The following is a 59,676-nucleotide window of genomic DNA, read 5'->3' as shown; positions in this document are numbered from 1 at the left end:
AAAGGCAAAAAGTGATGTATTTTCAGTGTTCAAGATGTTCAAGAACTTGGTAGAAAAACAATTTGAAAAATACATAAAGATTCTGAGAAGTGATGGTGGAGGGGAATTCACGTCAAGTGAATTTGATGATTTCTGCAAAGAACAAGGGATTGTGCATGAGGTAACAACTGCATACACACCTCAACACAATGGCATAACAGAAAGGAGAAATAGAACCATATTGAATATGATCAGAAGCATGCTAAAATAGGAACTGCCACATGAATATTGGGGTGAGGCAGCATCCACTGCAGCTTATATCCTCAACAGGTGCCCAACCAAAAGACTTGCTGGTCAAGTACCTGAAGAAGCCTGGTCAAGAGTAAGACCCTCTGTGAAACATCTGAGAATTTTTGGATCTCTTTGCTACAAACACATACCAGATCAAAAAAGGAAGAAGCTTGACAACAAAGTTGAATCTATGATTCTAATGGGATATAACTCTACAGGGTCATACAAACTATACAATCCTGATACAAAACAAGTTATGTTTAGTAGGGATGTGTACTTTGATGAGTCAAGCTCATGGAAAGGTCTAAAGGAAAATCCAAATTCTCTTACTAAATTGCATCTAGATTGGGATCATAATGAATCAGTGATAGATGAAAGAGGACAGGAAACAACCCCATCACTCCAACAAGAAAGCTCTAGGCCAACAAGAATAAGGAACCCACCTATGTGGCTATCAGACTATGTCTTGAGCACTAATGATACAGTAAATCAAGAAGGAGAAATGGTACAACATTTAGCATTGTTTGATGATGCTGAATCTATCAGTTTCGAAGAGGCAGTGTCAAATAGAACTTGGAAGGCAGCAATGATAGAATAAATCAAGTCAATAGAAAAGAATGACACTTGGGAATTAGTGGACTTGCCAACTAAAAAGAAGCCAATCTCTGTGAAATGGATCTTCAAAGTAAAATTGAAGCCCGATGGGACAATAGCCAAGCATAAAGCTAGATTAGTTGCAAGAGGATTTATGCAGAAGGAAGGACTTGATTACTCTGAGGTGTTTTCAATAGTGGCTAGATTGGAGACAATAAGACTAATAATAGCTTTGGCCAGTTGGAATAAATGGAGCTTATGACAACTAGATGTGAAATCAGCTTTCTTAAATGGTCCATTGGAAGAAGTAGTGTACATCACACAACCTCCAGGATTCATCACTAAAGGAAGTGAGCACAAAGTGTTCAGATTAAAGAAGGCACTCTACGGATTAAAGCAAGCACCTAGAGCATGGAACAAGAGGATTGACAAGTTCTTGTTCAACTGTAGTTTTCATAAATGTGAAGTGGAATATGGTGTGTACACCAAATCAACAAACCAGAACAGAGATGTGCTGCTTATTTGTCTATATGTTGATGATCTCCTTATCACTGGAAGCTGTCCAAAGGGAATTGAAGAGTTGAAGGTAAGCTTGAAAGGAGAGTTTGAGATGACAGACCTAGGAACACTGTCATACTTCCTTGGTCTGGAATTTCATCACACAAAATGGGGCTTGTTTATGCATCAGAGGAAGTATCTATTTGAAGTGATGAGCAAATTCAATATGATGAATTGTAACTCAACTGAAACTCCAACAGAAACTAATTTAAAGCTAGGAAAGTGTGAGGAAGAAGAGGATGCAAATGCCACTGCATTCAGGCAGATAGTGGGTAGTCTCAGATATATTTGTCACACAAGACTTAAAATCTCCTTTAGTGTAGGACTAGCAAGCAGATTTATGAGCAATCCAAAGAACTCTCATGTACTTGCAGCCAAGAGAGTTCTTAGATACTTAAAAGGAACTATTGATTTTGGGATTGTCTTTCCTCATCAAACAAAATCTATCAAACCTCAACTAAGAGCTTATTCAGACTCTGATTGGTGTGGTGATATTTTGGATAGGAAAAGCACAATGAGATATGTCTTCTTTATTTCAAGAGCTCCAATCTCATGGTGCTCCAAGAAGCAAAAGGTAGTGACTTTATCAACATGTGAGGCAGAATATATTGCAGCTTGTGCAGCAGCATGTCAAGCTTCATGGCTTTCTGCAGTATTAGATCAGCTTGGTGCTAAAGATGGAGAAAGGGTTAAACTGAATGTGGATAGCAAATCAGCCATAGACTTAGCAAGAAATCCAGTCTCACATGGAAAGAGCAAACATATATAAACTAAATACCACTATCTAAGGCAACAAGTGGCAGAATGGAAGATCAACTTGTTACATTGCAAAACTGAAATGCAGGTGGCTAACACATTCTAACTAAAGCTATGAAGATTCAAAGATTCAAAGAATTGAGAAGAATGATGGGAGTTTGCAGCCTCGAGGAGGCTGAATTGGTAAGCTAAAAGGGATTATGTAGCTTGTAATAGATTAGCTAAAGGAAATTTAAAGTAGTTTTTGAATCATGGGGGGGGGGGTTAGTTTGTAATTCAAAAGTTAGTTAATTGTGATTTGTGTACTTACTGTATAAGGAAAGGTGCACCTAACTAACAACTACTTGAAATTTCAGAAATAGAAAGTGGTTATTCCCTCATTCATTTGCTTCTCATTCTGCATAATTCTTTCTCATTTTCTTTCACCTTTACTTCTTTAATCTCTCATGTTATAATATAAAATTCATACACTATCAATGCATACATTTTTCCTCTAAAATTTTCTTGTTTTTCTCTCAATGTTTTTTGTTGAATAATGGAAGATTCTTTTAAAATGTAAAAATTAGTGAAGTAAGTTTTATTTTTAACGATTAAATCTATGATGGATATCTAACATACTTAAAAAACTACATCATCTACTAGATATATTGGGTTTTATTTTAGTTTTTCTTTGTTTATGGGGAGATCTAGTCTTTCATTGGTTGCTTTTGTGTCTAAACCTTTTTAGTGTATGGTCCCATTGTGTCATTTATGACCATTTCCTTGTAATTTGGTGTCTCAACCTTTTTTTAAGGAAACACTTTCTTGGAAATGAATTTATTCTTAATCTGTTCTTTTAGAATATTTAGTTAGTTGAAATTATGATATACATTCATAAAGATATTAATTGTATACTTTGGTGTATATTTTTTTATTTTGTAAAATGTGAGACTGAATAGTGATTTATATCTCTTACTTCCTACAAAATAGAGATGATTTCCTTTTCTCATATAGTTGTTTTTATCTTCCTTTTGTTTTTGAGAATAGTGGGGCCCTGTCAAAATTTCAAAATTCTCATATTTTTTATTTGGACAAGGGTATCTAGGACTTGACAATCTCCACAATTGCATCCTAGTCATCTTGATCTTATTTTCAATCGATCATTATTATGTATTTCCAAGATCGACGACTGCCTGATTCTACCAAAAGCCTAAACTCCGACAACTCTTCAAGACCGACTATTGCTCATATCAAACAAGACACCTCAGATTTAGACAACCTTCTTCATAATAGAAGAACAAGATAATTTCAACATAATAAGTTTTATAGAGTGGGGCATCTCTCAACACTTATTTTGTTGGTGAGAGATACATATACATGAAGAAGGAAGAATTGTAAGCTTGTAGTAGGGAAAATACAATTGGTGCTTCGGAAGGTTCTAGGTGTTTTTAATTTGTACAATAACTCAAAAAAGATCATTGGAAAATGAGTTTGTCTTGAAAGAAGTGTTTTTATCTATTCTAATACCTACAATTGAAAACAACTATACATATTAAATTTGAAAGTCATAAATTATAAGTAAAACTAGTAAGTTACCAGTTCACTCGCACGAGATGATATTTTTGTAACATGATTAAAAACACATGTTATTCATGCATTCACATGGTTAAGAGCGCACATATTATGCGTGCATTCACATGGTTAAGAGCACACATATTATGTGTGCATTCACATGGTTAATAACATATATTTTACCCCGCATATTCACATGGTTAATAAGATGCTTGTTACTCACGCATTCGCAGGATCAAACATGTTTGTATATATAAGGAAAATAAATGACAATGATGTTGTGAAACTTCCTATTAAAAATATTACAAAGAAAACATCAAAAAAAAAATTGTCATAAAGTCCCTTGTGATTTATTCGGAAAGCCATATACTTGCAATGGCTGTTGAAAGAAGATTTCACCACCAAGAACTCCCCCCCTCAACAACAAAATGTATCACTTGTTGAAAAGGTTTTTCTAGTATGCAAGTTATCTTATTTAATTAGAGTGATGAGTAATGAACAATTTATTTAGTGACTTTGTTTATTTACTCCCTTTTCGGCTTCCTTTTAACCATATCATAAAGGTCAGTCTCGTTTTATTAAGATAACCATATCATTTCTTACAAAAGGTTGGTATCAAAGAATAATAAAAATAACAAAAGAATAAAGTTAGTAATTAACCATACCACTTCTTTCGAAGGGTTGTTATAAAGAATAAAATAATAAAGTAATAAATAAATGTTAGCTGCAGAAAACTGAATGGCTAAAAGTAAATGTTAGTTGCATAAAGTAAATGACTGAAAGTAAATGTTAGTTGCGGAAAGTAAATGACATAAATTAAATGTTAGCAGTTAGATTATTATTCATCTCTCTTTTATTGTCAAGTGACAATCCATTGATTGTATTGCACTTTTTGCATATTATTCACATGTACAAAGTTACAAACCATGAATTGGTTTGAACTTATGTTTTTTGAAATCTTTAATCCACAAATAAAATTTATAAAGTTTAACACTTTATTATTTCACACTTGCATCTCTTTCAAGATTCAATTGTAGTATAGTATAGGGTTATGTCGAACCAAAGGGAATTGCATTAGAAGAGAATCATATAGGCATATTATAGCAAAAATAATGATTAACAACTTTTTGATGATTTTGTGTTATGTTGCATAAAATTTAACTAAGCATACATAAACTAATATTCACAAATTCTTGAGGAGAAGATTGATTTGAAATATGGATTTATTTCTAGACGCAAATGATTTTTGAAAACTTTAACAAGTTATGTGTTATATTTTTTTTTTAATTCCAAACATCATTTCTAAATCCTCATACCATAAAGGTCGGTCTCATTTTATTAAGTTAACCATACCATTTCTTACGAAAGGTTGGTATCAAAGAATAATAAAAAGAACAAAAGAATAAAGTTAGTAATTAACTATATCACTTCTTTCGAAGGATTGGTATAAAGAATAAAGCAATAAATAAACGTTAGTTGCAGAAAAGTAAATGACTGAAAGTAAATGTTAGTTGTGGAAAGTAAATGACAGAAATTAAATGTTAGCGGTTAGATTATTATTCATTACTCTTTTATTGTTAAATGACAATCCATTGATTAGATTACACTTTTTGCATATTATTCCTATATACAAAGTTACAAACCATGAATTGGTTTGAATTTATATTTTTGGAATCTTTAATCAACAAATAAAATTTATAAAGTTTAACATTTTACTATTTTACACTTGCATGTCTTTCAAGATTCAATTGGAATCTTTAATCAAAAAATAAAAATAATGTTTAACAACTTTTTTGATGATTTTGTGTTATGTTGCATAAAATTTAACTGAGAATACATAAACTAATATTCACAAATTCTTGAATAGAAGATTGATTTGAAATATAGAATTATTTCTAGACTCAAATGATTTTTTAAAACATTAGCAATGTGTTATACTTTTTGATTAATTCCAAATATCATTTCTAAATCCTCATCTAGTGTCCTAGTATGACACTAAACAATAGTTAACTATCACTCGTCGGAGCAGGTTGTCACACCCTACTTCAGGCTCGTTAATATTGCTTAGCCTTGAATACAAGTTGCTTTAAATAGATGCTTTGAATTGGAAAGTGAACTAAGACTTTTTAGTTCACTTGTCAACACTTTAAGAAGAAGCATTTTTTGATTTTTAAATCAAGTTTTAGGTGATCAAGCTAAAACCACATTAAGAACTTCTTAAAGAATATGATACAAATGAAGAAAAAAATAACATTACACCATAATCCAAATCAACGTGTAGGAGCATGAGTCATCTATCCAAGGATGAGATGCTTTTGGACCCAAATGAAATTACAAAATTAACTTTTGCATCACATTTGTCAACTCTTTTCTCCTCTTGAATTCTAAGATAAAATTACAAGATTTTGCTTAAAGGCTAGCTTGGAATCGTGGCCCCAAAGTGTTAGAATTATGAAAAGAAGTGTTTAGAGAGAAGAAGTGAAGAATGTAAGTCTTTTTGAATGGTGAAAGAGGGTCTCTATTTATAGGCAACCAGGTAACTGCTTGGCCCTGGCGCACCAAACCCTTCAGCATGAGTGTGGTCTTTAGCCAAGTAGCTTAGTCAACAACTTGGTGTTGACTCAGCAAAGCTACTTGACCAAGCTATTGTGGGCTACTTAAAAAGTGCTCATACGCCTTGTCAAGTGAGGTCATGCATGATGTAATTGTTGCTTGGTGGCTAAGTCAAGTTGACCGCTTTGCTGGTCTAGCTCGCCTGGCTGCTTGGTTGGCACCGTTGAGCTGCCTGCTTGAGCAGCTTGTCCTGCTCTGGCCAGGTGTGTGGTTCTAGGAAGGGCGGTCCAGGTGCACGCTGAGCTACATGCTTCAGCATGTTGGCTTGAGTCTGACTGTTCCATGCTAGCGTCTGACCGAGCCAAGTTGGTGTCAAGTCAGTGGGCGGTCCTATTATCCACGCCAGGCTGCTTATTGAGAAGCTTCATGTGTTTGGTCCATGCTTAAGGCTAAGCACTTAGCTTGCCATGTGTGCATCAAAAGTGGCTTATGTGACACCTCCTTGCTTGACTATTGTTCATAATTTTTCTTCTCTTGATTTTTCCCTAAAACTTCACACAAAGATATGGAAAAGAGGTGGACAAAAAATATAATCAAAGTATGACATTTTACCTAAAAAGTGCTGAATTAAGTTGGTTATTCATGATTTACATATGATAAGTGTCATGAAAAGTGTATGAAATTTAAATATTTTTGGCACTTATCAATGTCAACGTCATTAAGAACCATATAACAAAACAATGAACTTCATATCCACTCTTTCGATGTCAAATTTCATGTAATTGATTTCCCAATATATTATTACACCCCTACTTTCTTAATGTATATCCTCCCACACGTGATAAAATTACACCTCTAACCATTGTTCCTTACCCAATATATTATTTAATAATAACATTTAATAATGTAATAATAATAATATTTAATCATTTTATAAAATTGTACTTGTATTGACAATACGAGTAACACATGTATTTTAAGAATGCGAATGTACGGGTAAAAAAGGTTTTGTCACGTCATCCCATGATAAGTGTCATAAGTCACAACCTCAACGAAAATTTTCTCTCCTAAAACAGCTTACTTTCTTAATGTACATTCTTCCACACAGGATAAAAGTAACTTGTTTTATATGAAACGTGATTTTAAATTAATCTCAATTCATATGTTTGATTATTATGGAGTGTGGTACGTACATAGTGGTACCATAGAACTTTTTAGGAGGGGAAAATTAAGGAGGAAGTGACATGTGGCAAATGATGATGTGGAAGAAGTTTATTTTATTTTATTATATAGTTAATTGATTATTAAATTATATTTAAATATATACATTGTAAAAATGTGATTATGTTGTATGGGTATATACATAGTAGTACCCTGAAGCCTTTTAAGAGGGGAAATTAAGAATGAAGTGACATGTGACAAGTGATGATGTGAAAGAAGATTATTTCATTTTATTTTATTGTGTAGTTAATTGATTATTAAAATATATACATTATAAAAATGTGATTGTATAGTGTGAGTACCATAATAGTACTATGAAATTTTTTAGGAGAAAAAAATTTAAGGAAAATATAACATGTGACAAACGATAATGTAAAAAGAAAGTTTATTTTATTACATAGTCAATAAAAGTCTCTCAATTGGTTCATTTTTTTCAATTTAGGACTATCCAATCCCTTGAATTTATAATTTTAAACCAATAAGGTGTTCTATAATAATTTCGACAACACTAGTAGATGTGATGACATGTTTCCATCATTGATAATGTGCCCTATGACATGAGGATATTATGACTTGTTTCATATGTCTAATCATGTTTTATTATGTAAGTATTTAAAACATTAGATTTGCAATAAATAATAATGGAAATATATACCATATAATATTAACTGATTTATAATGGTGTGTCTTGGAAGACGTGGTTTTCACCATCTCCTAGTCTTCTGCATCTCAAATGTGGAAGAGATATTATTTGTGTCACTTTTGATATCTCATTTATATATCAATCCAATTAAAAAATAATATCTAAATAAAATTAAAAATCATAAAAATAAAAAATATTTTTTTGTATTACTTAGTGTAATGTGATTAGCAAAAGACATGGAAATAAATATGAATTTTTTCTGGACACATTGTAACACCTCAGTTATGTTATGCGACCTCCAAGGCTCATACATATACTGAGTGTGTCACTGGTAACACCCAGTCCTGATAGAGTTCCTATTATCCCTATAGGCCAACCGTTTGAGTATCGACTCATTAAGCCATATCCGTTATCTGTTTCAGAAGTTTAATAGGTTATCAGTAATTAGATCACTTGTTTTGTAACCCAAAATAAATAACTAATATAATTATATTAAATATATGATGCACACCTTAATTAGAAATTATGAATTTCTAACATGCTCTTCTCTTAGACTCCTATCCAAATCGCTTATATAGCATCAACATCTATTATTTGGAAATGATTTTCAAAACCCTGATTAATCTTAGTATGATAATAAGAGATTTAGATATTTTTTAGAAAATTAAATGGCTAAATACTTGAATATTAGTCATTCTAAGGACATGATATTTGTATACACTTTGGATGAATTATAATAATGATAGTGCAATTCGCTAATTACATGAATCGCATTTTCTGAGGTAGATGAATGATATATCCTAGAATTAGGAATGATACAACATCACCTTCCAAAAAAGAGGAATGATACAACATAGGTACAATAATCTAGCTATAAGTGATCCTAAGATTTAATAACTCTAGTTCCTATACTTCATATATATCCTCAACACTATTGAGGTGAAAAAATTGTTGGGGAAGACCATATTGATTAATATTTCAAAGTTAAACCATATAAAATTTTAAAGCATCAACTACTATACATTGAATTTTGCATGTGATGAGGCGTGACGAAAAACTCTATTCAAATGATGAAGATGATGTACATCAAATTGACAAAAGAAGAGTGCAACAACAAATTCTTTTAGGAAAGAACAAATTCCATTAAGACATTTTATTTGATGCCATAATATACGGCTAGGTTTACTTTGAGGAGTGAGTTTTGTATGAGAATCAATTTGACCAAAAAGATATTTCCAAATGTTATTAAAAAAAGTTATTTCCTTATAAGTGAGACTATAATATTTTAGCTTTGATTAATTAATTGTAAATGTAATTGCACGTCAAATATGATAGATTAGTAAATTCATCTTAAAGTTACACCTTTAAGATTTGATATGTTGATTTTATAGTCACAACTAACTTCCATTAGAATTTAAACTATTAAGTTGATATCAAAATAAATTTGAAGTAGAGATGATTAGTTATAATAAAAATATAGATTCGAATTCTAGCTGAATTATCTCACAACCTTTTCTCCTCACAAATTAATAAAGAGACTAATATTCTTTTAGCACAATCAAACATTTAAGTTGTGATTTATACAAACACATAGTTACTAACATGTCACAATTCACATGAATCCAAAAATCGAACATAAGAAATCGCATTAGACTCATCTCTAGTGAATCCTTAAGTATTGAATTATATAAAAGAAAGATAGTTTTTATATTATTACATTATTATTTATTTTAAAAAATAATAAAAATTTAAACTCTTGATTTTATTCTGCCATGTGTCAACATATCTATCTAGTACTGAATTATCCATTATGGGAGAGGATCTCAACTCATAAGACATCATGCTTAAGTAATCTAAATCCCTTCACTTATAATGGCACACATTATTATTCTACATTTTTTATACAATTTATCTCACTACTTTGATATATATAGAATCTTTATCAAAAAAACACATGATGAAAGATCACTTCTCCCAACTAGGGCAGCGCCATAGCCATGGAGGAATCCTAACTCACACAAGCTAAAAAGGCACAAGCTAAAAAAGGATGCCGAAGTTGTAAAGCAAAAGAATATAATGTCATAAGCAAATTGGTAAATTGTTGCATAGCACCCCATAGTCCCTTATGAATTTCCATCTATAGCATGGCATAGTAATGACCCTATATAGAGAATATAAACTTTGTGGGAAGGCACTTTATAGCTACAACACATGGCTTTGTGACTTTAAACCTAATAATTAATTAACAATTAATAAATAGTCCTTCATCAATGTGATATTGTATCAAAACCATAGATGTGAAAATGGTACTATACCCACTGGTTAAACTGAAAAACTCATAAATTGACCATCATACTGATACGATACAACAATTATATAAATTATATAATCATATTGAATAAAATTGGTTAAAATTAATCATATCAATCAGTTTTCAATTGAAATTACAGTTTTTTTTAAAGTGACTATATTTTTTAGCAAAATGATGTTATGGAGAATCAAACACACAACCACTATTTATGTTTATACTTCTAAAATATGGTCTATCACAAAAGTACACATTTTTTAACAAATGGTGTAATTAAAATTATATATATACATATATAATTTTACCGGTATATGGTTTAATTAGTTAATCATCAGATGAATCACTATACTATTATATTAATACACTAATCAATTTGATGATTCATATAATATTAATAACCATGGTGAAAACTACCATTATTAAGTTCTTACACTTTTTCTCTTTATAATAAATAATTTGTTTAGTTTCCAAATGACTTTTCTCATATAATTATGGTCTAGATATCAATAGGGTGTAATTTAGTATTGTAATATTTTTCGAATGATTTTTAGATAATTATATGATTTTCTTAAAAAAGTTTGTATAACTATTTTTAACGATATCATATCTTTTATCTCATAAATATATCATTCTATATGTCATAAACTATGGTTATTCAGAAAATAATTAATAAAAAAAAAATTAAATATATTAATTTCCATAGTTATAAAAACCGTACCGGCCGGTTCAACCGGAAAACCGGTGAACCGGCCCTCTAACCGGTACGGTACAGGTGTTGAACCGGCCAAGTATCAAAACCGGTCAAAATCGGTCAAAAACCGATCAAAACCGGTAAAAACTTAAAAATTCATTACAAGGGGACCCATCTTTCCAACTCTTCTTCACTTCAAGGCACATGCTACCAAAGCATATTTAGATTACATATTTTGGTTCATAACATTCGTGTGTAATCTCAGTGACATTTGTGTAATTTCGGAGTACTGTCTGAAGATAGGATTCGGTAGAAAATATAATATTCATATAAGATAACTTTGACTCCTTAATATTAAATGTTAAAACTCTAAATTTATTTGTTTTATAGAGTGAGTTGTGAAGTTATGTCATTTATTTATATTTTGTAGTTGTTAAGTGATACTTTTGGATTGATATATGTTTTTTAATTTAGACTTTGAATTTGTTAAAGACTTAAAGTTGTTTATTTATGTGAATTTTGAGTAGATTATAAATATGGATTATAAATTTGAGTATCTACCTATTTGAAATTTTTTTGTTATAGGTCTATATATATAAAAATATAAGTAGTATGTCCGGTTTAACCGGCATGCGGTTTAATTACTGAACCACTGTATCACTATACCAGTACTCTGACCGGTTTGATAATTGGTACAGTTTTAAATATTGTTAATTTCAATCAATCACAACTCATTATATGGGACATTCCTTCGATTTTTAACTTATATAAAACTAAGTATGATAAAGAAATAAAGTTCAAACACTTAAAAAAGAAATAATAAAAAAGGTAGAACAAATTCCCTCCAAGTGATTGGCATAAACAAAAGAAAGGCTTTCGTCACGATACAATGTCTGCCAAATACGCCTTAATTTCCTTTCCTATTTAAACCTCCTTCGGTTTCTCTTTCTCTTACACATTAACTTCCACTCATCTTTCTCTCTTCCTTTCTTTTTTCTCTGCAAATTTCAAAACCATACCGTGTTGTCCAGGTTAGTTTTTTCCCCTCACTCATCTAACATTTATGTTTACTGTCCCCCACAAACAAATGCAGTCAACAAAGCTACCGTGATTTAAATTGCTGACCTCATCATCTAATTTGGATACAATATTGTGGTTGTGATAATTTCAAATTACATCGTGCAATTGTAGAGTGACTATGAATTATAGTGATACGGCTGCAAAACAACCACGTCAAACTGCATCAAGCCATATCAAACTCAAATATCATTTATTACAAAATAATTTATACCATAATACCATAATCATAATCGCAATTTAAAACATTGTAAATATAGTCAATGTATCAATGTTTTCTCTCTCTTTTAATTTTCTCTGCAAATTCCATAACCTTCATTTTTGGTCACTCTCAGAAAATCGAACGGAGAAGAAGCTCTAGCACTTCCAAGAATCTCTCATTGTTCAGGTTAGCTTTCTCACTCACTCATAGTCATATCTTTATCAACATATCTATGCATGTATCATTGTTTTTGCTGATTGTGAGGTTTGAATTCTAGAATCTCTATATTCAGTTATTCACTCAATCTCAACGTAGAAGAAGAGGATTTAAGCACTAGCACTTCGCAGAATCTCGCACCGTTCAGGTTAGCGCGCTTTTTCACTCACTCGTCATATCTATTAATATGTATGTATTAATGTTTTGCTTCTATTCGATGAAATGATTGTCGAATTAAGTAATTATTTGAATCTGATAATGAAAATTAAGAGAGTTAGATATGATGAAAGTCATGAAACTCTTTCAATTGTTTAATTTTTTGTACTTTTTTTTATAATTATGCAATTGTTTTGGTTTTATGTGTGATTCCATTTGGATAAGTTTTGAATATGAAGAAAAACAAAGTTTCAGTTCGGTTGCTGAGAAAATTTGATTGAAACTGAAAGAGAATGAAAGCTAGAAAATGAAAACGACCCATAGTTTAATGTGTGTTTATGCTTTTGCCATGCTAGTTTGAAAATAGTTATATGGTTTTCGTAACAGTTTTGGTGTGCAGTATCCATCATCATTTCTTATCTCATTTATTATTATAAGAAACTTGGTATATGTTATGTGACACGTAGGCTAAATAAAAGAATCATGTTCATATTATGAACATCTTAAGTTGGTGAGACAAGATTTTGGTGAGTGTGGTATGGGTATATATTTATGGTAGAATTTGTTAATGTATTTATCTTATAGCTAGATGAGATATCACATTTTTTAACATTTTCTTACTCAGAATCTCTTAGTGAGTTAATTTTTAAAGGACAATAGAGGAAAAAGAAAAGACTTTTAAATTATGGTCTTTAGAATATATTTGTCAGGTGAATTTAAAGCTTTATGTTTTCATTCATTTCTCTTATAAACTCAATTCACAACCTTTGGGAATAACTTCTTTTCGGTGTCTTTTAATTTTCTGATCCCTAAAAAAATCTTACACTCTCTGAAGTGAAGATAAAAGTTCCAGAACAAGTCAAAATGAGTTAAATTTTTACGCGAGCTTTTTCAGCTAGATATTTGTAGTGCTCATTGGCACAGAATACGTAGTGATTAGTGATGTCACGTTTCTTTGCGTGTTTGTGGTCCCCTTCTATGTTTTGTGAGCATCTTCTTGGAAATCCCCGCACTCACTTTTAATGAAATGTCCTTTATGACCTGGAAGTTTGGTCTGTGAAATTGGTGTATAAAATCTAAAGCAAGATAATGTTATGGACTAAGGTTGGAAAATATGGAAAACATGGTAGACAATGTGTTTGTGGAGTCTCTAAAAACCTTAATATTGTATTGTCATGACAAGCCAATGATGTCTCCTGACCCACCCGTATAGTCCATAATTTTTTTACGAGCATGACATACAATTTTAGCCCTATACCCATTTTGTGGTGTCTATTGGTAGCAGATTTAGAATCACTACCTTGATGATGAGGAAAAGAAGTGGCTGAAATGAACTGGGGCCATGGTTTTTAAAGAGGGGCTTTTTGAGTTAAAGATAGTTCTCATCTTTCTGTTGATCAAGCATCACATGTGAATCACTCAGGCACCCATGTGATGGAGTTTGTGAATGCCAAGAATGATGGACCCTGGAAGATTTCTTCTCATAGTTTCTCAAGGTTCCACTCTGTTGCGAGTAATGGTCCATGTGATCATGCAAAATCTAGTTGGAAAATGCCCTCCTAGAAAAATAATAATGATAATCGACCAATGAGATAAGGAGTCATAAAGTGATCTGATGGATAATGTGGAGCGGTTTAAGGAATGGAGGAGAATGTGAGTTCGAGTTTCACTCATAACAAATTTAAAAAATAAAGTAAAAAATGAGTTATAAGGTGATTTGATGGTTAGAGAGAAGAAGTGAAGTGAAAGAGGTTGATGGTTTGAGTCTCACTGACAACAACTAACATTTGCCGATAAAAAAAAAGATATCAATAAGATAAATTAACTTCAACCTTGTTATTATAAACACTAGAGTCTTAACTTGAATGAGAATTCACCTTAGGCCTATGCTAATTACGGTAAGTAACTAATTAAGGATGATATCTTAAACTTAATATTGTGGTCTCAGTTGTAATTGTAGAACCAAATTATAACCTTCTTCTTGTCATGGGAATATGATATAATATTATAAAGGGCATCATATGTAATATCTTAAATTATAGTTGCGTTTAGGGTAATTATAAGAAAAACTCAAAATCCATAACATTGGACTGAAGCCATAATTTAAAACACTAGTTGGTAGGCTTGTCTACCATTTTGTGGTGGAAGAGTTATAGTGGTAGAAGTGCTGATTGGGGTGCCAAGGTATGAATTTGGGCCACTGCATTTTTTATGCTGCCTCTTCAGGTTATTAGACAATATTATTGGAGAGTTAGCTAACAAAGCCTAGGGATTTGCTTGCAAGTTTGAGTGAAGTGAAAAGAATGAAAATGGAAGGCTTCGAAAGTCACCTCAAAAGCATATTTTATGGCTCTTATCCTTCGAAAACAACCCCCAAACATATCTTAAAGTGTTTCATTTCACTTTTGATTCACTTTGACGTAGTGAGCTAAAAATCTTGAGAGCAAATTACAAAGTCTATCTTGTGGACCAGTATAGAGAGCAGGGTCACAACCAAATTGACTACCAGTGGGGTCAGATGAAAAGTAGAACTGATGAAGGTGGTATCTCTTGGACTAGAACTTGCAGAGGAAGATTACTATGGACCCATGAAAAAGGCAAGATCTAGTTTTTTTGGTGAGATAAATGAGTAATGAAATTTGACCATCTCATTAAATCTCAATCCAATCTAGATGTAAAATAGGAAGATATCTTATATTAGGTTTAAAATGTTTAATTGGATTGAGTTATTTCATATACAATTAATAATTTTATCTACAAATAAATAATTATATATAAATGTAAACTTTTATATAATCAATAATTATGTATAATTATATTAAACTAATAAATCTCCATCTTTTTTGGACCGGAGTAAAACAAAAAATTGGAGTAAAGTTCTGTTTTTTTATTTTTAGTGAACTGTCCGGTTTACTTCCCGGGTTATTCTAGTTTAACCGGGTTTAACACGATTGAACCAAAAAATTTCCTGTTCAAAGTGGTCCAACCCTTATTCAATTAAGATTGAAAATCAGTGTCGTTTTCAAGTCCGATAACCGGGGTGGCTGCTATAGGTGAATTCATATTAAAAGTTAAATTCTAAATAATTCCATGTTTTCTAAATTTTAGGCATCAATTTCGTCTTTGGATTTTAGTTTAGTTAATGTTATATCCTTGATCTAATAATTTTTGGTTTAAAATTTCACTTTTCTATGTTTTTTTATCTACTATCTCCTTTTTTTTAACAAGTAGTAGAATATATAATGAGCTGGATTAAATGGTTACAATTATTACAAATTAGATAAGCTGTAATAATTGTAATAAATTTTAAGCATGAGTATGTGGGAACATGCTTGAAGGTGATTTCACTCTAATGATATCAATGTCTAGTTGTCTTGTCTAACCTAATGGAATTACTGAACCAATAATGTTATTTTTACATGGTGACAACTTTAAGTTGTCCTTTGTTTTGAGTGCTTTAATTATAGATGCTTGTACAAATAGAAGATGAAATGATATAATTTGATTTGTTGTAAGATAAATAGTAGAATTTGAAGAGATTGAAAAAAAGATGTCACGTTATGACTAAAATAAAAGTAGTTTTCTTTAATAAAGCCTTTGACATCATCCATTTTAATAAAAGAAAGAAGACATCATAGTTTTCTTTCTTATGATTTTACTCTTTTTTTCTTAAAATGGAAAGCGTCAATTTTTGATGTAGCTTTAGTATGCAAATATATTACTCCTAAAATATCAGGGTCTATGGTTTTAAATGGTCAAGATAATAAGTTGAAATGAAGTTACAAGATAGAGGAAGAACCCATCTCGGCTCTTACTTTAAAAAAACTTCATGTTCTCTCATATGCTTGGACTAATTATTCTGCATTTGTTCTTAAACTTTCTAAAAATGATGATGAGAGAAATAATCATGGACAATTTTTACTATGTAGTTAAATGTTACAATCTATGTATAAATACAAAGAGGGAACAATCTCATTCTTTCTTAAAATAGGAGAACATATCTTCCTCTATATATAAAATTGGAGAAATACTAAAGACAATACAAATATTTGTAGGTGCACTCAAACTTGAGATGCTATGAATGAAGAATGAAACATCTATTTATAGAGATTTTCAGTAAGTAATACATTAAATACATGCTCCCAACATTCACACACTTCACTATACATGTCATTCCTTTGAACTTCCAACTTTCAAATTGCCTCCTTTTGTTAACCTTCCAAAATTCTCTAACGAAAACCACTTTGGAGTACCCTTGATTGGGTTAATATCCAACATCTCCTTTAAGATTATCCTAAGTAAGTTATGTACCCATAGTTCAGGCCTTGGCACACTCTTTCCATAATTGAGATACATGTAACTAGATATTGTGGACCATGCTATGGTTGCAAAGGGGAATTTATAATTTTAATACCATACTAATATTATGTAAGGTATAGCCATTTGTCAAATCTATTTAACATTATCTGTTTTAGTGTTTGGTTGATCTAGGATTATACAAAAGTGTATCCACGAGATCACTCTTTAAAAAATCAACTCAACCACATTCAGCTTTTGCTGTGTCAATTTATTTTCAATTGGATTTTGTGTTGTCAGAATTTGGTTCCAGTTTATCTATTTTGTATATTATGAGTAAGAATTATCTTTAGTACTAGAGAGATAAATGCTTTAAAAATAAAAATAAATACAAAAATTCTCTTATTTAATAGTGGAAATGATCCTTTTAATTGAAATAAAATAATATTTTTTTACTAACTTTAGTAGTAGAGAGAATCCTTATTGAGATAGTTGACATACCTACCCCACATTCCAACATCTCATTACCTTTCTTTTTCTCCTTTTTTCCATCTCCTCAATTGATATCCCCTCTAATATGGAAGCTGGTGACACATGTCCTTAAAAATAAAATTAATGAGGTAGTTTTTTAATTATTTTTAAATTAATGTATGTACTCTTACATTTTAGTACTGGACTCTTCAGTATTAGAGAAGATTTAGGCCCAAGTGTTGTGCGTGATAATTGATTTTGAAAACGCTAATATTTTTTGAGTTAGGATCCTCTTCATTAATAGAAAGGTAAATAAAATTACAACTTTTTATGATACATTTATTTTTCTAATTATAATAAAATTACATTTTTTTTAAAATTAAAGTACATTTTCTTAACTCGAATTCCCCACTCACCGTGTAGCTTTCACGGGCCCTTATGTTGATTCTCACGTATCTTGCCACAGCAATAATGTGGACTATCCTTGCATTCATTCTGGAGAAAATAACAAAGCTGCAAGTCTTTCTCCTTGTATTACTACTTTTGTTGCTTTTCCCTACCACTTCATCTATTTAGTCACATGGTTCATTGACGTGGTTTTATTACATTATAAATATTATGCTTTTTTAAATCGGAGCACATATACTATCTCCAATAGAGTATAAGTATTCTCATAAGTTGAAACAAATATATTAAATTTAAAAATTTATTATTTTTGATTAATTATAACTCGTAACACATTTTTTTTTGAATTACATGTACTTCCCTTTTAAATGTCTTTCAACCTACTTTATATATGAAGGTTGTTTGACACAATTATCTTATAAACTGTTTGAAAACTTATAAGTGAGTGGAGAATTTATAAAGTAGCTAAAAAATTTAAGTTAGGAAAGAAACAACCATGACATGATAACAGATTAAAATAGATTTTTTTGATAAAAGATAACTGATAAGTTAGCTAATATATGTAAAATTAAATGAGTCAAAGCTTATAAGTAAAGTTGACAATGAATCAAATTAACTTGACATTTATTTGAAATTGTACTTATTATTTATTTTATTAAATTTGGTTCATGAACTAAACGAGCTAGCTAAAAGTTAAGCTCATTAAATAAACGAACCAAACTTGAGTCAAGTATAATTAAACTCGGTAAGTTTATGAGCTAATTCCTTATATATGTATATTGTATGTGTATCTTCTTACACTATCAGTGGTATTACCTAACCATATAGCTATGGAATTAGGATAAAAATCACATGTCTCCGAGTAGTTCCCAATTCCCTATCTCGACCATTTAAAAATTGCCACATAAATAAAAGGAAAATTTTGAAAAGCAAAATGTAATATTTTTGTATTACTTGCTAAAATCTAATTGGTTTGGGACAAAGAATTGGGACAGACTTGATGACATGTGATCTGTGTTCAAGAAACTGATCTCTTTCAGGGTGCGCGACTACTTCTCCCAACAAGTGTCACCTAAGGAATCAAACTCTTAACCTTTTAGTCTTTATGGGAATTTAATACGGTTTTACACCAATATATCAACGTCTTATTAGTTATTGTATGTGTATATATATAAATCTTTAATTTTATAATATTAAATAAATAATCATTGTTCAAATTGTTGAAATGAACCACTCGAAGTAATGAGTTGAATTAAACAGTTCGTGAACTCTTGACGAACAAACCAATTCAACCTAGTAAGCCGAATAAAACAGTTCATGAACTTCAATCGACCCGAATTCGAATTGAAAACATAGTTCATCATTTCAAGTCAAATTTCAAGTCGAGCAAATCATTTTCAAGTTAAACTCTGTTTCAACTAGATTTGACTTGTTTCTATCCAACTTATAGGTCATAAGTTACTTTAACTAACTTTATTAAATAAGTGTCGTTGCCAAACAAAATCAAATAACTCATTTTTAGCCCAGTAAAATACATGAGATGGTGCTGTAGAGACTTAGAGGTGGTGTTTATGAACTTCAGTGATAGACGAAAGAAGTTGATGGAAATGAAGATGCTCGTGGTGGTCACAATTTTCTGTGAACAACGACACCGTGGGATTGAGGTGTGATCACTATAAAGAGGTGGTGGAAACATTTCAACTTTCAAGGCTACATGATGGTGATTGTTGGCAAGGGGAAAGGTGAAATAGTGCTCCAATGTTTATTCCGGTGGCACTAGTATTGCTCCAGATCGGAGTTTGACTGTGAATGAGCCATGGGAGCATCTACGGTGGTTACAATTTGATAGAAGTGATGGCATATGATGGTGCTACAGTGGGACACAGATATCACCAAAAAACAAAAAATTTAGAAACATAAATTATATTTTAATATTAAGAAAGTTGATTGGCCAAGAAGATATAAACATAATCATTTTAGGTTATAAGATTCCTTCACTACAATGGAGAATTGTGGCGAAACTAGGGGTGAGTAGAACCCAACCCTACCCGCTCATTCAGTTTGACTTAATCATGGTCGGACCCAAATAAGATCAGGTCTCATCGAATTTAGGGTCGAGTCCCAATTCAAAAGTAGGACCTATATAATACTTATGGATGCATAGGAGACAAACATGACTCAATACAATTTGTCCTTTTGTCTCTCACTTATCATGTTTATGTGTCTATATTTAGTTGTGTATAGAGCAATGATAAAAATTACAACTTTTTATGATACATTTATTTTTCTAATTATAATAAAATTACATTTTTTTTAAAATTAAAGTACATTTTCTTAACTCGAATTCCCCACTCACCGTGTAGCTTTCACGGGCCCTTATGTTGATTCTCACGTATCTTGCCACAGCAATAATGTGGACTATCCTTGCATTCATTCTGGAGAAAATAACAAAGCTGCAAGTCTTTCTCCTTGTATTACTACTTTTGTTGCTTTTCCCTACCACTTCATCTATTTAGTCACATGGTTCATTGACGTGGTTTTATTACATTATAAATATTATGCTTTTTTAAATCGGAGCACATATACTATCTCCAATAGAGTATAAGTATTCTCATAAGTTGAAACAAATATATTAAATTTAAAAATTTATTATTTTTGATTAATTATAACTCGTAACACATTTTTTTTTGAATTACATGTACTTCCCTTTTAAATGTCTTTCAACCTACTTTATATATGAAGGTTGTTTGACACAATTATCTTATAAACTGTTTGAAAACTTATAAGTGAGTGGAGAATTTATAAAGTAGCTAAAAAATTTAAGTTAGGAAAGAAACAACCATGACATGATAACAGATTAAAATAGATTTTTTTGATAAAAGATAACTGATAAGTTAGCTAATATATGTAAAATTAAATGAGTCAAAGCTTATAAGTAAAGTTGACAATGAATCAAATTAACTTGACATTTATTTGAAATTGTACTTATTATTTATTTTATTAAATTTGGTTCATGAACTAAACGAGCTAGCTAAAAGTTAAGCTCATTAAATAAACGAACCAAACTTGAGTCAAGTATAATTAAACTCGGTAAGTTTATGAGCTAATTCCTTATATATGTATATTGTATGTGTATCTTCTTACACTATCAGTGGTATTACCTAACCATATAGCTATGGAATTAGGATAAAAATCACATGTCTCCGAGTAGTTCCCAATTCCCTATCTCGACCATTTAAAAATTGCCACATAAATAAAAGGAAAATTTTGAAAAGCAAAATGTAATATTTTTGTATTACTTGCTAAAATCTAATTGGTTTGGGACAAAGAATTGGGACAGACTTGATGACATGTGATCTGTGTTCAAGAAACTGATCTCTTTCAGGGTGCGCGACTACTTCTCCCAACAAGTGTCACCTAAGGAATCAAACTCTTAACCTTTTAGTCTTTATGGGAATTTAATACGGTTTTACACCAATATATCAACGTCTTATTAGTTATTGTATGTGTATATATATAAATCTTTAATTTTATAATATTAAATAAATAATCATTGTTCAAATTGTTGAAATGAACCACTCGAAGTAATGAGTTGAATTAAACAGTTCGTGAACTCTTGACGAACAAACCAATTCAACCTAGTAAGCCGAATAAAACAGTTCATGAACTTCAATCGACCCGAATTCGAATTGAAAACATAGTTCATCATTTCAAGTCAAATTTCAAGTCGAGCAAATCATTTTCAAGTTAAACTCTGTTTCAACTAGATTTGACTTGTTTCTATCCAACTTATAGGTCATAAGTTACTTTAACTAACTTTATTAAATAAGTGTCGTTGCCAAACAAAATCAAATAACTCATTTTTAGCCCAGTAAAATACATGAGATGGTGCTGTAGAGACTTAGAGGTGGTGTTTATGAACTTCAGTGATAGACGAAAGAAGTTGATGGAAATGAAGATGCTCGTGGTGGTCACAATTTTCTGTGAACAACGACACCGTGGGATTGAGGTGTGATCACTATAAAGAGGTGGTGGAAACATTTCAACTTTCAAGGCTACATGATGGTGATTGTTGGCAAGGGGAAAGGTGAAATAGTGCTCCAATGTTTATTCCGGTGGCACTAGTATTGCTCCAGATCGGAGTTTGACTGTGAATGAGCCATGGGAGCATCTACGGTGGTTACAATTTGATAGAAGTGATGGCATATGATGGTGCTACAGTGGGACACAGATATCACCAAAAAACAAAAAATTTAGAAACATAAATTATATTTTAATATTAAGAAAGTTGATTGGCCAAGAAGATATAAACATAATCATTTTAGGTTATAAGATTCCTTCACTACAATGGAGAATTGTGGCGAAACTAGGGGTGAGTAGAACCCAACCCTACCCGCTCATTCAGTTTGACTTAATCATGGTCGGACCCAAATAAGATCAGGTCTCATCGAATTTAGGGTCGAGTCCCAATTCAAAAGTAGGACCTATATAATACTTATGGATGCATAGGAGACAAACATGACTCAATACAATTTGTCCTTTTGTCTCTCACTTATCATGTTTATGTGTCTATATTTAGTTGTGTATAGAGCAATGATATCTATTTAGTTGAAAATATCATTGATGATCTAACTTTTCATCTTATATACATGATTAACAATATATACATATAATTTTATATGTGAAATTAAAAATTCATAATAATAAATAAAATAGTGAGAAGACTTAATCTAAAGAGATGCATGCATTATATTTAATCGCGTCTAGGATCAAGTTCGGATTCAAATATTGTCTCACTCGATATTTGAGATCAGATTAACTTTGAGTCTATGGTTGTGTATAAAAAAATGAACCTACCAACATTGGTCAGGTAATAGACAAACCTTACCCGACCCATACTCACCCCTAAGTGGTACTGAAAGTGGGATTTCTGATTTATCGAACATAAAGATAGGTGAAGCAGTTTTCAAACCTCTTACACAAAAAATTCATATCTTAACCCATTAAATGTTAGAGGAAGATTCTAAGTTATTTTTCAATACAAAAAGTTATAATTAAGAAAATTTTATTTTTCCACATCTTCTAATACTTACTCTTTAATCTGAAGTAAGTTTATAAGAAATGATACGAGAATAAATTTAGAACATTTTTTAATATAAAAGAAGTAAGAGTAACCACAATCACACAATATTTTTATTCTTGTTTGACTCTCATACATTATTTTATAATGAGAGAAATCCACTTACTTTAAGAGTAAGTTTTTTAAATTTACTCCTCATATTAGATATCAATTCTAGGGAAATTCAATAGTTTGAATTAGTGAGTAGATCTAAAACATTAGATGTTCATAAAATTGATGGTTAAGATGAGGAGTAAGTTTAAAAAATTTACTCTTAGAGTAAATGGATCCCACTCTTTTATAATATATTATAAATTCTCATAAAATAAGAACAACATATTTTTTCTCCACAATAATAAACATCATTTTTTTTATTTGGATCACAATATCTACCATTTTCCCACAACACATATCTCTTCCTTACTTTCTCTTTGGCTAAAAATAACCAAGAATTGTTATTATTTTAATAACAAGAGAACAATCATAACATAATAAGATTGTTCAGAACAAAATTATTATGGTTGCTCTAAACAAATCATTCTATACATAAATGGCCAAATCTAAATCATTTAAGCTTAACAAAAAGAATGGATGTTTGGCACCTATTTACACTCATTATTACAATCTAATTATAATTTTATATAAAAAACATATTTTATAAGCCATATATAAATATATAAAAAAACAGATACATATTGCACACCAAAAAGGAAATGCCAAAATAAGTGTTTATAAAGAAAATGTGTGTTGAGTTCAAGAAATTCTGTCTAGGTTTGTTAATATTTATATAGTGTAATCTCAGCATAAAAAAAATATACACAATGAATATATTATTCAATTAAAAACTTTTATCGATCCCTTTTCATTACTTATCTCTTATTATTTTTCTGAGATTTTATTTTTCTGTTTTGAACAAAATCTGGGTTGTCACATGCATGGCAGTGAGCTATATGTGCCATATAAAGCAGCTTACACGAGGATTCCACTACTTCCTCTTTTTTCTTCTCTCACTTTGTTAATTCTCTGCCACCCAGATTCTTCAGATTTCCCACTCTTTCGTACCCTCTCTTTAAAACCCTCACACCCTTACCCATCTACAAATAAGTGCAACCATTTTTCTCTCTTGCTTTCACCACCCCTTACACTTTTAATCTCTTCTTCATTCCCCGTATTTTTTCACTACTCTATCACCCCATTATATCATTATATCTCTTACTTCTCTACTATAGTTTAAATAAATGCTTACTTTTCTAATTGTTTCCCCAATAGTAACATGATACGATAGGTGATTCTCTTTGGTGCGGGTACGTAGTATGTAGTATGTTAGTATATCAAATATCGATACGCTAAAAGTATATTTAGTAGGGTTTCTATACCCAGATGATAAAATTCTTTATTTTTTGTTGTAACTCAGTCATGTAAATGAGTATACATTACTAATTATTCTTTTTTTCTTTTACTTAAACTGTTGGTAAAATTTTGGTCCAGTCGTTAAAGGAACTAGTTCGCAAAAGAACCACAGATTAGTACGAAAGAACTAATTTGATGTTCTCTACTAAGATTAAGATGAGAGAATTGTCTTCCTATGCTCTTTCCACTCTATTTTATAGTATTCTGTTTTATTATAAACTGAGTTGAGAATGTTTTGTTATCCAGGGAAGGAAATTGTACTACTTGAGACATTGCTGTAAAACATCAATGGTTGGGTTCCATGATGATCATATGAATGAAAACATGTATAACAGCAACAATTCTATTTGTTTCCCCGGTCGCGTTGAAAGGCTAGTTAGAGGAAGAGAGTTAAGAAAAAGCAGCAGGGCATTTCTTTCAAATGAGTCACCAGATAATAGCAACAATGAAAACTATAATAATAATATTATCAATGGGGTTACTGAATCTATGGAGCATGACCTGCATTTAAGAGAAGCTAATGGTAATAGTTCAGGTCATACTTCGCATTTCGAACGGTTCCTGGAGGGTGCAGCAGCAGCAAGAGCTTTTACTGATGGGTATGAGAGGGACGATGGAAAGCCTTTTCGACAACGGCTTTTGGTGGTGGCAAATAGGCTTCCAGTTTCAGCCGTTAGGAAAGGTGAGGATTCATGGTCTCTGGAGATAAGTGCTGGTGGTCTAGTGAGTGCTCTTTTAGGTATGTGATCATAATGCTTCTGAAGTAATTTTTTTCCTCCATAATGTGATGTATCTGTTTCTGAAGTTAGTATATGATTTTGATTGCTATTGGTTTAAGAGGGTAGGTTCACAGTTTATGTTTGTTACATTTTAAGTTATATTGTAACATCAACAACTTCTTTTACTTTTTACAACAAATGATGTTATCTCTACCAACAAGGCGTTAGTCTACAGGTGTAAGATCTCACTCGATCCCCATGTATCATACTAGGTTAAAAGTTCGATTCCCGGGAGTGATCCATGTTGAGAGGGGCAACCACATACCTTGAAAGTGATTAGTTCCTTACCACAGGTTGAGGGATACTATTAGTTATACAAAAAATGACATTATCTATATTTTTGACTTGCTTGGCATCTAAAAACATAAATCAAAATAAAAGTTGTACTTATAACGGAATTCCTGCCATATTGACGCGGCTGCCTTCTTTAACAAAGGTGTGAAGGAATTTGAGGCGAGGTGGATAGGTTGGGCAGGTGTTAATGTGCCAGATGAGATTGGACAAAAAGCACTTACAAAAGCATTGGCTGAAAAGGTAATAAGTTTCTTACTCACAATGTCAAAAGTAGCTATTGGATTTACTAATGTGCTTTTTTTCGTTAGTAGTTTTATGATTTCGTTTTTATTAATTTGCTTGTTACCTGATTTGCAGAGGTGTATCCCAGTATTTCTTGATGAAGAGATTGTTCATCAATATTATAATGGTTATTGCAACAACATTTTGTGGCCCCTTTTTCATTACCTTGGACTTCCACAAGAAGATCGCCTTGCTACAACTCGTAGTTTCCAGTCTCAGTTTGCCGCATATCAGAAAGCAAACCAAATGTTTGCTGATGTTGTGAATGAGCACTATGAAGAGGGTGATGTTGTTTGGTGCCATGATTACCATCTCATGTTCCTTCCACAATGCCTAAAGAATCATAACAGCAAAATGAAAGTTGGCTGGTTTCTCCATACCCCTTTTCCATCTTCTGAAATTCACAGGACACTGCCATCTCGTTCCGAGCTCCTGCATGCTGTTCTCGCAGCAGATTTAGTTGGGTAAGTTGCAATTTTCTCCTCCATTTAGGAATTGATTTTTGTTTTCACTCCTCCTGCATGTTTTATATGGGCATGCTGATTTTGTCAATGATTGTTTCAGCCACACATTAAACTCTGAAACTGCCAATTTGTCAATATGTATGAATTTTTACCAACAATGAGTTCACTAATTTAACAAGCATAAACCACCAGTTCCTTTACACTAATGATATAGGCTAGTGCTATTACCCACTAAATCACATCTATAATATATATCTCTCTCAAGAAGGGAACTTTACTTTCTTCCTTTGACCTATTCTTGCAAATGTCATTAATCAATAACCTCGGTAAAATTTTGATGAATATACTTTATTAGATATTTGTCATTTAATAGAATTTTATGAAAACCATACTTTGTTGAAACAGTTTGTGTCTATTCATTACAGTCCGTGAGTTCCTACCTTCTCTCCGGTCAGTTGTTATGAAAACTGAAACTTGAACCTCTATGAGCCACAATGATACTAATGAGTCATGCAGCATTGTTTCATTATCAATTTTCTTTCTGACTAATCAGACAATATACTGAAGTAGTATAACCTGATTCTTGCCCTGAAAAATTAAAGGGACTAAATCTTATGACTGCAGTCCAAAGTTAATACTTAAAAGTTTCCTCCTTATGGTCCAGCAAATGGTCAAAGTGACCAATAACATTTGATTGAAAATAGTTTCATGAGCCTGATTTGGTATTAAACCATTGCATGTTAAAGTTTTTACACAAATTAACATGGTCAAAATGGCAATGCAAAGGTGTGTTGAAATGACAATATCATGCCTATGTTGACTCTTTAGGCTATATTATTTCCATTTAGCTTGCCATTCTCTGTTTCTCTTTTCCAGTTTAATAATTTTAATTACTATTAGTTGTTCTGACTTGAATAAAGTACAATTTTTTATGAGCAGTTTTCACACCTATGATTATGCACGGCATTTTGTTAGTGCATGCACTCGGATCCTTGGACTAGAGGGCACGCCTGAAGGGGTTGAGGATCAAGGGAAGCTAACTCGAGTTGCTGCAGTATGTGCTCATTAAGTTTGTCTATAAGATCGCATTCCTGCTTCATACTTACATTCACCTTTATTTACTAAATTTTTTATAACTTTAACTAAGAAAAGGGGGGAGGGGGGTGAAAGAAACTTTCTGAATAAAACTTTTCTTCTTTAGCTGTAAGTCTGTAACCAATTAAGATGAGCTTAAGAATAGAACTACTTGTTTACTTCTGTTGCGCTTGAATTTCAGTTTCCAATTGGTATAGACTCACTGCGATTCATACGTGCACTTGACCTTCCTCAAGTCCAGGAGCACATCAAAGAATTACAAGAAAGATTTAAAGGCAGGAAGGTACATCTTTTACTTTGTATTAACTGATTTTTATGTCAATAGAGGGAGAAGGAGACTATGTAAAACTATAAATGAAACAACTAAAACGGACTTAGATATAAATGACATTTCCAAACACATTGTTTATGATGAAACACTATGCTCACTGTTTTATGTTATGTTCATGTGCATTGATACAGGAGTGAATGTTTGTTTGGTATGGAATGTGATGAGATTCTGTTTTCTTTTGCATAGAGCAAAGTGCTACTTTAATTTGGTTTTGTCATTTGACTATCAAAAAACTTTTTCTTGGCTTCACAGGTAATGTTAGGTGTTGATCGCCTTGATATGATTAAAGGAATCCCTCAAAAAATTCTAGCATTTGAGAAGTTTTTGGAAGAGAATGCTTATTGGCGTGATAAAGTTGTTCTGCTTCAGATTGCTGTGCCAACAAGAACAGACGTTCCTGAGTGTATGCTACTTATATTATCTCTTCTTTTTTCTTGTGCTATCCTCATTGTTTACTTATGCAACCTCATTTTTTCTCTTGCTTATCTACATGTTCGGGAAAAAAGAACGTCTTTGTTATGCTTTAAAGGAAAAGGAAAATAAACAAATTGTTTCTGGGATCTGTTAGCTGAAATATTACTGTATTTTCAAATTCAAGTATACAGAAATTCCCTAATGAAAAATAATACCCTTCTTGAAAATTGGGCACATAATCAATACAATGTGCTCTTCGCAGTCTTAATCAATACAACCTGAAGTTGATTTACTTTATTTTTTGTAGCAGTCTTAATTCCTACTGCTTTCTCCTCCTTTTGATTTAGTTTGTGTAAAATTCTATCTCTCCGCAAAGGTTAAGTTGTTAGGTGAGGAAAGGATCAAACTCTTGACTAATTGGTACATATATAGTTGTACTATGTCAAAGACCAACTTTTCTAAAGATTGCTGCACAAGTGATTTAAATTGTGGTCCGCATCACGCTGCAATATTGCGGTTGTGGTGACTGTTGCAACCACATCACATTGCAATTGTGATGCCACACCGAATCACAATGATATGGCCGCATCAGACTGTGTTTGTGCCACATTGAATTCAAAAATATATTTTTAATTATAAAATAATTCACGCCACAATGACCGCACTCCGCATCGCATGAACCACAATAACCACAATCACACTAACCACAGTTTTGACCACAATTTAAAACACTGCCCCCTACTCCTTTTTGGAAGAGATTCAGTAATGGTTTTTCATCTCAAACAACTGAAGATAATTTTTCTGTGGGAATTCCCTGAACTCGTCCCATGACCATGAAAATCTTAAGCTGTTTAGAGCCGAGAATTTTTTTATATCTTCAACAAATGGAACGTGAATAATGTACTTTTTTCATTTGTTCTTTCATATGTACAGATCAAAAGCTCACAAGCCAGGTCCATGAAATTGTTGGTCGGATCAATGGCAGATTTGGAACACTGTCTGCTGTTCCTATTCATCACCTGGTGCGTTCTTAAGACAGTGATTATTTAATGAACATTACATTAATGCTGATACACCATCACATACAGTACAAAATTTATTTCTTTGAATAAATCTCATCAACTATATAATTTAGCAGTACTGGTTGTATAATTTTTGCCAACTTCTCTCATGCTATGCATTTATCTTAAGTTCTTAACATTTTATGTAGAATGGGTGAAAATAAAGAGATTAGTTTTGCAAGAAATGAATACAAATTCATTTAAACTTCTTTGGGAAACCAGAGGGAAATATGGAGGAATGAAATGGGGAAATGTGTTAAACTTAAATGATAGGAAGTAATTAGGGTTGTAAGAAATTAGGGTTTGGTAAGAGAAAGCTAAATTGTTGAGAAAGTATCTTAGATTTTTCATAATATTTCTGAAAAGAAAAATTAATAAGTGGACAGTATAATTCATGATGAGAGCCACCGTGTGGCAACATATGATATTAGGTAAACTTCTAGAAAGCTCCTACATATTTTCACTACTCCGGGTAGATAGGTTACCTTGCTCATAAAAACTAACAAAAAGCTTGAATAAAATCCTTCATCCAGCATGGGGTTTGGGTCATCTCTGTCTACTAGAGCCCAAATCTTCCTCATCTTTGTCTTCATGGACCAAATTGATTTGCCTGCCAAAAATACTGGGCAGTTTACAATGAAACTTGTCCTCAACGTTCCGAGTAAAAAGAGACTTCACATGGATTGTGCTTTTAATTAACAGAGGAGACTGTGTGGCAGGTGAACATTGAAGATCAAACTAAGGAGGAAGTGTTTAGGAGGTGGAACCTAATTAATCTCCATTTTAATTTTTCAAGTTCGCAGCAGGCGAAGGAGTGGATTTGGGTTGAACTAGGATGGGACTTGCCTTATACTACCTTGGTTGGGTACCTGGAAGGGGATTTTGATGCTCCAGTCAATTTTCATATAAGGCGGGAAAGACGAAATAAGAGAGAAGATAATTCTGTTGGGACTTTAGAAGAGAAGAAAAGAATGAATGAAATATGAAAGTAAACAAGAAGAAGAAGTGTTAAAAGAATGCAGTGTAGAATGAATTGTATATTCATCTCATAGCCTAATTCATACACAACCTATTTATAGTAAGGTTGGTTCAACTACTAACAGAAATTCAAAACCAACTTCTAATAATGACAAATTACGTTTCCTTCTCTAATTACACAACACTACTCACTTAGACTTGAACTCTTAAGACTTGAATTACACTATGCATTTAACACTCTCCCTTAAGACAGGTCCTTAAGAGATACAACACTCATCCTTCTCAATAAATCTTCAAATGTCCACCCTTAATGCCTTTGTGAATAAATCTGCCAATTGCAGTTCAGTTTTGCAATATACCACTTGTATCCTCTGTTTGTTCATCAAATCTCTAATGAAGTGGAACCTCACTTCTATGTGCTTGCTTCCACCATGACTCACTGGATTCTTTGACAAATTTATGGCTGAAATGTTGTTAATCCTTAGTTGCAATGGTATCTTCACACTCATCTTCATCTCTTTCAATAATTCTTCCAGCCAAACAGCTTGGCAAGCTACATAACATCCTAGAATATACTCAGCTTCACAGCTTGAGAGAGCAATGACTTGTTGCTTTGTAGAGGACCAAGAGATAGGAGCATTGTTAAGTAGGAGTAAGTATCCAGATGTACTCTTCCTTTCAACTAAGTCTCCACCATAATCAGAATCTGCATAGCCAATCAACTTCAGTTCTGATTTCTGTTTTCCTGTTGGAAATAGTATGCCTCTGTCCATTGTTCTCTTTATATATCTCAACACTCTCTTAGCTGCTAGGAGGTGAGTCTTCTTTGGCTTACACATAAATCTATTCACAAGAACACAATATGAGATATTGGTCTGCTATTGCACAAGAATCTTAATGATCCAACAATTTGCTTGAACATTGTCTCATCAACTGACTCACCTTCCTCATCCTTGGTTAGTTTCAAGTTTATTTCAACTGGACTTCCTACTGAGTTGTAGGAATCCATGTTAAACTTCTTTAATACTTCACTTGCATATTTCTTCTGATGCAACATGATTCCTGCTTCTGTATAGGCAAATTCCAATCCTAGGAAGTAGCTCAATCTTCCTAAATCAGTCATTTCAAATTCTGCATTCATGACCCTTTGAATTCATCAATTCTTTCTTGGTTTGATCGTGTCAATAGTAAGTCATCACATATAAGCATATGACGAGTAAATCTCCTTCTGCACTCTTAATGTAAACTCCGTGCTCAACAAGACATTTATGGAAGTGAAGCTTGAACAGAAAGGAATCTATCATTTTCTTCCAGGCTCTTGGAGCTTGCTTCAAACCATACAAAGTTTTCTTCAACTTGTATATATGTTGCTCTTTGCCTTTTGTGACAAAGCCTGAACATTGTTGCACATACACTTCTTCTATTAGTGGTCCATGGAGAAATGTTGATTTCACATCAAGTTGACACAGCCCCCAATTCCTAGCACTTGTTATTGCAACAACTGCCCTTATGGTTTCAATTCTGGCCACATGAACAAAGACTTCTTTGTAGTCTAGGCCTTGTCTTTACAGGAATCCTTTAGCAACTAGTCTTGCTTTGTATTTTAAGATTGATCCATCAAGATTGAGTTTCTGTTTAAAAATCCATTTAACTCTTATTTGATGTTTGCCATTTGGAAGCTCAACCAAGTCCCAAGTCTCATTTCTTTCAATGGATTTGATTTCATCATTCATTGCAGCCTTCCATTCTATCTGATTCAGTGCCTCTGTTTCATCTATAGGAGTTGACTCAGCCATTAGTGCTAAATGAATCAAACCACCTTCCTCATTGATCTGATCATCAACATGTATTTCATAGTCTCTGAATCTGTTTGGTAATGTTCTTGGCCTCTGTGATCTCTGAACTCTAGGTGTCTCATTAGTTCTTTCAATTTGTCTCTTTAGGTCATGTTCAACATTTATGGTCACATGAACCATCATTTTCAAGGAGGTTTGCATTTGCTTCCAATCCCATTTTTCCTGTTCTAGGATCAACACATCCCTACCGATCTGTACCCTTTCCTTGACTGGATCATAAAGTCTATAGGCTCCAGTAGAGTGATAGCATATAAACACTCTTGCTTCACTTTTATCCTGAAGTTTGGTTCTTTTCTGGTCAGATACATGGCTGAATGCTAGTGATCCAAAAATCTTGAGATGATTAACCTCTGGTTTCTTACCTGACCATACTTCAAGTGGTACTTTCCCTTCAAGTTTCTTGGTTGGACACCTATTCAAGATGTAGGTTGATGTTGATACTGTTTCAGCCCATAACTTTTGAGGCAAATCCTTCTCTTTGATCAAGTTTCTTGCCATATTCATAATGGTTCTATTCCTCCTCTCAGCAAGACCATTATGTTGGGGAGTGTATGGTACAATCACCTCATGTTTTATCCCATTCTTCTTGCAATAGGTTTCAAACTCATTTGAGGTATACTCTCCTCCTCCATTTGTTCTGAGTAACTTGATATATTTTCCACTCTCCTTTTCTATAGCAATCTTAAAACTCAAGAAAGCTTCATAAGTATCACTTTTAGCTTTTATGACAAAAATTATGTAGTATTTGTTACCTGCTAAGGATGGTATTTCAAAAGAGCCACAAACATCAGAGTGAACAACCTCTAGGATTGACTTGGATCTCATTTCCATTTCTGACTTGAATGAATTTCTTGTTTGTTTCCCTATCAAGCAGACTTCAAATACTTTCTCAGGCAGTGATATGATAGGAATTTCATTTACCATTTGTCTTGACCCTAGTTGATGCAGGTTCTTAAATTTTAGGTGACCATATCTGGAATGTCATAACCAGCTTTCATCACTAATCTTCATGGTAGCCAAACACTGTACTACAACTGCCTTGATGTTTACTTGGAATGTTTTGTTCCTTGTCAGCTTGCTTCTGATTATGAGCTTGTCATCAGCATCATAAAGTTCAAGTTGCTCATTCCTCATTACCACACTGAAGCCCTTTTCTAGTAACTGATGTATACTTAGTAGGTTGTACTTCATTTTTGGCACTAGCAACACATTTGTGATTATTGCTTTTGAGCCATTCTGCCTTGTAATCACTACATTCCCAACTCCATCTACTTCTAGAATTATCATCTGTAAACTTCACTTTGCTTTTCTTTGAGGGATCAAATTCTATTAGCCATTCTTTGTGCCTTGTCATATGATCGGAACATCCTGAGTCCAGATACCATGACTCAGTGTGTGAGCTTTCTGCAGATGTAGTTACCATAGTTGACAAGATCGAGATCTTACGTAAGATCGGAAGGAGTAGATGAAAACATAAAACGTGTGATCGTAACACGGATCGTAAGATCCTACCAAATATTAATAATTTTAGACATACATATTCATAGGATAATAAAATCTTTAACTTTCTCCATTGCTATAAATAACAAAATTAACAAGTAGCACATGATAAACTTACACTTCAAACATCAAAATATATGCATACAAAAGTATAAAGTCCCACATAATTGTAAAACTAACATATCAACATAATCAACTAAAGTGTTTAATAGCAAAAAACACCAACAAGTATCAGACATAAACAAGAGAAATAAAATCACTTTAGAAGAATTTTGGGCTGTCAAATGATTTTGGGCCATGAGTTTCCCTTTCTATACGAGTTTAAAAGATGAAGATTTTGTAATTTAGGGTTTTTGCAATAAACACAAAAAATCACAGTGTGTCGGGGATTTTACGATCCTGCGATCTTCCTCGGTGATCTCACTGGTGGTGGTGAGATCGCATTCAGAGTGGGCACGCGACTCGCTAGCTCTTGAAAACTCATAAGATCTACCGACCCTACGAGTTAAATAGCGATCTTAACTACTATGGTAGTTACCATTAGATTCAATGGTTTTGAATCTGAATCTCCTTGCTCAGCATAGGCTTCTTCATGATTCTTTGTTTGTTTTGCCTTTTCATCAGGACATTCATAAGAGTAATGGTCTGGTTTGTGGCAACTGAAGCACTCAATCTTCCTTTTATCAAATCTTTTTTGATTTTGGTTTGTTGTTCTTGGCTTTCCTCTTCTATCAAAAGATGCTTCCCAATCTTGACTGGTTTTGCCTCTTTCAACATTCTGAGCCCATCTTTTGTTATGGTCATTTTTTCCTCTCCACTTGTCTTTCCTCTTGTCTTCATCTTTGAAGTAGGTTGCTTTTAAGGCTTGTTCTGTCTTCTTGCCTGAACCTCTGTCAAGCAGCTTCATCTCATGAGCCTCAAGTGAGCTTTGAAGCTCTTTTATCTTCATCATTGTGATGTCCTTTGACTCCTCTATTGGAACCACAATAAAATCAAACTTTTGAGGCAGGGACCTCATGATCTTCTCAATCACCATAAGATCTATGATGGATTCTCCATAACCCTTCATCTGATTAGTTATGGTTAGTGCCCCTGGTGAAATATTCACCAATCTTATTACACTCTTCCATATGTAGTAGCTCATATTGTCTCCTAAGAGTTTGCAATTTTAGCTTTTTAATCTTGTCTCCACCTTCATGGCTTCGGATCAAGATGTCCCAGGCTCCTTTGGAAGTGGTAATACCCTGGATTTTCTCAAAATGAACATCATCCACACATTGATGGATTAGGAATAGTGCTTTGTTGTCCTTCTTCTTTGCCTCTTTGTGCATTGTTCTTTGACTTTTTGTTGCATTAAGGCCTAGTGGAAGAAATCCATCTTCCACTGAGTTCTCGGAAGCAGACCAAGACTGTCATTTTAGTCCTCCATCAATCCCAGTTCTTCTCTGTGAGAATTGGGAGTCCCATTGATGGGAGGTTTGTGCCATTTCCAACCATTTCTTGATCTTTCAAGCAATCTGCCACCCTTTTTTTATTGAATTTGAATGCCCTTTTTGCTCAGCTTTTTGTTTCAACGAATTCTATGTTGATTCTACTCCCACGCACCCTCAGGTCCTTGGATTCTACAAGCTCTTGATACCAAAGTTGTTGAGACTTTCGAAGAGAAGAAAATAATTAATGAAAGTAAACAAGAAGAAGTGTTAAAAGAATGCAGTGTAGAATGAAGTGTATATTCATTTCATAGCCTAATTCATACACAACCTATTTATAGTAAGGTTGGTTAAACTACTAACAGAAATTCAAAACCAACTTCTAATAATGGCAAGTTACATTTTCTTCTCTAATTACACAACACTACTCACTTAGACTTGACTCTTAAGACTTGAATTACACTATGCATTTAACAAATTCATGTTCAATGGCCTCCTTTATTTATACTACTTGGAATGAGCTTACCTTGTCTTGAAGGAAGGTCTAGTTATGTCATAGAAGATGCAATTGTCATCATGTCTAATCAACCAGTGTGGCAGGCTTACTGCTGAGCCTATGAGGTTCATAGGCGTCCCCTAGTAGGTGCCTTCCCTCATAAGTTACTTGATGGGCTTGATCCATACCCTCGCCTCTTTGAGCCGCAGTTTTGGCCTAAGGGTCCAAGTCCTATTTTATTGGGCCAATCGTGACCAGTCCAATATGTTCTGGACTTGTGGGATGGAATAATTGTCCCTCGTGTGGTGGTATGATCATAATCTGGCATGCCATTGGATTTCTAAATTCTTGGCTTTCTTCTCTAGTTGATGAGGCCATACACTAGCTCCGTCCATTGTATTCATATGGGAAATTAAATGGGCACAATTAAGCGTCATGAGAGGTGGAACCTAATTCACGTCCATTTTAATTTTTTTCAACTCCACAACAATCGAAGGAGTTGTGCATGAACGGTCCACACATAGCATAGGAGGTCAAGACTCGTGCTTTCTTATATTGCACGGCAGGTGAACATTGAAGATTGGATGGAGGAGGATATGATCAGGAATCTGTATGGCATGAGCTAGCATCTTCAGAGGTGGAACCTGATTAATGTCTATTTTAATGTTTTTTCAAGGCCACAACAGGTGAAGGGATGCTGCCTAAGCGTCCACATGCAATAGGGGCACATGGATTGTGCTTTCATAATTATGGTATGTGATGTTGAGGACCGAACAGAGAGGACAGTTTGTGAAACCACATGAGCCCCAGCTAGCGCCTTGGGAGTTGGAACCTGATTAACATCCATTTTAAATATATTGATTTTCATTTCCCTTATTTTCATCCAAAACAGCAACAACAATATCATCAATTTCATTTCCCTGCTGTCAAAATTTCTTTCCCTCAGCATTTTTTCTCTCAAACCAAGGGCAAAGAAATTTTTGAAACGTATAAAATATGGGTCGTCTCCTATGTTGGATCCCATCCAAGGTTCATTTGATGTGCCTAGTTCATACTGAACAGTAGCAACCAAACTTTCATTTAATTCACATAAAATGTGAAATCAATTTGAATTTCAGGTTGGTCTGAAGGCAAATGAAACTCTGTCGAAGTATTTAACTTGTGGATATGTGAAACTGTATTTATTACTTCATAGTCAAATTCATATGGGTTGAGAGTGTGTTTGATATTCCTATTGTCCAATGTCCATTAGCTTAGCAGAATAGAAATCAGATCCCAAATAGTAGAGTAGGCAGGTTCTTGTCTGGTTTTTAGGCTTTTCTTTGATGCAAGAACAACTATTGCATACTCCAATTTGCTATGCATGCAGGACCTACTTCCTTTATTTGTTATTTGTCAGAGTGCTGTCATAGACGGCTAAACAAATTTGCTATGTCTGCAGGATCGCTCTCTTGACTTCCAGGCTCTATGTGCTTTGTATGCCATCACAGGTACAATTTACTATGCCCTACGTGCTTTTAGATTTTTTTCATCTTTGACTGAGGTTTCCGGTGAATAGTTTCTGATGTCAAATTGTCGTTTGCTAGTAGTCAGCATTTGCAATGCATAGTTTATTTATCTAAAGTGGAAGATGCTTGTTTCACAGTGTTATTTTGGACATGCTTCGTCCTATCTTTTATAGGTCATCACCTTTCCTTTTAAGCTCTGCACTGAAAATGTTTTACTCAATCTTCTGTTTCTTTTTTCTCTACATGTATGAATTTATCTGTCTCACCAAAGGCCTCTAAATAGTGAGAAAGAAAATTTTCCTCTAGAAGTTACACTTTGAGAATGGCTGTAGTTGCACTAGCATAGAACCTATATTTAGGCTCATTTATGTGACCTACCTTTTTGTTAAATTTTCTGCTAATGGCATAATCATACTTTGTTTCTTACCCAGACGTTGCATTGGTCACATCCTTGAGAGACGGCATGAATCTTGTCAGTTATGAATTTGTGGCATGTCAAGATGAAAAGAAAGGGGTTCTCATTCTTAGTGAAGTAAGTACAGAAGCTTAGTAGTGTGTTTATCTTTTACTTTAGTTGCTCAATTCAGGGTATGTTAATGTTCCATAATTATTTAGCTGCTAATAGATTTGAAAGTTCGAAGATTGAAATTTCCCACTGTTCTAGTCTTTAGGTTATCATACATGAGATAAACCAACAAAAATTCCATGAACACCCTTCCCACTGGACCCTCCATAAAAAATAATAACAAAAACACCAGAAGTGCTGCTTTTTTCAGTTTCCTTTTAGGTTTTTGCAAATAATCTTTCAAATGGGGAATATAATCATACACCCATGAAAAAAGTTCAAGCTTTATTATACATTTATATCCTTTTGAAGGCCATTTTTTAATTACCATGGTCATCTTCACATAATCTTTTATCATATACTCTTGTTTTCTTCCTCCCTGCAATATGACTTTTTCAATTTTAAATCAGTATCTACTTTTTCGTGCAACATTAGACGAGCATTGTCAAATTTAGTGGGGTTTCATGACGGTCGTGTTACCCTGTACTGTCCGTTGTAACACACCCTTGTACCTATGTAATCAATTTAACAAGCCACTTAATAATTTTTTTCTTTTAATTCCAATGTCAAGCCTATTGCAACTCTCTGCACTTTGGATAAACTTTTATCATTTAAAGTATTTTTGGATCTAACATTAGGTATTTGGTATTCTTATTGTAGTTTGCAGGTGCTGCGCAGTCTCTTGGTGCTGGTGCAATTCTAGTCAACCCCTGGAACATCACAGAAGTTGCTGCTGCAATAGCCAAAGCTTTGAATATGCCATCTTCAGAAAGAGAGAAACGACATAGGCATAATTATCATTACGTCAAAACCCATACTGCTCAAGAATGGGCAGAAATTTTTGTAAGGTATACAAACTAGTGTCCTGAACATTGTTTCTTATGCAATAAAAGTGGTGCATTTTATATTCAAGGTGATATTTCTTATTTGGGACTGTTGATTTTATACATACTGATTCAAAATTTAGTCTGCAGTTCAGACTCTAAACCACTTTTCTTAAACAATACTAGAACTTATGTTGTAGGACTTAATTGTAATCTTATCTTGATTGTATTGTAAGGCTTCTGTGGCCAGGAGAAAATGTGTGAAACTATGCAGATAAACTATACTTAAATATGATGGTTACTTGGTGCTGTATTTTTAGGAATAGTTGTAAGACATCCAGATGCATGATTTCACCCAAAATGTGTTTTCAAAACATAGATCTCTTGCTTTGATTTTTAGTTCTAAGTGACATGATGAACATTATCTTTGAGCACTGCAGTGAGCTAAATGATACCGTTGTTGAGGCACAGCTAAGGACAAAACAAGTTCCACCCCGCTTGCCAACCAAGACTGCAATTGAACGTTATTTGCAATCAACTAATCGGTTGCTCATTCTGGTAAGCTATCTTAGCATGAAGCATATCTTATCACTTCTTTGAACACTGATCTTTCATGAAGCCTTTCAAATCTTCTAGTTTTTATAGATACTAGATACTAGTATTAACTATAAAAATGATATGAAAATCCATAGCACAGAGCTCTGATTACAAAGAAAATATCAGAAAATGCCTAGGTTCAGATGTATGAAGAAAAGATAGGCAGGAAAAATATCAGAGAAGTGATTCTTTCTCTGCACTCCCTAAACTACCCAAATGATGACACACCCCTGATACCACCCTCCATTCCCTTCTTATTCATGTCCCTTTCCATGATTCTAGCTCCATATTCTCCAATCATCAGCTGCCAATGACACTCAGTTGCAGTTTTTCATAACCAATTCCTCCACTCTACTTGCCATCTCACTTCCCAAGCTACTCTTATTTTCCCTTCTCCTTTCTTCAGTACACCTGAATATAAGGCCCATGGTTTCAAGGCATGAGTTTCCTCCCAAGTATTTAAACCTGTATGAATGTTCCCTAATAGCTACTTTAGGAAGATAGAAGAAGACTTGGATCTGAAGTATAATACAAGAATTAGTCATCAGTTGAACAGGGAAAAGAACTATAGGCGTATGTTTGTTTTACATTGTATCTAAGATGGCACACCATTCAAGACAGATGCTGAGATTAGAAAGGACACTTATCCTGAACCTGTTTGGTGAAATAAAACTTTCTTGCTTTCCCTCAATGTTCATTCACATTGGGTGGAATTAGAACAACCCAATTCTAAGTAAATTAAGCCATTTTCTCCAGAGACCGAACAGAATGCATGTTCTTATACCTTTATCTAAACCAAAAGGAAAATCGAATTATGCAATTAAATGACCAAATTTTATTTAGGATAACTCCATTGTAAAACGTTGCTGAAATTAGACTAAAGACTATTAAGACTATCAGTCATCAGATATGGAACAGTCACTTTAATCCTTTCAAGAATGTCCAATGTGGAAATATAAAACATCTTGATATATTTTTTTAGTAGAAACATGGTTTCTGTTTGAAAAAATGGTATATCCTCCTACAAAACCAACCAACAAATGCTTTTACACCATAAAAAAGTGACATGTGTCACAAAGTACCACTTTAAAGTACACTTTGTGAACATGTTGTTTTTCTTGTGGTGTAGTAGGATTTATAGGTTAATTTTGTAAAAGGACGTATCATTAATCTTTGTGCATTGTATGACCTGTCCAAGTTCTTATTAAATGCTTGAAAGTTCCTAATGAGCTTGCCGTTATTGTGGTTGTTTATAGCCAAATAGTGAGGACCAAAAAGAGTTGTGCAGAGTGAATCAGTGAAAGATAGCTGTTGTAATACCTAAATACATAAACTCATGAACAAAATCAGCATTCAAACTGTAAAAGTAGTCAATGAATCTAGAGGAAAGTTCATAAGTCATAACATGGATACTTTTAAAAGTCAAGTTGACCATTTAAGACTAGAAATTACAGTCTCAGTAAATCAGTTGGTCTTCTTCAAAGAATGTGCGGCCATCGAAACTACTATTTGTATGGATGTATTGAATGTCATGTTCTGTCTCTGTGTGTGTTAGATGTGAAGAAAGACTATCATATTAATGAGTTTAACTCCTATGTAGTGTTTCCGTTTTTTGCCAACCCTAGAACAAAAACATTACTAATAAAACACTTAAATATTTGTGTTGTTTACACTGTTTCATATTAATAATAATGAACTTTAGCTTTTTTTTACTTTGTGTTGACAATATATCTTGCCACTGGTGATACGCGCTACAGGGGTTCAATGGAACGTTAACTGAACCTGTTGAGAGAAAAGGTGATCAGTATAAAGAAATGGAACCCACCGTGCATCCAGAACTCAAAGAAGCATTGATAGAACTTTGCCATGACTCAAAGACCACGGTTGTTGTGCTTAGTGGAAGTGGAAGAACGGTTCTAGATGAAGTAATTATCGGTACATTGTTCTCTTATTTTTGAACTAGGTGATAAACTTTTAACATATTGCTATTTCAGAACTTTAAAGAATATGACATGTGGCTGGCAGCAGAGAATGGAATGTTTTTAAACCCTTCAAAGGGAGAATGGATGACAACAATGCCAGAGCAGCTAAATATGGAGTGGGTTGACAGCTTGAAGGTGTTCATTTTGAAGTTCCTATTCTTTTGATAGCTCCTTCATTGTATTGACTTTAATTGGTGATCCTGTGCTTTCAGCTTGTTTTTGAATATTTCACGGAAAGAACACCTCGGTCACATTTTGAAGAAAGGGAAGCTTCACTTGTGTGGAATTACAAACATGCAGGTGCTTAAGTTGTGCTTAGGAAGATTTTTTTGTTTTTTGCCTTCTGTATTTCCAATTATTGATCCTCTCGCAATGATCATAGATGTTGAGTTCGGAAAAATTCAAGCAAGAGAATTGCTGCAGCATCTCTGGACGGGTCCAATTTCTAATGCAGCGATTGAAGTTGTTCAAGGGAGCAGATCTGTCGAGGTGCGAGCTGCAGGTGTTACAAAGGTGGGCTCTTGTTTCTAATGATTAACTTTCCACATTTATGTTTACACTTAAAGTTAATGATTTAATTGTCTACAATTATTTCTTTAATCAGGGAGCAGGTATTGACCGGATCCTGGGTGAGATTGTCCATAATAAATCCATGACAACGCCAATCGATTATGTTCTCTGTGTAGGACATTTTCTGACAAAGGTAATTAAACTTTCATTTGATATTTAATATGTTTTTCAAATTACTTGATTGTACTTTTATATGAGAAATTATGTATTTTTGTCCTTTCAAATATGCTTTCATGTATGACAATTGTTATTGTTATTTTTTTTTAAATTGTTTTCCATAACATGCAAGACTGTCGCCTATGCTTGCACCTTTAAATTGGTAAGCCTTATACTATGCTGCACAAGCTTTTTTTATGTAGTAAAAGGAAAAGGTGAAATCTTAATATACTGTGGACATTTTATCAACAAAAAAAGTACTGTGAACATTCAAAGATAAAATTCTAGCAAGCTTATCTGAAGTATGAGATTTCATCAAGCCTTTGAGGTTGTCGTCGCGAATTTCCTATTCCACTCTATCTCTTAAGTGCATATAATTAACCCTCATAAATATTTGGAACACTTGATGAATTGTAGATTTTTGAATTTTCAATAACCTCTGAACTACCTCTACCGATTGTTTTATGCGAACCTACCTCGTATTTTGTTCTCGCCTATTTGCAGGCGGGCTCCATTTTTTATTTTATGTTGTAAATTTGTAACATGTGTCTGTTTGACATAAGTTAAAATTATTTTTTTGCATCTATTAATAAATATGTGTGTGAATATGTTTGATGCCATAATCTCCTAGCCCATTCTTCCATATTCAATTTCTAGTTGAATCTATTAAAAGGTCAATGCTGAGAGTCTGGGTGGTTTATGAAGTTTTTTATTCAACTTGTGTCTTGAACTCTGGTTCTCTGATCTGTTTTTCATTCTTTGCAATTAATTATCAGTAGAAAGAAATTGCAAGATTCATACTGTAACATTTTTTTGTTTTTAAAAATCATAAAAGCCACTGTATGAAATGGGATACCAAGTTTGATAAGTTGATATTCCTATATTCTCCTACATCTATTTTGAAATTTGCACCGAAGAGTATCACGTATCAGGTGACTATGAATTTAACATTACCCGATGCAACAGGATGAAGATATATATTCCTTTTTTGAGCCAGAGCTTCCTTCTATTGGTGTGTGTCTTCCGCGTGGTAAGGTTACAGATGGAACTAAGTTTAATGGTGAGAGGATATCATCTATGAAGACCCCAACACAGAAAAATGGGCTAAAATCGTTGCAAAATATGGCGCAACGGCCTCAAGCAAATGCTGAGAAGAAACAAGTGAATCATATCGCTCGGGCACCAAGGCGGCCAGCTCCTGAAAAGACATCTTGGAATGTGCTTGACCTCAAAAAAGAGAATTACTTCTCGTGCGCGGTCGGAAGAACTCAGACAAATGCTAGGTACACCCTCGGATCCTCAGACGATGTTGTTTCATTTCTGAAGGAACTAGCAGCTACATCTTCTTACTATTCATTCTGAGTTATGTTATATTTTGCACCTTAGGATACTATCTGTTATTACTTCCATTCCCACATAGAAATGTGGATACAAGAAATTGGAAGATAAAAAATGTAGGCTTTTTAGTACCACAGTTCCTTGTACATGTTCATGCTTCATGTAGTAACCTTTATTTTCTCTTCTGAAAAGAGAATAGATGGCCTTTCTGGATTGCTCTCTAGAGAATAAGTCATAATCATTTCAGTGGTCTGCATATGCAGTATTGAAAGGTTATGCCACAACATTTTGTTCAACTTAAAACTAGATTTTTGCAATAATTTTAGCGACAGAAGAGAGGTATTGAAAATGAACTTGATGTGCTGAATAGCGTTCAAAACATATAAGTGAGCTTGACACGAAACTCAATATTGTTAACTCAATTACTTCTATACAATGAAACTTTTTTTTTTTGTATAACTAAGGGTATATCTCATTCTAGGGAAATGAACTAATCTCATTTAGGGTTTGGTTACTCTTCTCAATAAGTGTCAGGAATTGAACATTTGTTTTTTTTTTTTATCTAATAAGACCTTAGACCATTAGATTAATACCTTATAATAGTCACGTATTACTCTCACAATTTTTGAATTGAATCTATGGTGTTGGGTTACATTAATAAAATTTAAGTTTGTATTTTTTCTTTCAAGCCTCACTGATAGGTGGTATAACCTGTTTACACCTTTACCTTTCAACTTTCATTTCTTTCTTCTTCATGTTCTCACTTCTCAAACTCCTCATTCAATTCACTTCTCAACATCTCAACCTACCCACTTCAACTTTTGAATCTTTTTAACATTTATCTTTTATATCATTCTCCATTTTCCTCATTGTTCAATCTTATTTTTGTTTATGGTATCGATCGTATAACTTGTTGCAATTGTGTTTCTGTTTCATATTTTGATGGTGCACTTATAACCTTAAGGTCATGTTTGAGAAAAATCTTATATGCGGTCTCGGTCTAAACAGACTAGGATATCTATTACCTAATCTATAACAGGTTGTGTCACCTGACTTTTTTTGTGAATAGTCTAGGCTCGGGTATTTTTTAAAACATACTTAGCTTAACAGATCAGGCTCTAAACTATCTGACATACCTATTAAATATAATACCGACTTATTTAGTTATATTATATAACAACGTTGAAATCATATTATATTAATATAAGTATATTATTATATATGTGACTTTGATATAAATAAATATAAAAATATATTTTTTAATTATTAGAGTTAGATGGGTCTAGCTAAAAGTAGGCTTATTAGCTCATTCAAATATAGATATGGTGACCTATTTTATGACTATATAGTATATCATGTCTTTAAACAAGCTAACAAGTAAGATTAGAGTTTTAAAAAGTCAGGCCTAGGCTTTGAATTTTTTTTTAAACAAGTTAACAGGTCAGACTTAGACTCTTACATACTATATAGGCTCAGTCTGTTAATGCAAAGTTTGGTCTAGTTTGACCTATTTCCATCCTTGGCGGTCACATGTGCTTTTTAACTAGCAAATCTAGTAGAGTAGAAAGTACATCTAGTACAATACTAGAAATAACTAAATAAGAAGAATTTGAAAAGGGGGAATTGAGACATAAAAGAATCAATAAGATGAACCAAGAAAAGAATAAGATAGAATCCTTAGTTTATACAAAATCAAATATATATTTTGCACTAACACCTTTAGAATAAGTACGATCAAGACATTAGGATTACAATTAGCTTTAAATTGTGAATTAAATAATGATAAAATGATAGAAGAATTGACAAAAATCCAATTAATTGTCCAGGAAGAAATCTAGAATAGTGGAAGAGTAAAACACATGAATGGAAAAATCAAAGTATGGACAATTCAAAGACAATAAAAGACTATATTGAGAAATGAGTTTGTAGGAAGAAACCTATAAATAAATGTAGCAACTACAAAAGCAAGAGATATAAGAAATATATACAAAATAGAGTTATCTTTTGTTAGACCCACAATATTTAAACTAATATATGTGAAGTTAAAAAAGATAATATTATGAAGCAATTGGGGTTAGCAATTAGGTTGCCTTGCAGATGTTAACATAATACCCACCAAAATTAGGACGGTATGGGTATGTCCCTTTTTAAAAAGGGCATGAAATATCATGCCCTACCCGCCCTAAACATGGGCGGGGTGGGGCTTGCGGGCCGTCCTAAATTTAAAAAAATACTAAAAATGATCTACTACATAGAACAATATAATATATTATATATTGTCTCTTATTTTTTATTTCATGAAATATTACACTTTGTTTTGCATAAACCGAACATTTAGTTAATTGGTAAGATATATATTTTGGAAAATTAGTACTTGTACTCAAGCGGTGAGAACATGAATTACTCTTAACATACTTGACCCATCAAATTTCTTATTGTTATATTCATTGATGCTCATAGGCCGCCGTTCCTACCCGTTTGAAATGTCTGTGGGCAAAAAGGTCATGTTTGGCAGATATTTTAGGACGGATGGAGACATTTTTCATGTTCTGTCCGCCTAAAATATGCGAGTGAGCAGCCTATAGGTATGGCCCAAATTGCCAATGATAAAAGCAATGATATCAAAGTATGCTGACTAATGATAATATTACGATTACTTTATAAAAGATTGTCAATTTTACTTTTAAAAAACAGCGAATTAGCTTCTATAATTGGTGATATGGGAAGAAGAGATTATCTAAGAAGATATTATCTATAAAATGTAATGAAGCTTAGGTAAATATTCAATATTATAAGACAAACAAACAAGTATTAAAATGTGGATATACACCTTGTAGATGGAGATGTAATTCAGTATATACGAGTAAATTTAAATATAAAAATCATCAAAATAAAAAATTTATTAAGAAATTTAAACCACGTATAAAAAAAATTAGAAAAAATACAATTTAAAAACAACAAGAATTTTGAAAGACAACAAAAATATAAATATTATAATAATATAGAACTGACATATATCACTAAAATGTTCAAGAAAATGAAATGAGAAAACTCAAAACATTATACAAATAGGATAAGAACATGAATCACAACCATTAGGATAATAAATTAGTGAGTGAGATAAATAATTCAGCTGTTGAGATGTAAAAGTTAGAAATATTATCATTAGAAGATGAAATAAGTTAAGGATATTATTATTCAATAAAAGAAGGAATAATGCAAATTAATACGATGGAAAGAGGAATAATAAAAGGACAGCTTAATAAAAACGAGGAATCAAAAAGTTTGAGGAATATGAAAATTATAAAATACAAGTAAAGGAATAGATCAAACTACATAACTTTTAATAATAAACCATTCAATAAAATAAGAAGACTAGATTTGGATCTAAAATTTACAGACCGTGAACAAATACATTTGTGGAAAGAGTATGAACATTAATAAAATCTAAAAGAAGAGAAAAATATAAATGTGTAATTCTGTCAATAAATAAGGCATTATCAGAATTTAAATTAAAAAGGTATAATTTAGATATGAAGTATCAAAAACATACATTAGAGGAGTACAATTATTAATTAAAGCATATTTCCATGAAGAAGTAAACATGCCAATAGAATTATTAATAAGAGAGGGAACAATAATCATCTATGTTAGAAATAATATTTTATGAATATTAAATGGAATTTAATATATTTAGAAACTAAAGTTTATAGTAAATACAAATTTTGCAATGTCAAATGGCATAAGGAAACATGGGTCAAACATTAATAATATATCATAAAATGATTGAGAATGATTGATTGAAATAAAATGCAAGTTTACTATATATAGTAGCTAGTTTCTTAACTAACTCTAATATTTATCTCAATTAAAACTAAAACCTAGAACTCCAAAAACTAGATTTAAAAAATGAAGGTAAAAATTATGTGTTAATAGAAATAATGAAAGATGAGCAAAAATAAAAAATAACCGATAATTTAGAAATATAGGAATGTATGGACAGATAATATATAAATTTTATCTACTATTATTGTATTATCTACTATCATGTTAGTCGCAGAGTCGGTCTTCCAATCGAAAATTAGGTTGCGACAACTTATCATCATGATACAAATGAATAGTAGATAATGTAAATATGTAATAACTATGTATAAATGCAAATCCAACTCTCTTGGAAGGGTGGTGAAAAGGAAAAATGGTATGGCCATGTGGGGTACCACCAATTCTCTTGGACAAAGTTGCTTAGAGCAAAGATAATCAAAGCCTGAGAGACCCAAATGGTGCAAACAGAAGAGACACTAAAATAAAATGAATATATCAATAGCATGCTTTCAATTGCATAAACAATGCAATCCAATATAAGCAATAACCCACAAAAGGGATATATATGAACTATAAAAGTTGCTTACCACAAGCTTAAACTATATCATGAAGCTGTAGAAATGAAAACTTAGGTATCGTACCTAACACAATTGTAATAATACGTGTCACCCTCTAAAATAACTAGATGGAGCTACCAATGAAACAATGAGTGATCTGTGTAGCCAGACAAAAATGTTCGGCGAATAACTGTGATGTCTTGAGCATGAAACTGCCATGATTTTTTTAATTGGTTTTCTTGTTTGGCTCAAAGACATATTTGATCAGTGATTCCTTAATGGAAAGCAATTCCGGGAACTCATTCTTTAATTTGGATGCATCCATCTCATTGTTGCTTCTTGCTGCAACTATCACCTTGGCTTGTTCTTCGAGTGTGAAGTTATTCCACTTGAAGTTGGGATTGATGTAATCCCTGTACATCTCGAGAATCTCATTATGGCTAACAGCTCCGGGATTTGTGAAGTTCCAAATGCCCCTCAGGTTCCTCTTTGCCATCTCGACTGAAATTGGGAGAAGTTCATCCAAAATAGTCATGCTGTTTGGGATGTTAACTACCTTGTTATAGCGAGAAATCTTGGTGATGAAATTGCGTGGATTACTCAGGTCTGATGAAATTGGCATGCGAACCCGGAGGGTGCATACATTGTCATATTCTTTCAATAGCTCCTCAACCTGATAAAATTCACAGACAAGTTAATAAGGACATTCGTGATCATAATGGAAAAGAAAAGGCTTTTTTTAAACATCTTTTTATTCGACACATTGAGACACTTCTGCTATTTATGACACTAAACACAAGAACTTTGTAAATGGTAAAGGTGCCCCGAGGTCGTCGTAAATAGATGAACAAATTACAGTGCGGAGTGCAGTAAGCCAGTAATTGAAAGGAAATAAAACCATATCAAGTAAGCAAAAACTTACCATGGCCTTAGTTTTGGAATAGAAAGAACCCATGAAATTGGGTGTGTCTTCCTCCTTAAAACCAATGCCAGAACCGTCTGGATGAGCTGCATCATACTCAAATATGCACCCGGTAGCATAATTTATCATCAACAGTCCATGCTCTCTGCTCACATCAGCCAATGTTAGAGTCCCAGCGACATTGGCACGGATGGTTTCCGTTTTATGAATTTCACACCAATCAACATTGGGTCTGCCAGTCACTCCTGCAGCATTAAAAATATGTGTTGGCTTCACACTTTGAATATCGGCCACAAGTGATGAGCGATCCTCTAAGCGCCCTTTTCCATATTCATACAGAATCCCTTGGCTTTCACACAATTTCCCCAGCAAACCCCCAATCCATCCTGTTCTACCATAGATCAAGAACTTGAGAGGATGTTTCTGTGATGTGACAACATTCTTCGTTGGCGGAACCACCATTCGAGTATTACTTGAGACATATGACTCAGGTTTTTCGTCTTCGGATCCATCAGAATGTCTCTCTAGACCACCGGGCATCATCAGCATCCTTGGATGAGGAAGCAATGCACCACTGACATCACCCCACCAATTGGGATTCTTGGTATACCAGTCAATAGTTTTCTTCAACCCCTCGTCCCAAGTGGTCCTCTCGGACCAGCCCAGGATCTTCAGCTTTTCATCATCAAGGAAGTACCTCTGGTCATTAAATGGTCTGTTCTCTACAAACTTTATACTAGTCTCTGGGTCCATTGAGAAAAGTCTGCATATATCTTGCGCTACATCAATTACACTTCTTTCCCTCTTGGTTCCAATATTGTAAACATGCCCAACCTCGCCCTTGTGAAGGATAAGTTCGAAAGCCTCCGCAACATCTTCACAATATAAATAGCTTCTCACATTAGAACCATCTCCATGAATTGGAAGAGGCTTGCCTTGCATAGCCAGGAGGATGAACTTCGGAATTAACTTCTCGGGAAACTGATTAGGCCCATAGACATTGTTTCCACGTGTTGTGATCACCGGTAAACCATAAGACCTACCATATGCCATGACAAGCATTTCTGCAGCAGCTTTTGTTGCAGAGTAAGGATTTGTGGGAAGTAGCTGAGAAGCTTCATGGTTTCCGACAACAGCATCCTCATCCGTCTCTCCGTAAACCTCATCAGTGCTCACATGGATGAACCTTTTGATCTGGCCAGTTACCTTGCAGGCTTCTAATAAGACATGAGTGCCGTAGATGTTGTTCTTAGTGAATTCAAAGCTATTACCAAATGAGTTGTCAACATGAGTTTGAGCAGCAAAGTGCATTATTGTATCGATAGACTCGGTGATGAGAAGGTAGTTGACAAGGTCAGCACTTCCAATATCCCCCTTCACAAACTTGAAGTTGGGAGATGATTTCGAAGGAATAAGGTTCTTTAGATTAGAACAGTAATCAAGTTTGTCAAGCACAACAATTTTGTACTCGGGATAGTTCCGGACAAGCCGGTTCGCAAAATGAGATGCAATAAATCCAGCTGCCCCAGTAATGAGGATATTTTTTGGGGTATGGGTAGCCATGCCAAGCAACTTCTACAATAAAAGTATATGCAAATCACAACATATCAGACATAATCCCTAATAGAAAACAATCAAAAGCTTATTTTACAAAATAATCATACACAATAAAATAAAACAAATAACATATACAAACAGGTGCTAATCTCATGAAAAACAGAAAATCCTTATCTATGAGAAGATGTTAATGACAGAAATATTAGGAAATCAAGCTCACTAAGACAGAGGTTTGGTTAGTGTCCAAAAAATGTTAGGTTGAAAAGTTGAAATGAACACACCATGTGTGAACCAAAGAAAGAAACAATATGGAAGTTGTATATCTGTAGGTAAATCATCAAAAGAGGACAGCTAAAAAGCTCATAATATAAGTCCAAGAGAATGAACCAGAGTGTAAATTGTATCACAAATCAAGAAAACAGATTTTCTTGATCCAATTCAACAACAACAACTAAGCCTTTATCCCACTAGGTGGGGTTGGCTACATGGATCGAACGACGATATAATGTTCTATCATAAATCATGTAAAAAAATTCCGCAGCCAGGATTTCTTGATCCAGTTTGTTAAGATGAAATAACATCAACAATAATAATGAAATTAAACCATTACACCATTCTGTCTTCAATTGCAATAAGAATATCTAAGCAAATGGAAATATAGATAAAAGAAAAGACTCAGATTCAGATTTCACACAAACACTGCAAAATACATTTGGAATTTTCACACATACAAACACTATGGTTTCAGAATTGAAAAAATAACAAAGATCTGATTAATTCACTAGTACCAAGTTAAAAAATCACGTGGATCAAGATAAAACACTCAAACCAATTTAAAATCAGCACAGATCCAACAAAATGGATCAATCCCCAGATCACAAAAATAACCAATTAACCTAAATTTCTAATCTTTTCAATAAAAAATTCAGAAACCCCAAATGGGCCAGTAGAAAACGAATCATGAAGATCAAATTACATAATTTAGATACAGAGAAATGGATCAAAAAATTAAATAAAAAAAGGTGAGTGCAAAAACAACTTACAAACTGGTATCTGACACTGATGGAGAAGAGAAAAGATGAAGAAAAGAAATAGAACTTGTTCAGACCCAAAATGGAAAATGGAGTGAATATGATATGAACTTGGAGCAGAGGACAGCGTTAAATTACTTAAATACCCTTCCAAGTTCTCAAATTACATTAAATTGTGTAATGGTTATTGTGGATTAAATTGGAATTTCCAAATGATTTTGGGTCATGATTATTATTATTTTAGAATTTAGAGGTCTTACTAATTACGTGAATCAGTAAAGTATTAAATAAGGTAAACAGAAATTAGAAAGTGAGAATGAGAATTAAAAGACAGGTACAATTCATGGGACCTACACCCTAGATAGTCTTACACCCTAAATATTTAAAGAGATTAGTTCTTCAGTATTTATAATAAAAAAATAAATTATTATAGTAAATATCATATATAAATATCAACAAAATGTTAATCTAGTAGTATAATGATTCACTAGATCTCAAGATATAAAAAGATCAAGGGTTTGATATGACTGAAAATGACAGTGGTTGGGAGAGGCATTCACACACTTTAAAAAAGATTAATTCATTATCTAAAATGATGAGAGGATACCTTGGTAGTATAAAAGGTATCATAGATAAATAAAATAGTGCAATATTTATGTAGTATGAGTTAAATATTTATATACATTTAATACATTATCCACCATTCATTGATACAATACCTTTTTTATTCATCTCTAAATAAAAACAAAAGAAGTCTTCAAAATATGCATATAACTAGTGAGTCTATAGGATTTTGATTTGTAGGATAATAACTTTGATAAAATAACCACCATTAAATGTCTCACCTACTAAATTGTTTTTTAGGAATAATTATTATTAAGTTTCATTAATTTGTCCCTCTCCTTCCTCTAATTTGAGTATTGTCATTCCATTTTTTCATGTTTCCAATCCCATAAAATAGTTATTAAATCCATTTAAACACGGTGTAAAAAAAGGATAAACACGTATTAAGAAATAAATTTATTTCATTAAACTTTAAAGAAAAAACTAATTTCTTATTTTACATTTTAAAGGTTTTTCTTTTTTTTTAATTGTTTAATCTCATTCATCCTCATTACTGGAGGAAAAAAATCATTTAATACATTCTTAAATTATAAGTGCACAAATATTTTAAAACAAATTATTATGCTGTCTAATTTACATTATGTTTCAGGAAACAAAAAATAAATTGAGATGGTTGACAAAAATATATTTCTTATAATGTGACAACAATGTTTAAATATAAATGGAAAAAAGGGCAACTTTTATGGCGCCAAAGTTTTAATAGAAAGCAATTTAAAAAATGTTCTAATAAATAATATCTAAATAGGATTGGGGTGATATTTGTTGGAATGTAAAGACATACATTTTTTTACACATAAAATAAAGAAATATTTATTGATTATACTAAAAAATTAAAGAAAATGACAACGGGTAATAATTAGATAGGTATAAAAAAGGTTATTGATAATTCTATGTTCAACCTGAGTACTCTTGTGGGCTGTTTATAGAGATGTCAAAATGGATTATTTTGACGGGTTTAAGCTAGTCCATATCCGGTTCAGGCTAAATTGAATTGGACTAAAAAGTTTATATAGAATTTATACATATCAAATTGTAGCTTAAACCCACTCTAAATGGGTTGTGAGTTGTGGCGGGCCGGTCCGCATAAACTAAAAAATACTTATTTAAATTTTCACATATTTAATCTATTTAAATTTTTTACTATTTAATATTAATGTATAACTTTTTTAACATATTTATTATGCTCATTGCAATCAAACTTATAGATCTAATACCTTGTGTTTGAGTTAAGACGTGATGTTAAGTCTACGTATATGATTTTTAACATAACTATTTTATTAAATCTCTAATTTCTATTAGACTCTCACTCCCTAACACAACATAATTTGTAACTTCACTTTAATATATAACATTTGGACACTATCAAAAATATTATTTTTTTGTAGCTCTTTATCAACACTTTTATTATGAACTATTATATTAAATTTGGTTGTGTGAAATTCTCTATGATAAACAATTATATTGTCTTTTAGTTTTGTTGTAAACATTATTTTCTTTATTATATTTTTGTTGTAGAAGCTAAATCTAATTAAATACACAATTAAGAAATGAAAATTGAAATATGTATAGTTTAATGTCACCTAATTTGTTTTGATACATTATTTTGTTAATGACTTAAAAGGATATTTCACAGAATAGAAAAAATAATATAATGCTTAACTTTATAACATTATTATAATTTATAAATATTTATGCTTAGACATTACTCTATTTTTTATTTAAAGTTCATAACACAATATTTATTATTAATTTTTTATTATAAGTTGTTTTGTAAATTTTCACCTTATGCTTATTGCTAAGCCAAAAGTCCCCAAAAAGATAATTTTTGAAGGAAAATGGGTAGTCCGAACCCGTCTGGGTAAGCCTGACTCGAGCCCGGTTTTAATAAAGTTCGATCAGACCAAGCTAAAAAGCCTGGATTATATAAAAATATCTAATATGATACTCAAACCCTATAAATATTTGGGTTTTGACGGCCCGCCCAAACCCGCCCGTTTTGACACTTCTAGTTATTTAATATGGATATAGTGGTAGTTGGTCATCGAAAATAAAAGGAGAAATAAGAATCATCATCTACAGTATTGAGAGGATCTTATCCCGATAGTATAATATTTTATTATGTTATTACTGCATAATTTATTATTCATCTATTAATCATCATTAAATCTTAAATAAAAGTACTAAACATGGATAATAAAAGAACTCACATATAATTTAATATGTATGCATTAATAGTGTAAAAGTTTATTAAACTATAAGTTATTATTCATTATTTATGTATTAATCATTATTAATTATTAAACTCTTAATTAAAACTAATACACATAAATAATGATAAATGATATCAACAAGTCAGTTTGTCAAATTATGTAAGGTCTTCATAAATCATCATAATGATTAAAATATTAAGAGTTTGATTCCTAGGAGTAACACTTGTTGGGAGGGACATTTATACATCCCGAAAGAGATTAGTTCTTTACTCATAATGTGAGCAGATACTATTGATAGTATTAAAAAATAATGATAAATGATGAATAATGCGTCGACAATATTAAAAACTTTACTGTAAGTGCGCTATATCTAATGAGTTTAATGGAGTTTTTTTTATATAAATTAGTTAGTTTTAATAATACGGTAAACTCATTAATAATATACATTCACTTTTACCGTATTATTAAAATTGTACTTAATTCAAAGAGGGTTGAGAGTTTTTCAAATATGAATGACTAATGACATCAACAACAGAAGGTTAAAATTGACATCTCAAATAAATATTTTTTTACTTGCATTCAAGTCCATACGAATAATTTTTGCGCAAAAATACATATATTATAAATATTAAATGTTTTATAAAAATACATAGAATATTATGACTTTTGATGCAAAGTTTGACAAAGACAATCTATGATCTTATAATATTTTTTAAGTGTAAAATCATTATGAACTCAAATAATTAAAAGTACTATAAGCAATATCTACATTTTCACCTAAAAAGAACTTTACATATTATCTATAACTTTTAGAAGGATTGAAATAATGTAAATAAAAATATTTAAAAATGTTGAAAAAAAATCCAAAGGAGCAGCTGGATTGGCACCCTTATACAGAGAACAACAATATAAGTAATTGATTTGGATTAGGTAGAACATAAATTTATATATATGTAAACTCTTGATGTAACTTAGCACAAATCTATTATTCTATACATATTGATATCGGTTCAATACTTCTGGGATTATAGATAAACATGTTCTAACCTAGTCAACAAATCTTTGCATATTATCTATATATTTTTTTCTCTTCCAAGAATTCCAATATAGAGAATATGAAGAAGAATGCAAATAGAGAGAAATGAAAGTGAGAAGGTTATTGAAGTAATCTTTAATTTGTTGTGTACTCTTCCAACACGTTACAGAATACAGATACTCTACATCTCCCAAAATATAAATTACTAGAGGATAAGATTTGAAGTTGAATTAATTAAAAAAAGAAGAAAATGAGTGAAACAATACAGAAATGGCACGTGGATGAGAAATAGTGAATGCCATGTGGCAAGATGTTTCTAGTTGTAATTAGTAATATTAATTAACTATCCAACTCTAATTAAGTATTTGTAAGGAGTTAACATTATGTTGTTAATCTAAAATTTATACACTGTCAGTGTATATTGAGAATAAAATATTATACAAATATAATTTATCTCATTCAACCAATAAAAGTATAACACATATACTATTTTTTTAGTTTTAGAAATATTTTTGTAGAAAAATATTAAATAAGAGAAATATCATAATTTTAGTGGTTAGAGGAGATACCTTATCTCATTATAAATATTTATACATAATCAATATATTATCACCATTCATTTGAATTGTTTTTCTTGAAAAATTAATAACAAAATATAAATGATAAACAATATAACATCATTATATAAAACTTCTGTATATATATGTTTTTTTTCTTAATGAAAATAACAATTATTATACTCAATACAATTGTCTGACTTAGCTTAACCCCTTCTAGATTAATAGAATATTCGTATGGTATGTACCATAAGATAACAATAATAATTCAATTCTTATAGAATGATCAATCTAGGATGAAATTGAATGTCAATTAAAATGTGTTTTTCAATTTGAATGTTGTTTATGGATAAAGATAAATTCTGTCAATTTGAACAGCTCAGCATGATCCCACATAGATCTGTTGTCCTCAACTATGTTCATAATAATATTCTTGGTCAATCACAATGAAGCAAAATTGATAAAGTTATAAATATTTAATTTTTTAACTGACGTAACATCATATTAGGATTTATCTGGAGCAGAATTTAGAACATGATTTGAGACAACAGATCCTTATCCCGCATGACCCACACAACGTAAACATACACACATCACTTTCCTTTATTTTTGCAACTTTCTTTCAACGTGTGGACATACACAATGCAAATTGCTGCAACTTTTGTGGCTCAAAAAACACTACATAAAATTCTTGCTTAAAAAATAATCTAAGTAATAAATAAATAAAAATATATTTAATACACAATAAAAATATTATAAATATATTGCATTAAATATATATCCAAAAAATATTGTTTAAAATTTGAAAATTAACGTGCATCATAAATCAAGATGCCAATTTTAAATTGGACAAGTTTCAATAGATGTCAGTCATCATCTAACTAATTAAGAATATATTTATACTTTATATTATATACTATTTATAAAAGTAAAATATGATGTAACTATTATTATGGACTTATTTCTAATTTCCTATTTTGCTCTTAACAAAATTTAATTTCTACAAAAATAATCATATAATCCTAAGTAACCACCATTAATACAATAATCATAAATCTCACCCTAAATTGGACATTGTAATAAAACAAAAAAATTATAACATAAAATACACCAATTAAAAAAAATCAAATTCTCTTAAATAAAATATATAAAAATAAAATATTTAATATTATAAAATAAAAATATGTATTGAGAGACACAAAATACATATCACTAATTAAAATATACTTCAACTTAGCAAAAAAATTACATTCTTAAAAACTATTTGTTTATATTACTAAGAGTATTTTCACTTCATTTTTTAAGAAACTAATAAAAAGAATTTGACAAGTGAATGTCTCTTTCAACAAATTTTGTTTATAAGAATTCAACTTTTTAGTTTTTAGTCATATATATTTAATGAAACCTTAGACTATTACATCAATGTTAAAATTGAATGAAAAATGTTACATAGAAAGAAAGTTGGGTGTCTTTATCTATTTGGAAAGTGTTAAACAATGTATGGCCAAAGATAACTATATATATATATGAGGCTGAACACAGCAGAGGCGTGGGAAAATAGCTTCTTAGCTTTTATAGTTTTGTCACTTGTTACCAATTATTATCAAAAGTTTGGAATATTTAATTTTGCTTTTAAAGATAGGATCTTTGTGATTTAAAGAATAAAGGGCATGTTTCAAGTTTCACTGTCAATTTTATGATATATTTTCTTACATTTGCTTCTATCTGGAATTAGTGTTTGAACTTTGAATAATAATGTCTCTGTTTGCTGCATATTCTATATGTACAGTTTCTAAGGATGCAGCTGGAATAGCTGGTAACTTCTCTCTCTCTCTCTCTATTTCTCTAAGTTTGTGGGATTGTTTTCTATTTTCTATGGGATTTAATTGATGCTTGATGGCCAGCTAGATGTTGGTCTAGTGTTATAAGGCTCTACTAGGTCTCGAGAAAGACCAAAATGTCAAAAGTTTAATTCTTGAGTGAGGGACTTGTTGGAAGGAGCAGTCATGCACCCTGAAAGGAATTAGTTAGCTTAAATGTGAAAAGTTTGATTCATGAGAGTGAAACTTGTTATGAGGGTCAGTCACCCGACCCGAAAGGGATTAGTTCCTCACCTGGTGAGGGATACTATTGGTAGTACCGAAAAAATTGATGCTTGATGAACCCATAAGTAAAATATAAAAAAAAACAATCTTTACAGTGTGCTTATGTTTATCACAATTCACAATATTTGCAGGGAACATCTTTGCTTTTGGGTTGTTTGTATCTCCAATGTAAGTTTTCTTCATGGATGCTTAACAATAATTGAGCAAATAAGAACTTTTTTTGTGTGTTTAACTCTTGTTTTGTTTTGAATTGTAGAACCACATTTAGAAGAATTATCAGAAATGGGTCAACAGAAATGTTCTCAGGGTTACCATATGTTTATTCTCTCATCAACTGTTTGATTTGCATGTGGTATGGCACACCTCTGATATCACCTGATAATTTGTTGGTTACAACTGTTAATTCAATTGGAGCAGTCTTTCAGTTTGTGTACATAATCATCTTCATGATGTATGCTGAGAAAACAAAAAAGGTTCCCTTTCTGATACAATTAGAACCTTATTGACGTTGTTACGATGAATCGAGATCTCCTGTCCCCGATTGTGTCCTCATTTATGTCTCCGTCCAATTAAAAAGTATCATAGAAACTAATATTTTTATATTACTTGCTATAGTTTGATTGGTTAGAGACAGGGAGACAAGATTTTTTTGGGACATAAGATCTCTGTTCTTGTTATGATATGATAAAAAAGCATAAAACCCATTAGTTAAATTAAGCTCTAATACTCTTAACTTCCATTTGATAGATGAAAATGTTAGGATTCTTGCTGGCAGTTCTTGGCATATTTGCAATTATATTAGGCGGGAGTCTGCAAATTAGTGACATCGTAACGCGCCGGCTCTTTGTCGGATCCTTGAGTTGTGCTTCTCTCATTTCAATGTTTGCTTCTCCGTTGTTTATAATTGTAAGTGTATCATTTCCTACTTCCTAGATTCAACTAATACTGTGTTCCATGTAGCAGCTTGGGGTGAATGGATTTACTTACATCATGTATAATTCTATATATTTCTCAGAAATTGGTCATTCAGACGAAGAGTGTTGAGTTTATGCCGTTTCATCTCTCGCTTTCCACCTTCCTAATGAGCACCTCTTTCTTTCTTTATGGATTACTAAATGAGGACCCCTTCATTTATGTATGTTTCCTTTTCGCTCATCTTTTCTTCTTTATATTTATTCTCGAAATACCGATTTTAGTTTGAAATGTTTATTTTGTTCGCTTATATTTGCATTATAACATGTATACATACTTCTGTGTTTGATTTTCCAGGGCCCAAATGGGATAGGAACCATTTTGGGAATAGTACAGTTGATTTTATACTTCTATTATGAAAATAAATCTAGAGAAGACTCAAGAGAACACTTGGTAGTGTCATACGCATGATCGGCGCAGCCGACAGATAAAGGTAGTGGCAAATACACTATAGTTCTGATATGATTTCCGGTCTTTAACATTCCATGAAGCAGTTATCTGATATTGGTCACAAGCATTCTTTTACGAGATAATTTTCCTTAGTTTGCTGAATCAGTAAATGATTTTCATAAATGAAATGTTTATCTTCCAAATAAGAAAAGCAATGATGCAGCATTGCAGCATATTCTTTATGGTTAAGTGAATCTGAGTGTTCTTCTTTATTTCTTCAGTTCTTGATCTTTCCATTTCATTTCCGACCTTATCTTTTGTCTACTTGACACTATGTAAGAATTGATGCCTTTCATTAAATTGGTGGATGAAATCCTTGCGATAAGAGGATGATGTTAATTTCCACCTTGATCCGTAAAAGCTAAAACTATGCTTATAGTGCCAATCAAAAGTCTTAAACTTCTTGCTTTAGAAATTCAATCACTTATTTTACCAACATAGTTTTTTGTTAGTTGCATCAACATCGGTTTTCAGAAGAGAAGATTATCTAACCACAATCTTAAGTTTGTCCTCATTACTTAAAAAATCGGTCTCCTTTCTATTATAAACTATGGCCAAATTCTATTGTTGCTTCTTAGATTCCTAATCAGTTACTTTCTGTTGAATTATTGATTGACAATGCTATTTTCACTATCATGTCCTTGATTAATTCACCTTGATATCATGACTGTTAAGGTTTTCCCGAAGTAGTTGATAGTCTAACAACCGGCACCCCTGATTAAGAAGGTGGCCTTCTGGTCGTATGATCGAAATAGTAGTGTCTAATTGGTCCTTGTTTCATAAAAAATATTCTGGAACTAGATATGTTCAGTTTTT

General features: G+C 32.3%; 3 protein-coding genes across 8 annotated transcripts; 2 read left to right on the top strand and 1 right to left on the bottom strand.

The window, feature by feature from the left end:
- On the top strand, window positions 12,496–43,334 carry LOC109356573 (alpha,alpha-trehalose-phosphate synthase [UDP-forming] 1-like). 2 transcript variants are annotated; one of them, XM_019599966.1, is made up of 19 exons: window positions 12,496–12,610; window positions 12,702–12,788; window positions 24,744–25,236; window positions 25,713–25,810; window positions 25,928–26,316; window positions 27,256–27,370; window positions 27,593–27,694; window positions 27,995–28,145; window positions 29,090–29,178; window positions 36,919–36,967; window positions 37,417–37,517; window positions 38,211–38,398; window positions 38,815–38,932; window positions 40,729–40,896; window positions 40,966–41,088; window positions 41,166–41,253; window positions 41,336–41,466; window positions 41,558–41,656; window positions 42,646–43,334. In XM_019599966.1, exons 3-19 carry the CDS (start codon window positions 24,786–24,788, stop codon window positions 43,039–43,041), a joined length of 2,856 nt encoding a protein of 951 aa, XP_019455511.1. In that variant the 5' UTR covers window positions 12,496–12,610; window positions 12,702–12,788; window positions 24,744–24,785; the 3' UTR covers window positions 43,042–43,334. The 2 variants fall into 2 exon arrangements, with proteins under 2 accessions (XP_019455511.1, XP_019455510.1); XM_019599965.1 differs by lacking the exons at window positions 12,496–12,610; window positions 12,702–12,788 and adding an exon at window positions 23,986–24,255.
- On the bottom strand, window positions 47,430–52,095 carry LOC109356574 (trifunctional UDP-glucose 4,6-dehydratase/UDP-4-keto-6-deoxy-D-glucose 3,5-epimerase/UDP-4-keto-L-rhamnose-reductase RHM1-like). Of its 4 annotated transcripts, none has more exons than XM_019599968.1 (3): window positions 52,084–52,095; window positions 48,319–49,893; window positions 47,430–48,069 (listed from the first exon to the last, which is right to left on the bottom strand). In XM_019599968.1, exons 2-3 carry the CDS (start codon window positions 49,879–49,881, stop codon window positions 47,623–47,625), a joined length of 2,010 nt encoding a protein of 669 aa, XP_019455513.1. In that variant the 5' UTR covers window positions 49,882–49,893; window positions 52,084–52,095; the 3' UTR covers window positions 47,430–47,622. The 4 variants fall into 4 exon arrangements, with proteins under 4 accessions (XP_019455513.1, XP_019455515.1, XP_019455512.1 ...); XM_019599970.1 differs by having other exon boundaries at window positions 48,319–49,890; window positions 52,084–52,094; XM_019599967.1 differs by lacking the exon at window positions 52,084–52,095 and adding an exon at window positions 50,919–50,999.
- LOC109356575 (bidirectional sugar transporter SWEET2-like) lies at window positions 56,944–59,074 on the top strand. Of its 2 annotated transcripts, none has more exons than XM_019599973.1 (6): window positions 56,944–57,141; window positions 57,562–57,606; window positions 57,695–57,911; window positions 58,186–58,344; window positions 58,454–58,573; window positions 58,708–59,074. In XM_019599973.1, exons 1-6 carry the CDS (start codon window positions 57,089–57,091, stop codon window positions 58,819–58,821), a joined length of 708 nt encoding a protein of 235 aa, XP_019455518.1. In that variant the 5' UTR covers window positions 56,944–57,088; the 3' UTR covers window positions 58,822–59,074. The 2 variants fall into 2 exon arrangements, with proteins under 2 accessions (XP_019455518.1, XP_019455517.1); XM_019599972.1 differs by having other exon boundaries at window positions 56,944–57,149; window positions 57,570–57,606.

Source organism: Lupinus angustifolius, chromosome LG09, assembly GCF_001865875.1.
Source record: "Lupinus angustifolius cultivar Tanjil chromosome LG09, LupAngTanjil_v1.0, whole genome shotgun sequence".
NCBI lineage: Eukaryota > Viridiplantae > Streptophyta > Magnoliopsida > Fabales > Fabaceae > Lupinus > Lupinus angustifolius.
The sequence above is the reverse complement of the archived record's forward strand: the minus strand, read 5'-3'. Positions and strand labels throughout refer to the sequence as shown.

What these genes read in the sequence shown, in the direction of transcription:
- LOC109356575 (XM_019599973.1), top strand. Translation starts at nt 57,089, where the DNA reads ATGTCTCTGTTTGCTGCATATTCTATATGTACAGTTTCTAAGGATGCA. An exon ending in GTTTCTAAGGATGCAGCTGG is followed by an intron (nt 57,142 to 57,561) that starts AATAGCTGGTAA and finishes ACAATTCACAAT; the next exon opens with ATTTGCAGGGAACATCTTTG. An exon ending in ATGCTGAGAAAACAAAAAAG is followed by an intron (nt 57,912 to 58,185) that starts GTTCCCTTTCTG and finishes TCCATTTGATAG; the next exon opens with ATGAAAATGTTAGGATTCTT.
- LOC109356574 (XM_019599968.1), bottom strand. Translation starts at nt 49,881, where the DNA reads ATGGCTACCCATACCCCAAAAAATATCCTCATTACTGGGGCAGCTGGA. An exon ending in ATTCCAAAACTAAGGCCATG is followed by an intron (nt 48,070 to 48,318) that starts GTAAGTTTTTGC and finishes GAATTTTATCAG; the next exon opens with GTTGAGGAGCTATTGAAAGA.
- LOC109356573 (XM_019599965.1), top strand. Translation starts at nt 24,019, where the DNA reads ATGCATGGCAGTGAGCTATATGTGCCATATAAAGCAGCTTACACGAGG. An exon ending in GAAGAACGGTTCTAGATGAA is followed by an intron (nt 40,897 to 40,965) that starts GTAATTATCGGT and finishes TTGCTATTTCAG; the next exon opens with AACTTTAAAGAATATGACAT. An exon ending in GTGGAATTACAAACATGCAG is followed by an intron (nt 41,254 to 41,335) that starts GTGCTTAAGTTG and finishes CAATGATCATAG; the next exon opens with ATGTTGAGTTCGGAAAAATT.